Source organism: Muntiacus reevesi, chromosome 3 (genome assembly GCF_963930625.1).
Source record: "Muntiacus reevesi chromosome 3, mMunRee1.1, whole genome shotgun sequence".
Lineage (NCBI taxonomy): Eukaryota > Metazoa > Chordata > Mammalia > Artiodactyla > Cervidae > Muntiacus > Muntiacus reevesi.
Genome location: NC_089251.1, coordinates 36,407,943 through 36,475,556, shown reverse-complemented (window position 1 = coordinate 36,475,556; position 67,614 = coordinate 36,407,943). Strand labels below are relative to the sequence as shown.

Below are 67,614 nucleotides of genomic sequence, written 5' to 3'. Positions count from 1 at the left end.
CTGTCTTTGCATCACTCTACTCAAGGTTCCAAACCCCAGGAGAGGGTCTGATTGATGGGCCACTTGAGCAGGGGAGGGCAAGAATCCTTGACTGACAGTTCCATCAAGGCTGCACATTGGGGAGAAGAGGTGATTTTCCAAGTGGAAATGGGTGAGCCATTAACAGAAGGAATGGGAAGTGGATGCTAGAAGACCCCAGAGCCTCAAATGTCCAATAGGGACAAACTCTTTGAACTGTTTATGCAGAAGCAAGTGCAGCGGTGACATCTGAGTCATAGGCTCTGGGCTCCCCTAGGAGTAGAGCACAAGTTGGGATGACTATGGGCTTGAGGCAAAGGTTGGGGCCTTGTACCCGCATACCCTATGCAGGTTGCCACCCTGATACTCCACATTCCATGTTTGAGATTCAGCATCTCAGCCTGAGAATCTGGACCAAATTGCATCTGGCAACTAAAAATACCCAGGCTCCAGGGAACCAGCAGAAAGAACTTTTCCAAAGCCAGCCAAGGTCTTCAAAGTATGTAGGAACTCATTAATCCCACCCTGTGATTCTTCTTGGTATGAGCTGCCTTTACACTTTAAAAATAAATAAATGTGAACCAGGGTCCACTGGGCCCCTCCTTTCTGTAGTCATCCATCTCGGAAGTAGTTGGTAAACCTTGCTGTCCATGCCCTGATATAGTCTGCCCTGCTCCTTGGGAAAACAGGAATTTCTTATCAGATCAACAGGAAATTCTATTTTTACTTGATGTTAGAATTAGAAATATAGCAGGGAGAGAGAGAGGCACTCCCATATCCAAACTGGGCACGATCTGATGCCCCTACTGAGGTGCTCCTCTCCCAAACATTGGTCCTGGATTTCCCTCCTGGGGTTGGCTTCCTCTGAAACTGGCCCCCAGAAGTCACGGATAGCAAAGGGCTGTGACATCTCAGCTTGATTTTCTCTCTAACCCAAGGTGACAATGTTGCCAGGAGAACCACCTGTGACTCTAGGAGGGCAACGCTCCGTGCACGTCATGGTTGGACCTAGGATGATGCTCCAGAGACATCTGTTAAGACACAGAGATAGGTCCAGTTAGAAGTACTTTATAGCTGGCTAAGTGACCCCAACCAAGAGGGGCCCTTAAACCAGAGAACCCCTTTCCCAAAAGCAGTTAGCTGAATGGCATTGATTTGCAGTAAGGAACCAGCCTCTGGGCCACCAAGGAAGGAAAGCTAAAGGGTACTGAGGCCTGACTGTGGGCCCAGGGCCTACTAGTGGGGCCAGGCTGTTCAGTTTCCCTAGCAGCCATCCTTTTAAAGTATCATCAGCATTTTCCCCATTATACAGAGAAAAATGCAGAAGCTCATAGAGGTGGTCAGAGACTGGAATTGGAGTCAACTTTATTCCAGAACAAGCTCTTTTCTCTTTACCACCAATATTTTGTTTAACTAAATCTTGCTGCAGGTGAATGGATTCAGTGGCCGCTAGTGTGGGCGCAGCCAGCTGGCTGAGTGGCAGCTCTCCAGGTTTCCTTTTGCCTGAAGCTGTCTGTTTTGCGGGGCAGCTGCCTTTGCTTGGCTTTTAATGGTAGCACAAATGTCTACCCCACTCAGAGAGCAGGAAGAAATTCCCTCAATGCCCAGCTTGCTTGAACTTAAAAGTCACATGACTTCTTCTTGTAATCTGCCCGTGTACCCTTAGCCTTTTGTCTGGGGACTGTATAAACCAACCCCTCATTTGCCGCTGAGGGGTATATTTGTTTTATTCTGGTTTGGGATGTTTCCCTGGTGGCTCAGACGGTAAAGCGTCTGTCTACAATGCGGGAGACCTGGGTTCGATCCCTGGGTGGGGAAGATCTCCTGGAGAAGGAAATGGCAACCCACTCCAGTATTCTTGCCTGGAAAATCCCATGGACGGAGGAGCCTGGTGGGCTATAGTCCATGGGGTTGCAAAGAGTCGGACACGACTGAGCAACTTCACTTCACTTCACTTCAAAAGGGTGTTGCAAACACCAGGCGTTTAATCTGCCTATTGAGGTCATTCTCTTCTCATCTCAGAGCCTCAGGTTCCTCATCTCTAGTGATAAGAGGGCTTACTTAGACCTGTGTTGTCAATCAGAGGCCACTAGACACAAATAGCTACTAGCACTTAAACTGTGACTGGTTACAAATAGGGTAGACTGTAAGTGTAAAACACACTTGGATTTTGAAGACAGTTCCAAAGAATGTAAAGTATCATTAATAATAATTATATTGACTACATGTTGAAATGATAATTTTTGGATACATTGGGATAAATAAAAATGTATTATTAAAATTAGTTTTACCTATCTGTTGCTTTCTACTAATGTGGCTACTAGAATATTTTTTTTTTTCTTTTCTCCTACTAGAATATTTAAAATACAGATACGATTTGTAGTATGCTTCTCATGGACAGGTTGAACGAGACTTTCTGGGTTCCTTCCCATTTTGGGTCTTGTTTGTTAACTAGCCTGGGGTTAGGTGAAAGGAAGTTTTACTGGAAGACTCCAGGTGGCTGCAGGGTCCCCGCCTCTGGCTGCTCCTTGGTCATTTGCCCTAATGTACCTCACAGAGGTGGCCAAGGCAGAAAGAGGAGGCCCAAGACTGCCTGTGTCCTTGTGAACAAGTTAACTTCTGTGGTAAAATGTTTGCTCTGGAAGGACTGCACCAGGGCATGTCCTGCCCTTTCTGCCACCAGTATGAGGAAGAGGTCACCCTGCTCTGAGACCCTTCCTGCTCTGGGTTGACCAATCCCATAAGAATGTCAGGCATGTGGCTGATAGTTGCCAGGTTCCCTCAACTTTTGACACCACGTCCAAGAGTACGAGATGGTCTGCCATGTTTGCAAACGTTTGTAACTGTCTTAACTTCCAAAGAATTGGTCCTTTTCATGTTGAGGCAGCTTAAGGAAAGATCAAAAGACAAAAGGAATTAAGAGCATGTCCTAGATAGAAACTGATGACCTAGTTAAAAGGCTGACAGTACTCAGTATACGCAAGAACTGGGGTGTGCTGAGAAAAAGCAAAAGGAGCAAATACACATGACTAAGCAAGCTCATATCTTTCATCAACTGTATTGTCAAAGGCCAGGCGCTTAAGCGGGGTTAATTAAAACAGTGAGGGTTATTTGAATGACTTCCAGCTAAAGGCAGGGCCTGGTAGGTGAGAGTCAAGCATAAACTCATACCTGAGGGCAGCTGGATGAGGAACTATGGCAAGGGTAATTCAAGAATGAGTCATTGCACATAGTCTGCCCTTTGCCCCACCTGGGGAAGGCCTGGTTACTCCCCAGGAGAGGGGATAAACCCATGACGTGGTTGGGCGATCCTCCACAGATGCAGGGTACCATTGTGAAAACAGAGGGGTACATAGCAAGACTTCTAGAAGGGACTTTTGTCCCATATTCTCATTCTAGAAGTGGGGAAACAGGTCTGTGAGAAGGAGGACTTACCCAGGATCACACAGCTAAGTAGAGGAGGCCTGGGGCTGAGATCCCCAGACTCCTGCTATCAGGTCCTCCGTCTCAAGGATCCTACAGGCTGGGGTCATGGAAACAGCATTGGACTGGATGCTAGGGGAACATGGTGCTAGACTTGAGTCACTACTTGATGATGTGACCTTGGGCAAGTCCTTCCACTTCCTCAAAGCCTTAGTTTCCTTGTCTATAAAGCAGTCCTTGGACTAGATGGTCTCTTAGACCTCATGTAACAGCAGTGAGGATAAGCCAGATTTTACTTTGATAACAAACAATCTCCCAATCTCAGTGGCTTAAGAAGCAAGGAACTTTCTCACTCCCACTGCATGATCACAGCAGGTCAGCAAAGTCTCGGGCTGATGGAAGCCTCACCTTAATACTCCTTTCATGGGGAAGAAAATGTGGCAGGTACACACCCGTTTTTCAAGATTTGACCCAAAAGATCATGGATCACTTTCATCTACATTTGTTGGCCAAAGCAAGTCGCAAGGTCACCCACCAAATGCCCAGAAAGGGGGAATGGGGATACTTGGCAACAGTCCTACCAGCCATAGAGTCCTTCAGTTCAGTCAGTTCAGTTTAGTCGCTCAGTTGTGTCCGACTCTTTGCGACCCCATGAATCACAGCACGCCAGGCTTCCCTGTCGATCACCAGTTCCCGGAGTTTACTCAAACTCATGCCCATCGAGTCGGTGATGCCATCTAGCATCTCATCCTCTGTCTCCCCCTTCTCCTGCTGCCCCCAATCCCTCCCAGCATCAGGGTCTTTTCCAATGAGTCAACTATTTGCATGAGGTGGCCAAAGCACTGGAGTTTCAGCTTCAGCATCAGTCCTTCCAATGAACACCCAGGACTGATCTTCTTTAGGATGGACTGGTTGGGTCTCCTTGCAGTCCAAGGGACTCTCAAGAGTCTTCTCCAACACCACAGTTCAGAAGCATCAATTTTTTGGTGCTCAGCTTTCTTCACAGTCCAACTCTCACATCCATACATGACCACTGGAAAAACCATAGCCTTGACCAGACGGACCTTTGTTGGCAAAGTAATGTCTCTGCTTTTTAATATGCTATCTTGGTTGGTCATAACTTTCCTTCCAAGGAGTAAGCGTCTTTTAATTTCATGGCTGCAGTCACCATCCGCAGTGATTTTGGAGCCCAAAAAAATAAAGTCTGACACTGTTTCCACTGTTTCCCTATCTATTTCCCCTGCGGTGATGGGACCAGATGCCATGATCTTAGTTTTCTGAATGTTAAGCTTTAAGCCAACTTTTTCACTCTCCTCTTTCACTTTCATCAAGAGGCTTTTTAGTTCCTCTTCACTTTCTGCCATAAGGGTGGTGTCATCTGCATATCTGAGGTTATTGATATTTCTCCCGGCAAGCTTGATTCCAGCTTGTGTTTCTTCCAGCCGGGCGTTTCTCATGATGTACTCTGCATGTAAGTTAAATAAGCAGGGTGACGATATACAGCCTTGACGTACTCCTTTTCCTATTTGGATCCAGTCCGTTGTTCCATGTCCAGTTCTAACTGTTGCTTCCTGACCTGCATACAGGTTTCTCAGGAGGCAGGTCAGGTGGTCTGGTATTCCCATCTCTTTCAGAATTTTCCACAGTTTATTGTGATCCACACATTTGAAGGCTTTGACATAGTCAATAAAGCAGAAATAGATGTTTTTCTGGAACTCTCTTGCTTTTTCGATGATCCAGCGGATATTGGCAATTTGATCTCTGGCTCCTCGGCCTTTTCTAAAACCAGTTTGAACATCTGGAAGTTCTCAGTTCATGTATTGCTGAAGCCTGGCGTGGAGAATTTTGAGCATTACTTTACTAGCATGTGAGATGAGTGCAATTGTGTGGTAGTTTGAGCATTCTTTGGCATTGCCTTTCTTTGGGATTGGAATGAAAACTGACCTTTTCCAGTCCTGTGGCCACTGCTGAGTTTTCCAAATTTGCTGGCATATTGAATGCAGCACTTTCACAGCATCATCTTCCAGGATTTGAAATAGCTCAACTGGAATTCCATCACATCCACTAGCTTTGTTTGTACTGATGCTTTCTAAGGCCCACTTGACTTCACATTCCAGAATGTCTGGCTCTAGGTGAGTGATCACACCATTGTGATTACCTGGGTCACGAAGATCTTTTTTGTACAGTTCTTCTGTGTATTCTTGCCACCTCTTCTTAATATCTTCTGCTTCTGTTAGGTCCCTACCATTTCTGTCCTTTATTGAGCCCATCTTTGCATGAAATGTTCCCTTGGTATCTCTAATTTTCTTGAAGAGATCTCTAGCCTTTCCCATTCTGTTGTTTTCCTCTATTTCTTTGCATTGTGACAAAACAATACAGAGAGCTGTGTGGGGCAGAGGGGAAGGGAGCACTGGCCCAAGGTGGCCTGGTGGGGAGACCGGTGGAAGAGGCTGCACTCTGAGAGGAAGGGGTTGGAGCATGCTGGATCTAGAAGGGGTGGTGGGGTCAGAAGCAGGGGTGCAGCAAATGACAAGAAATGTGAAAAAAAAAAAAAAGAAAGAAATGTGAACTTCATGGGGAACTGCCTAGTTTGGCTGAAGTGTAGGTGCATGAATGGAGGAATAATAAGAGAGAAACCTGAGACCAGATCATGCGGGACTTTGAGTGCCAGGAGAAGGGGTGTGTACATTGTTTGCTTGGCTTTGACATTTCTGAGCGGGTTTGTGAATGTACTGAGTGTTGCATGGTTGGTACCAGCGGCTCCAGGGAAGCAGACAAAGGAATAGCATGGGGTGTGGTGGGGGGCCAGGTCAGAGGCCACTGCTGTCCTTGGGGCTGGAGATGATGAGGCCCTAAGGCCCTGAGGCTTTACTGTAGGGTGGGCGCAGCGAGGGGAATGGGACAAATGCAAGCAAGACTACCCGGGAAGGAACCTAAGACAGGTCTCAGCTCCCTAGACCTGGGAATGTGCAGCCTGTGTTTTCTGGGCCAGGTGTGATAAGTTTGTGAGTTGCCTGGAGGTTTCCCCAGAGGTTCATGCTTTTAAGGACACCTGGGGCCTTCTTGGTAAGGAAAGGTGGTAAATGTGAGGGCTTGTAGGGGCTCCCCCTGAACTTTAAGGGGAGAATCAGGGTGGACCCTCCTGCCTGATCTGCAGTCATGGTCAAAGGTACAAGGAATGATCAGAGCCAGACAAAGGGGACCCCATGCATCAGCTGTCCTCTCTTATTCAGTTTCGTTCTTTTTTCTCCCGATCTCAGCTTGACATTTCTCAAGTGGCTGCATCCATCCAGAGCTAATCCAGAAAAGATGTTGATGAGGCCCTTCCAGCCCCTGCTGCTTGCAGTCCTCCAAGACTCTGAATATGATTATTTAAAGTAATAATGAAAAGCAAAACAGGAAATTCTTATCCGTTTTGGCAGGAAATTCTTTAGCTGCATGGAAGGTAGAGCTCTGGGGGTCTGTGCCTTCCAGGAACCATTTGGAAGTGATTTATGGTCCAAGATGGTGCCAGTCCCTCCTCAACACTCCCCCACCTCCCCACCCCCTCTGTGTTGGAAGAGGGAGGGATGAGCTGGACCCTGGGAAGCAGGACCTTCATTATCTCGGAATGTGCCTTTCTATTGATAACATGTTCATTGTCTCCACTAATAAGTTATGGTCCTGTTTTCATCTTGCCCTGGGATGGGAAGTACCAAACTTAGGCAAAAACAAAGATGTTCCTTTTCAAGTTAGAAAAATTTATTTCCTCAGTGTGGATTATTTTGTGTAGAAGGCTAAGTAATAGGACTTGAAGTAGAAGGCTTACGTTGATTGAGGACACATGAATTTCACACGCTGCCATAGACCCTCTCTATACCTCATTATCTTCTCTAACTATGGGTATTATTTTCTTCATCTCCCAGATGAGGTAAGTAACTTACCCTCAGTAAGGCTTACTGAAGGTAAGTAACCTGGTCTGAGTAGTAAAGGGTGGAACCAGAGAATTGTTTTCAATAGACTGAGTTATTTGAGAGCCCAGGCCAGGTTGACTTTGCCCATCAAATGTGCCTGAAATACAGTAGGTTCAATTAAAAACAGTAATTCTAGAATGAAAAAATTGTGTCTGGGAGTGGGGAGGTTGATTATCAGACCTTTGCAGCAGTGTTATATGTCGAGCCCCTTTGTTCGGTTCCCAGAAGCTCTTTTGATTATTTCTAGTGTACACAATGCCAGAGAGGACTGATCTCATTCAAATGTTGAAGGATTATTGATTTCTACCAAGGCCAGTGTTATGGGTTGAACTGCGTCCCCTACCCCCCAAATTCATATGAAGTCCTAACGTCCAGGACCTCAGAGTGTGACTGTACTTGGAGATATGGTTTCAAGGAGGTAATTACCATTAAATAATATCATTAGGATGGGCCCTAACCCAATATGACCAATGTCCTTATAAAAAGAGACAATCAGGACATAGGCACACACTGAGGAAAGACCAAGTGAAGACACATGGCGAAGACAAGGGAAGGAGAGGAGCCTCAGAGGAAATGAACATGCCCTTGACCTTAGACTTGTAGCCTCCAGGACTGTGAGGAGATACATTTCTGTTGGTTAGACCACGCAGTCTGCAGCACTCTATTCTGGCCACCCAAGTGGACTAAGGCAGCTAGTCTCTCCGTGTGTCATTTTCAGTGGACATTGCAGCCTCATGTTGGCTCCTGGCATGTTCCTGATTGCACTTTGATCTGGGAATCTGCATCAGGACAAGGCCAGTGCTGGAAGCGATCTGAAGCTCAGCTCAAGCTGAGGGTCACAGGCAGAAGATTTGTGCTTGAACTGGCCTTGTCCACAGACCCTCTCCTCCCTCTGTGGTCTGGACGATGTAATGCTTGCATCTGGAAGATCTAGGTCCCAGTTGTTGGGCTATCACAAATAGTCAGACTTTTCCTCTCTCTGAGCCAGTTTCTTTATCTGTATTTGTCAGGCTGGTGAAGGTTTTGTTTTTAACCGATTTTTAAATGGCCTCCAGTGAAAGTGGTGTATTTACGAGATCACCATCAACCGGCACTCTGTCGTCATGCACCTGTATGCTTTACTGGTGTACATTTGGGATAAAACCTCTTCTGTCTCCAGCAGCCTCTGTGTATGTGATGCTGGGATAGTGGATCATGCAGCTGAGCCTGTGCTGGGCCCCAAATTAAGGAGGCTTCTCATAGCAAAAGCAGTTCCCTCTGCTGAGAGGCCTCCTCTGTGGCTTGTGTTTGCATCTGGTGTCTGGCCAGCTTGTCTGTCTTCATGACTCTTCATATTCCAGCTCCATGAACTTGGGACTGCCACTTCCAGTTTCATACTTGGTTAGCACTGACAAATTTTTAGGTTCTCCCCAGGTCTACATCAAAATCCCGTACTCACCCATTCATTTATTCATTCACTCAACAGTTATTTATTGCTGGCTTTCCAGATGTCTTTCCAGCTCATTGTTACCTCTGGAGCTGCTAGCTTATTTACAGTGTGGCTAAGAATTGGCAAACTGTTTTTATTTATCCCTTCTAAGTGAATTGAGAGTCCCTTGGATTGCACGGAGATCAAACCAGTCAGTCCTGAAGGAAATCAGTCCTGGATGTTCATTGGAAGGTCTGATGCTGAAGCTGAAACTCCAATACTTTGGCTACCTGAGGCAAAGGACTGACACATTGGAAAAGACCCTGATGCTAGGAAAGATTGAAGGCAGGAGGAGAAGGGGATGACAGAGGAAGAGATGGTTGGATGGCAGCACTGATTCAATGGACATGAGTTTGAGTAAGCTCTGGGTGTTGGTGATAGACAGGGAAGCCTGGTGTGCTGCAGTCCATGGGATCACAAAGAGTCAGACACAACTGAGCGACTGAACTGAATTGAAGTGAATTAGGCTTCTAAGTTATAGGCATTATAGACCCATTTTACAGATGAAGAAATAGAGGCTTGGAGAGCTGAAATTCCTTACCCAGAATCTTGCGGGTAATAGCAGAGTCAGAAGCTATTCTAGTTCTGGTTTTCTTCAGGATACCCTGTTTGTGTCTAACTCCTGACAGATATAAAGCGGAGAGATTTGTCAGCCTTGGAGAATTCCCTAAATTCTAAGAAAAGATGCACTAATAAGGAATTGTGTGCCTAAATCCTTCTCCTGTGAAACCACTGTTAAAAGAATTGGACCCAGGCTGGGGAAGGCTGGGGGAGGTGAGAATGTGGGCTCTGCAGGGATGTGGCCAGATGGGAGTGAGAGAAGGTCGGTGGAAGTTCTAGCAAGTCCACCCCTACCACACGGTACAGGTCTGAGATCTTGCTGCCCAGGCAGCACTTTGCAAAAATGTGATCCAAAGCAGAGGCCAGGCCTGGGACCTCGGCTGTAAGGAGCTTTATGTGTCAGGGGCTGAAGACTAACAGTGAAAGCTTGACCTTGTGTTGAAGGGCAGAAAGCTAAAAGGTCAGTGACCGGAAGGTTTAAGATAGCTGGAACAAGTTAACTGAGAACTTCAATGGGGAATAGCAGAAAACACTAAGCCTTCAGCCCTGAGCCAGGCTAACTGAGAAATTGAGAATGTATGTCTATAGTTCATAAATCCAAGTGTTCTTTGTGTACCAAGATACTTCCCAGTGGAATAAACATTGATGTAGAGAAAACCTTCCTTTGCAGGTCAGTCTTTCTACCTCTCCCAGGATCCTGTAATTCTCTCTGTGTCCTCATACTGACCCATTTGAATTTTGTAGGATAGCCATCTCTTTCCGGTTTGCTTGGGACTTTGCTAGTTTTAATGCTGAAAGTCTCATATCCCAGGAAATTGTCAAGTTAAGGGCAAATCAGGATGGTAGGTCACCCTAAAGATTTCCCCCCACATTGACTCCTTCCTAACCTGTGCACATGCATCCTCTTTGTGAAACAATTCAACTTCCTTTATATATATATATATATATTTTTTTTTTAAGCTTTTATTTTATAATTTTTGGCTGTACTGGGTCTTCTTTGCTGCGTGAGGGCTTTCTCTAGTTGCTGCAAGCGGGAGCTGTTCTTCATTGAGGTGTGCAGGCTTCTCACTGCAGTGGCTTCTCTTGTTGCAGAGCACAGGCTCTAGGGCACACGGGCTTCAGTAGTTGTGGTACATGGGCTTAGTTGACCTGCACATGTGGCTCGAACCCCTGTCCCCTGCTTTGGCAGGCAGATTCCTATCCATTGTACCACCAGGGAAGCCCTCTGCTTCCGTTTGAGCTCCTGTTCCACTCTTCTTTGTTTATAGATTGCTAAACCTCCCCAACATGTAGTCCCTCATCTCCCTGTGTCCCTGTCGCCTTCTGGGTGACTCCTGAACCTCCCCTATCAAACTTCACCAGCCTTTGTTTTTGGTAGCTTTTCCGTTGCGTTTGGTACCACTGGGTTCTGAGATCCTGCCTTCTCCTTCCAGTTCTGAAGCTGCCTGCTGCCCTGGCTTAGGTCTAGGGAGCGACTGTACCCTCTGCTCCCTCTGCCTGTCCGGGATGCCCCTCCAGGCTCAGGTCTTGGTCCTCTGCTCTCGCTGATCTGGAAGATGCCTGAAAGAGTCAGGCAGGTGGCATGATCTATTCAGCCAACTGAGTAGGGATGGCGTGAACCAGGGAGTCTGTGCTCTAGATAGAGAGGTATTCTCTAGTAGATTTTCATAAGACCTGGCTACCCTTGGTTTGAGTGTTTTTGGAGTTAGCTGTTATCTGAAGTCCAACATGGGAATGGGATATTTCTACCCAAAGGCATGGAAGTAAATCTGGATATGCCTTAGGCAAGAATTCAAGCATTTCAGGGAAACATCCCACCCTTGTCTTGGGAGAAGAGTTCTTGTCCTTACATTGGGGGTGAAAAGGCTCTCTCCTCAGCTGACTTTGTGCCCTTCTTCCTCTCAAGCAGGGAATCAAGTTCCTAGTCACTAGTCAGGACCGTGATGGGGACATACAAGGACTAGCTTGTCAAGTCCTAGGAGCACTGTTAATGTGGAAAAAAATGCTGCTATCTGATGAAAGGCTTTTCATTCATCAGAGACTTATTATTCTTTCCACTGCAATTAAGGTATAGGGTGGAGCAATATCATGACAGTACAATGTCAGCAACTATGGATCAGATGGGTCATGAGACATTTCAGACATGAACAAGGTCAACAGCCTGACTAAGCTGTTTTAATGACCAGTGTCACAAGTCCCGAAAGGATTTTGGAAAATAATCTGTCTGTTCTTCTGGTCCCTAGTGAGTTGTATGTAAATAATCTCAGATTTTCTATATTCTAAGTGTTTCCCTAAGGGGTTTGAGCCCTTGGCTCCTTTCATGAAAAATATTCCTTCATTTCTTTAGAAAGCATTTTTTTGGGGATATAAAAAGTAGACAAAGTTGTATCTCTCTTCTTGAAAATTCTCCAGCTAGAGAGGGGAAGAAAACAAGAATATACATAAGAACAGCCACCTTTCCCATGGCTAATCCCAGCCCTGACGCTTCATGGATATCAACCTGGGGCAAGTAACAGTCAAGTCTCATCCAAGTCCATGCAAGGCTGGAGGCTTCTCGGATGGCAGCCCTCAAGGGATCCACTCACTGGGCCTGTGCTACTCTGTCCAGCTCCAAATACCAGCTTGTTGTCCCTGACTCGTCTAGGCAGTTTGGGAGAAATCAACAAGAATAGGAAATGCAAGCCTGCTCGTGGTAGATTAGAGTCTGCTCAACAGACAAAATAAAGACACCTGGGACCCGTAACAGATAGCCAGACTTATGTTACTAGGTGCTGAATTTGTGGGTGCGTCAAGTGCAAGAAAGTGTTGATCAAGATGGTTGAGGACTTGTGACCAGGGCTGAAAAGAGAGGAATGCAGTAACAAACCAGAGTGGACATATTCCCGAGTTGCCTTCTGTGGGCAGGCGGCACATGGAGGAAAGGGTGCAGAGCTTTACATCTGACGGATGTGGTTCAAAGAAAGGTGTGATGGGCTGCAGAGTTGCTGGTAATGGCCTTGGTGGCTGGCTGAGCTGACTGGTTCGTGATAGGTTCACATTGTCCTGCATCTTCAAATGGCTCAGCTGGAAGTACTTTTCAGTGGTGCCTTTCCAAAACTGGAATTTCTTAAAAGAAACAGGATAGGAAGGTTCTGTTTTGCAAAGTTGTTCTCAGGTACCCTCCAAAACTGTTGTACAACTGGAGAAACAGGACAAACACAAGCATCAACACACACACACATGCACACACACACACACAAAGGATCTCAGCTGCTCTCTCTCTCTCTCACACACACACACACACACATGCACACACACGCAAACAAAGGTTCTCAGCTGCTCTCTCTCTCTCTCTCTCTCTCTCTCTCTCTCTCTCTCTCTCTCTCACACACACACACACACACACACACACACACACACACACATGCTGAAGCCCTGTAGACCCAATAATACTCCTAACTTTTGGCAAAATTGTTGAATTAGGGCCAAAAGCTACAATAACTGAAATAAGTTTGTATGAAATCTTTTCGGGCAGAGGGAAGAAGTCAGGGGAAGAGCATTGGAAGGACTGCCTTACTCTTCATCCTTGTTTGATTAATGCTCACAGAGAGAGGGCTTGGGTTGAAATTGATCATATTTCCCACCCACCTCAATCTGCCTTTTTTATTTAAAGAAATGACTCTGGTTTGAGATACATGAATGATACATTTAGTTTTCAAGGGACATTTTGCTTTTGTATTAGAAGAAAATGAAAGAGTGCATTTTTAGAAACTTATCTAGAGAGTTGCATTTCCTGAGCTGTAAGGAAAAAAAAATTCTTTCCCTTCTCGTGACTTATCTCCTTTTCTCTCAACAATAAGTCAGCTTGGGTCTTTTTTTTCCATGCCTGGATTTTTCCATGAGATCAACACGGAGAGAAATGATGGGACATGATGGTTTCATAACTTGGTCATGCTGGAAGAGCAGGCCCTGAATTATAGAACTGAAATGGGAGGGGCTGAGAAGGAGGTATGAGGAAGAGGGAACTAAGGGTTCTCAAGATAAGCTGCAGCTTTGCAGACAGTTAATTAAATGAGCACCTATTTTTTTCTTTCCTTTTTTTTTTTTTTTAAACTTCTTATTTTGTGTTGGAGTACAGCGGATTAAAAAATGTTGTAATAGTTTTAGGTGCACAGCAAAGGTACTCAGCCATACATATACATGTATCCATTCTCCCCTAAACTCCCCTCCTGTTCAGGATTCCACATAACATTAAGCAGAGTTCCAAGTGCTTTACAGTAGTTCTTTGATGGTTATCCATTTAAAATACAGCAGTGTGTACATAAAATAAGCATCTATTTAAATCTTTCTTCTCTAGACTCCAGATCCCTCAACTCAAAACTCAACCCCTCTTAATAGCTAGCAGTCATTGACTGCATTGTCTCAGTGAGATGGGAAGGGAGCCAGAAAAACCAGACCCCAGAGTTCATGCCAGGTAACACTTCCTTCACTGTGACATACAGCTACTGAGTGTCATGTGGGCAGAGAGGGATCTGATTTCTTTCTTTCTTTTTCATTAATAGTCTTTATTTTTAGAGCAGTTTTAGGTTCATGGCAAAACTGAGCAGAAGATATAGAGAGTTTCCGTACACCCCCTGGCCCCACACATGCACAACCTCCCCAACTCTCAACACCCCCACCAGAGTGGTATGCTTGTGACAATGGATGAACATACACTGACGCATCATATCACTCAAAGCCCAGAGTTAACCCTAGGGCTCACTCTTGGTGTTGAGCCTTCTATGGGTTCTGACAAGCATATTTTACTCCCACATATCCCATAAGCATATTTTGCTCCCACATTATCCCACAGATGCAGTTCCAGGTATCTGTCGATTGGGCAAAGTGTTATGAAAACGAGATCATGCAAAAGATATCACATCCAGAAAAGATTGGTCCAGACATGCAGGTGTTGATGGACAGTTGTAAAGATCCAGAGCTCCATAGGTGCCTGTCTGAGACTGGTTGGACATGATGATTTCCAAGGTCCCATTCAGCTCCAGGACCTGTGCTTTTGTGGCCTAGGCCAGACACAGACAGGAACTGGCCTTGTGAAGGCATGTCCTACAAGGTGTGCTGCTTATCCAACCTGCCCTCTCTGACCAACATGGTCTTCACACAGCAATTCACTGGAGGTCACCCTGTTGCTTGAAAGTACCTGAAGAGGTTCCTTTTTTCTGAAGACTTTTCCAAGATGATAAAATGATTGAGACTATGGAATAAGATCAACATAACTCATTAAACTATTAACTATGTCTAGCATATGCATGTGTGCTAAGTTGCTTTGGTCGTGTCTGACTTTGTGTGACTCTATGGACTGCAGCCCACCAGGCTTCTCTGTCCATGGGATTCTCCAGGCAAGAATACTGGAGTGGGTTGCCATGCCCTCCTCCAGGGGATCTTCCTGACCCAGGGACTGAAGCTGCATCTTTCACATCTCCTACATTGGCAGGTAGGTTCTTTACCACTAGTGCCACCTGGGAATGTTATTTATTTAAAAAACTACACATAATATATAATGTGGCTCTGGTGCTAAATTTGATGCCTCTTTATTGAGGCACTGGTGACATTTTAGTTTAGGAGGGATGTCCTACTGTTCCCCCTTTCTGTGACCGCAAAGCCATAGTAGACTGGTCATAGAAGGTACCTTGGGTCCTCCCATCATTTTTCCAGACAGCTGCTACTTGTCCATGGCTGCTGGGATGTGGAAACCAACTCTGCAGATGCTGATCCCCATCAGATATTCTTTTTTTACCCCAGTTCTTTTTCCTCCACTGATCTTCTATGATACCCTACAAGTCTGCAGTTAAAAATTACAATCTCATCCTTATCACTAGGGCTTTCACAGCTAATGTAGAAAAGTTTCTATGCAGTGGTTCTAGACTTCTGCTTAAGGACAGCATCTTCACCAACTCAGCTCCTAAGGAAGTGTCTTTCCCTCTAATGCTTCCTTTTGGAAAGTATGCTCTCTCCATCATCTATGAACCCCCATCTCCCTTTGAACTGAAGCACATCCAAGAACAGGAGAGACATGCTTTTATTAAGAAAAGAAGAAATTACACATTGAGAGTGATTTGGAGAAAATGATTTAATTCTACAATGGAGAGTCCTATGGTCCTTCTCCTCATCACTAATAAAGAACCCCTTGGCTGGAGCTGCCTGAGGTGTAACTCTGGAACTGTTTCACCTTTTCCCCTGCATTCCATGGTGCCAGCTTCTCCCAGTAATTCACCGCAGTGTGCCAAGTAGGTCTGGTGCCACATGGCACTTATTTTCTGGGAAGGCTGCCTCTTCTATTTGCACGGTCAACTCACTAGTCCCCCTGAAACCAATCTCTGGTTGGATTTATCACTGAACAATTGACTGTTCAATTGTGCCAACCAGTATTTATTGAGCAACTTCTCTCTGCCAGACCCTTTCTTTTATCACAGGTTGGCTTCCCTGGGAAGCATACATCCCTGGGATGGAGTTGAGCATTGTTGTTATTGGTTAGTTGCTAAGTTGTGTCTGGCTCTGCAACCTCATGGACTATAGCCCATCAGGTTTCAGATCAGCCCATCAGCCCATCAGAGAAGCCCCAAGCTTTTCTGTCCATGAGATTTCCCAGACAAGAATACTGGAGTGGGTTGCCATTTCTTTCTCCAAGGGATCTTCCCGATGGGGATTAAACCCCCATCTCCTGCATTGGCAGGCAGATTCTTTACCACTGAGCCACCAGGGAAGTTCAAGTTTAGTATGCAGCAGGTTTATTGGAGGATGCTCTTGGAAAGGGGAAGGGAAAGATACAGGAGGAGACTGAGGGAGGTGTTGGGCTGGAATGTAGTCACGAGGGGCGGGCTGAACCCGTGTGGAGTTCCAAAGCGAGAGGGCCCTTCAGAACTGTTCTAGGTGGGGCCAGGCTGTTATAGCCCCTCATTGACCTTCACTGGTGGAGCTGTCCATGCAAAGAGGGGATGGCATTGTGGGAGGCAGATCATTGCCACCAAGGACAATTTCTAGAGATGTCTTGAAGTTAAGGGCTGGCAGCTGGCAGCTCTGCAGCTGGGGACATAAGCACTTGAGGCAATCCAGGTGACACAGCAAGGTAACCCCTGCCCTGTGTTTAGCTTAAGCCTTCCAGGCCCTGGGGAGGAGTTCATTACCTGGATGGTGAGAATCAACAAGGAAGCAAATGACAGCGCTATGAGGGGGCAGCTGCAGACAGAGAGGCCAAAGCCCTAGGGATCTGCAGCTGGTGGGGCTGCTGGTGGAGGTAGGAGAGTCACTTGCTTGGGGGGACTTGGGTCTTAGAAAAGTCTGGCTTGCAGATTTTTGTCCTTATCCAGTCGAGGCAGCCTGACTGAAATCCTTGGTGCATGAAGCGGGCTTGCTTGTACACAGACCATGAGACCTGGATTCCAAACCAGACGTTCAGTCACTCCCCAGGGCTGGGGAGTGACGTCTGACCAAGTGCGGCAGCTTGGAGTCAGTTTGCTTGTTTTCTCTTCATCTCAAGAAGTTCCAGGAAATGTTGCTGCAGAGGTCAGGGTTGCTATTATCTCAGGCCTCACTTCCCGTGGCCCCTGGATGTACCAGGAGATCAAGAGGACAAGCTACATCTGCTCCGGGGCCTGGACAGTTATTCTGTTTGGGGCAAGAAGCACCCTCTGACTTCTTTGGAGTTTTGTATTTTCATGCCAGGGCCTATTCCTGAGGGGTAGAACTTTCTGGAATGAGGGGGATTACTGTGTGCTGTTGAGAAAGTTGTAGACACATTTAGCAAGCAGATAAGATCCAGAGCGGAAGCCTCCATAGGAGCAGGTACCTATATGATGGTGTGTCCCAATACTCACCCAACCCTGAATCTCCTGCCTTCTTCTTCTCTGGATTGACAGGACCTCTCCAACTGGGCCATGCTGCTAGACTCATGCCCGTGACCAGAGTCACAGCCACAGCACCTGGCCCCATGGTCACAGGTGCAGACTCTTGGTTCCTCCAATCAGCCAGTGGTCCCCATGGATCCAGCCCTGGGAGAGGGAACAGACACGGCTGTTGGGAGTAAGGGGGTGTGTGTGTGTTGGAGAAGGCAGAATGCCCAGTTGGGAAGCAGTGGTCCTCTGGCAACCTGGATGGGGTTGGAAGGAGAGCAGGAGAAAGAGAAGAGAGGAAGTGGGCTGTGAAAAAGGAGCCCTGGACTAAAGTCAGATTTCACCAGCAGCATCATTACACCAGTATGTCTGAGATTCTTTCGAAGGTGAACCAAATCCTGGGCCCATCCCACAGTGGGGTTGGGAAACAATGAGGGTCATCTCCTCTCTATTCTAACCTGGTATTTCCTTCTCTCTTAGCTCTTTGTCTCAAACCAACATTAAGAGATGATATTTAAAAAAACACTGGCTGGCAGGAAAGGAGACTTCACCTTACTCAATGCTGTGATTCTGGGATTTTGTGAATGAGGCTAAACATTTGACATTTGGGTGGTGTGTGCAATACCCTGGAGGATCTGCTCTGAGCTCTTTGACCTGTGACATCCACAGGTGGTCTGTGTTGGAGCCAGGCTGTCAGGCTGCCCCTTCAGCCCGCCAGTGAGTGCACCTTGGCTGTTCACAGCCCTCTGTCAGCACCAGATTGTGGTGGCCAGGAGGCCAGGCAGGGATGCAGGGCTCTGCAGGGCCAGTGGCAGGGGCCAGGGTCTAGGGCCTACGGGTCCCTACAGGTAGTCTCCAGGCCCAGGGCACCTTTCAGGTATTCAAGCACTGCAAGCCTTGCACTTGCCAGCTCCTCCACACCTCCTTGTCCATTCCCCTTTCTCTCTGTGCCTTTCGGGCTTGGTTGCTCTCCTTCCCCCTCGTACATAGGAGCCTTGCCTCTTCTGTGAGGCATGAACTGTGCCTCTTGCAGCACAAGCCAACACAGCGTACATATACAGCGTTCATGTTACTGGTGAACTTGCTTTGTGTTCTCGCGATATCTACAAATAATGAACATGATCCCTACTGAGGGGGGAAGTGAATGGGGGCACAGAGAGGCTGCATGGTTAATTTTGATGCTGGACTTCAGGTGGCCCCAGGCCCTGCACTTCCTGTGTCTTCTTTGAGTAATGATGTGCGTACATGCTGACATGCATGTACACTTCCCTGGGGAGGGGAAACTCTACCCATGAAATTCTACGGGAGGAGCTAGAACTGCTTTTTTTTTTTTTTTAACATTTCCTTATTTAATAGTCATAAGTGTTCTGAGTGCATACATTCACACGTGCTAGATTCTTAGGGATTATTACTTTGAAAATTCCCCAGTCATTATTCTTTCTAGAAAGCCCTGTCATCCCCTCTCTTGCTCACTTAAGCAGCAAGAACCACTTCAAGGTGTCTTCCCCAACACACACACACACACACACACACACACACACACACTGTGGTTCTTGGGTACTCTAGGCACAGGAAGGACTGAAATTTCTAACCCTTTAAGGTTGGGTAACACACACCCCCCCCCTCCAGGAAGCCTCCCCTGCTGCAGCCTGGTCCTCTGCACATCTCAGCAGTGCTCAGGCATCCTAGTTAGGTGGCATATGATCATTTACATCACTGTCACTATGGCAGGCACTGTTTCATCTGACAACACAAGCAAGTCTTCTAGCTTCTTGAGCATGAAAAGGAAGCTGTAAAGTCAGGAAGCTTCTATGTTAGCTGCTGGGTCCACCTCTGTCATGATCCACTTCAGCAAACTCTCCCTTGAGTATATCTGGTTGGCAGGACTTAGAATCACAAGGATGTGATTTTAAGGACGTGAACCTGGTTGCAAGGGAGTCTGGGAATTGTAGTTCTTCTCTTTCCAAGCTGTGCATTCTCTAACTCAAGGTAGACAAACACCCAGTCAATCCTCAGTGTCTATATAATCACAGAAAGAAGACAGGTCCTATGAGTATTTTTGCCTCCATTAGTGCAAAGTTCTTCAGCTTAAAAAGTGACATTGAAGGACTGAGTCTGGGACATTACAGCAAATGGCTCAGACACTAAAGGACTTTGTGACAATCACCTTTGCCTTCAGCTTCAGGTGACCTTGGTTCTTGAGAGAGCAGAAGCTCAATCTCCTAGAAGATTTGCCTTTACACTTACTCAATGGACTGAACTATGGAAAGAACTTAGCAGGTATTTTGGTTGTGATAGTTAGGTGATGCTGGGTGAGAAATAGCCCATGACTGTCAGTGGTTTAAAATTAAAATGACCAGAGTTTGTATCTTGCTCATGCCACCTGTCCAGTGCAGACTGGTAAGGGATTTTAGAGAGACCCAGGGATGTGGGCTCACCAAGGCTCCCACATGTATTCCTGGCCAGGCAAGAGAAGCAGAATGTGGCAAACTGCATGCTTGTTTCTACCCAGAAGGGTCATATTGCTAACCACCATAAGGTACCAGCCAAAGCCTAACTTCAAAGGGGTAGAACGTTTGGTCCTTCCTGTGCCTAGAGGACCCAAGAACCACAGTGTGGGTTTACCTCCACAGGGAGGTGGTGGGGAGAGCTGCATCCTTCCTTCCTCCTGTTTCCCTCATGGCTCCAACTAGGATTACTGACATTCCCTATTAGCATTTTTCTGTCCCTCCAAGCACTGAAAATTTCAACTTAAAAGATACTGATAAAATTTTTACTTGAAATGGCTTGTGGAAAACCAGCACAGTCCCCAGAGACAAAATTCTCATCATGCTTTTCCTCAAATACATCAATTTTTCTGAGTCTGTCATGATTTTGTGGGCTGGGAATGCTATGTGTTTATTTTTGTACAAAAACCCTGTCTTCCTTGGATTAGAGAAGGGAGACAATGGGCCCGAGAGGCAGACCCCAGGAGGTTTTGGTTTCAGTTCAAGAGCCCCACCTCCACCCTCAGCTTTCTCTGACCGCCTTCCACGGGCCACCCCCCACCCCCCCCCGGTTGGAAGCCATTTTTGACTCTCATGAGTCCCCACTTTGACTGCCGCCCCCATCCCAGCTCCTGTCATAGTCCCTCATTGTATGTATAATGTTTGTATAAATGTTTGCATAAATGTCTCACTTCCCCAACTAGGCTGTGAGCTCTTTGAGAGCTGGAACTTGATTTGATTTGATCCACCTAGAACTGTCCCCATCTGCACAGATGGCATCTATCAGTATTTTTGAATAGCTCAATGGATGTCTGAATCTCATCTTCAGGTCTTTTCTGCAGGAGATTCTCAGGGTCTTCTGAAAGGAAAAATGGATGGATAGAGGCATGGATGGATGGACAAATTTGAGAATAAGACTGAATCTGTACAGAGGCTAGTTAGCATCTCACAGGGAAAATAAGTCTGTTCCCCCAACACGGCTCTGCTAATCAGCTAACACGTAAACAAACGTCTGCTCCTGGAACAGAGGAGACCAATGGGAATGCGGTGACGCAGGGCAACCTCTCACCACTCTTCAAACTGGGGCCAGGCCCTGCTATGGCAGTAGTGTTCCCCGTACAAGACTGAACCCTCAGGTGCCAGGGGCAGGTTTTCTGGGCATGGGGCATAGGGCGTGGCTTTTCCTGTCTGAGCATTTCTGTGGTCCAGACTGAGTGTGGGGAAAGGCAGGCCAGGCCAGTGGGGCCTCTAGGGCTTCTTGCCTGTCCAACTGCCATGACAAGGCTCTGCTCTCCACTTTAAATGTTCTCCAGGCTGAGGCAGGAGAGTTCCCCAAGCCCCCAGGGACTGTGAGAGGTCAATAGGCCCAGGCAGCAGGGGCAGAGGGACAGCCCCAGAGAAAGTGTTCCCCATCTGTCCCCTCATCTGTGGGGAGAAGGCTCAAACACCATTTCTTCTTTCTCAGGAGATGGGAGAAGTGTCAACATGGAATTCCCATGCCTCCCAGATCTCTCCAGGGTGGAGCCTTGAAGGGAGGGGAGAGACACTGGGAAAGGAAGGGCAGGAAAGTGGCACATGTGTGTGTCCAAAGGGGGTGGGGTGAGGGGACTGACAGATACTCTTCTCCATCTAAAATAAAGACAGAAAGCTCCCCTCACTCTGCTGTCCTTCCCATTCCCCTTCAGTTGAAATAAAGGCACAGAGCTGAGAAACGGTCCTCTGCTGAGCTTGGCACCTGAATTAGAGGAGGTTGGACCTCTGTGCCTTGGTTTTCCTTTGGTCTTCGTTTCATGAGAAAGAGAAATGTGTGGATGCAGAAGGAAGCCCAGGAGTTGGGGACCATCTCCCCTCCAGAGTGGCAGGGTGGTTCCACCAGGGCAGCCTGGGCAGTCAGTGGGCCTGGAGAAGCACCAGGCCAACGGGACGCTACCTGTGGGTGCTGGCTGTAGGTGGCCCCGATCGTCTGCCAGAGATGCCCAAGTTAAGAGCCCAACTCCTCTCCGTCAGCCTCCCACAGAATCATGCTCTATGGCCAAGCAGATACCAAAGGATAAATGTGCTATATTAACATGAATACTAATGACAAATGCACTGCAGTAGTAAGCACATTGTAGATACATAGAATGTTCTCTATATAGTCTGAACATAGATACAAAATAACTTATACTTGTTTTTCTTTTCCATCACAGTAGAAGCATAGCATACAAAGTGACTGGTTCCGTGGCCACAAAGCAAGCCAAGGGAGAGACCGTAAGGGCGGCTGTACGGCATCAAGGATGGTGAGGATTTGCCAGACACTGCAGTTGTGGGTCCTTCAGGGAACACAGCCTCAGGCCTCTTGAACTGGCCTTCAGGACAGTCAGCAGGAGGTCCCACTTGAGGAGTTGGAGGCTGCATTTGAGCGGGGATGATTCAGGCTGCGGGGTGGGAGGCGGAGAAGAGTCAGAGGCAAACAGCACCCAACAGGCCAGCTCACATTCCTGCTGCTGCTGTTGGGCTTCTGCGAGGTTGGGAACATGGGGCGCATCGCCAGAAGGCACGGTTTGCTTCTGTGCTGTGATAGATGGCCAGACTGAAGGCCCACCAAATGCTGGCTGGCCTTTCTCCCTTGCTAGCCTTCTCTGGGAACCCGTGAGCCTGTGTGCTCTGCTAACTCTTCACAGCTTGTCATTAGCCAGAAACACAGGGATCCTGTACATCATCACAGCAGAGGGCAGAGTCTGTGGCCCTAGCTCCATCACATGTGAGCTGTGTGACCTGGGAGGGTCACCTGAACTCTACTGAGTCTCAGGCTCAAATGGGAGGGGCTGACACAGACTTCCTTGGAGAGTGGTTAAGGACAACTTGGAATAAGGTATATGAAGTGCCTGATGCAGCTCCTGGCACTCAGAAGGGGTGGATAAATGTGTCAACTACGAACATCCACACAGAGGCCAGGTGGGAAAAATAGGAATCTCACAAAACCTGTGGAATAAAAGCACCGTTGACTGGCTACAAGAGCAACGGATGACAGGACAGTTTCTTTGCTTTCTATGCTGCCAAGTTTTCCCCCTCTCTCTCTGGTTCCGGGATTCTTTGAAAGGAAGTGCAAGCAAGTTTAAAGCCAGGTCTGCTGAGGCAGTCAGAGCCTCAGCATGGGAAAGAAAAGGGCTCATGGCTGCGGCTACATCTCTTCAAGTCTGGGGTCTGGTTCCCTGAGGACGCTTCCCCCTTCACGCCCCTCCCTGCGGAAGCCCCCCTCCCCTCCCATCTCCTGGCCCCAGAGCAGATTTCATGTTAGCAAGTCAAAGAGGTGGGGATAAAGTATAGAAAAAAATGGATTGTCTATTAAGTGAAAAGCCTTTTCCATCTGCTCTGGGTCTGGGGAATCTGGAGGTGGGTGGGCCATCTGTGGCCAAGTAAACTGCCTCCACAGGAGAAGGTGCATCTCCAGGCAGTGGGACCAAGGAGGGAAAGAGGGATGGAGACTAAGGCGTGACTCCTGGGACTCTGGGTGCTTCTGTGCTTCAGCCAATTCTGAGCACTTGGAGATGTATCCTGGAAACCTGGGGATCCTTGTTCCCTCCTATCTGCAACGCCAGTCTCAGCATGTGTGTGTGTGTGTGTGTGTGTGTGTGTGTGAGATTGCCTCTCCCATCTCCTCTAACACCTGCCTGCTCTGGACCTCCCCGTGTCCCATCACTCGGCGGCCTTCCTTTTGGAGGGGGGTACAAGGTGGGCGGGCAGCTCATTGGGCAGCTCATGCCCCTCCAGCTTGACCTTGATGAGGTGGTTGGCCAGTGCGAACTCCTCATCATCCAGCATGCCATCCTTGTCGATGTCGGCCAGCTTCCAGATCTTGCCCAGTACGCTGTTGGGCAGCTTGGAGCGCACCATTTCCTTCTTGGCATTGGCGCCCGTGATCTTGCCATCCACTGGTGACAGGGTGTAGAAGATCTCATCGTACATGGGCTTGTCCCTGGCCACCACCCACTCAGCATCATCGATGCCCTCCCCGGCCCCCTCCCCATAGCCGTGCCCAAAGGGGCCATGGAGGGTGCCCTCGAATGCTCCGCCCTTCACTATCTGGGCGGGCTGCTGGGATTCCTCCTGGCGCACCAGCACCATGAGTTGGGCAATGTCATGAGCCAGCATGTCATCCACCACCTCCAGCAGCTTGCTTTTCAGGGGCTGGAATTTGCTAAAATCCTGGGCTTGTAGCTGGTCCTGGGAAGAGAGAGAGAAAAAAGGTGAGGACAGAAGACAGTGGGCCCAGAAAAGATATGAGAGAAAGAGATAAAAGGCATATTGGTTCTTGGTGGATTTTTCAGGAGAGAGGCTAATTGCAGGGGTTGGAGAAGAAAGAGATTTAACAACTGGTTTGATCTGTTTGGGGTTTTCCTGATAGCTCAGTTGGTAAAGAATCTGCCTGCAATGCAGGAGACCCCAGTTTGATTCCTGGGTTGGGAAGATCTGCTGGAGAAGGGATAGGTTACCCACTCCAGTATTCTTGGGCTTCCCTGGTGGCTCAGTTGGTAAAGAATCTATCTGCAATGGAAGACCTGGGTTCGATCCCTGGGTTGGGAAGATCACCTGGAGTAGGGAAAGGCTACCAATTCCAGTATTCTGGCCTGGAGAATTCCATGGACTGTATAGTCCACAGGGTTGCAAAGAGTTGGACACGACTGAGTGACTTTCACTTTCACTTCACTTTGATCTGTTTGGATTCCTTTAGTGTTCTAGGAAGCAAATACAGTCAGATCTCCATATCTGAGGGCTCTGCTTTTATGGATACTACATCATTTTATATCATAATGAACTTGAGCATCCATGGATTTTGGGATCTGTGGAGGGTCCTGGAACCAATCCCATGTGCACACCAAGAGACAATAGTCATTAAATTTCTAAGTTCCTTTTGGCTATTGATTGAACAATGAGTGGTTCTTGAATGCTCCACCCTTCTGAGACTGAGTCATATGGGTCTCTACTTCAAGAAGGGTTACACTTGAAAACACACTCCACTACGTGAGCTCATTCTCTCTCTTGTGACCTTCTGAGAGTGGGAAATCACATTCTATCACCATTCAGGAAGGAAAAAGGGAGGTACAGGCAATGAGAAATAAATCACAGTAGAAGCCAAAGGTCACTGCCAAGCCAGTGGTTCTTAATCAGGATGCTTGAGGGATCATCTGGAGAGATTTTTCAATGATCAGCTTCTCTCTGAGGGTTCTGACTCAGGAGGCAGGAGCAGGTAGGCAGGTTTTATAAAAGCTCCCCTCCTTGCCTTCCCATGACCACTACACTACAGGGTAAAAGAAATGTGTTCTGCTTTGCATGTCTTTGCCATTTTTAAAGGTCCCAGGTCTCAAACATCCCCAGATTCTCCTTGGCTGCTATAATGACAAGATGAGAGCTTTTAGCTCCCACCTTGGCTCTGGCCACAACAATCTCAGGACACTGGGAGGAGACCAGTTTACAGGGGACAGTCTCAGGACAAGCACGCTACACAAAAATTTAGAAAACACCCATGGCTATATTTCAAGACCAAGTGTGAGCCTGGGCATCCTCACCTCCCTTCCAGGGTAGGGCTGGGAGGGGTGTGGAGGGTGGAACAGACAAGCCCTTTCTCCTGCCCTTAGGCTCCCTGTCTCTCCCAGCCTGTCCATGTTGAGGTGTGTTTTGTGGGTTCCCAACTAGGGGTCCCAGTATCTTTCAGGGGTCACAATGAGTACTCCCATCAGCCCACACATATGTCCCCACAGTACAGTCATTTACATATCGAACCAGCATCCCTCTCAGAACCTGACATCAGGTGGGCAAACAAGCGAGAAGGTGAAACCATCTGTGTTGCAAAAGAATTCCTCACATTAAAAAGTCATATGATCCCTTTCAAATGTCATCTTCCCCAAAGTTTGCTTACAGATCATTAAATTCTTAACAGAAAGAGAAACTGAAAGTTGAAACCCAAATTATGTGAAAACAATTCTGAAACAAGTGACTGGCTCGATGTGGATAGTTATAGGAACGAATGGATACATGAACAAATGCATACTCTGGACGTCTATGTTTTTCTTTCTTTTTCTTTTACTAGGTAGGAAAGTAAAAATGCATATATTTGAGACTACACTGATGTTCTGATACCCTCTGAGCAACAAGAGCAAAAACAATATTACTACTACATCTGCTATTTTTCCTAATCCCCTGATTCTTGAAAACTTTTCCTTTTAAAATAATTACAGAATCATGGGAAGTTGCAAAAATCATGCAGAGGTAGGTTCCTTGTGGTCATCTCCCTGCCTCCTCTACTGGTGAAATCTCACCTAACTTGCTACTGCATTTAAACAGCATAGTCTGTGCCAGGCCATGCTAACTGCCTTACAAACATTAATCTGATTTATGCTCACAGTATCCATATAAGATGGTGCTTTTGTAGCCTCAACATGTAGACAAGAGACAGAAGGTCAGAGAGGATCCAGTTAGCAGGGTATGGTAGGTTTTTGCTTAGACCTTGGACAGCTCCTGGGGTTTCTATTTGCAGTTTATGTAAACATTACTAAAACCATAGGCAGGTTAATTACACTTGTAAGCCTCAGTTTGCTCACCTGTGAAAGGGGGATGAAGTGCCTCCCCCAGAGGGTTGTTTTGGGGGACATAAGAAACTATGTGTGACCGACCCTGGCCCAAGAGAGGCGCCCATGGTGCATCCCAAAGATGACAAACTCCTGTACAGACTTCTGCTTCTCAGGGGCATATGTTCAAATCACTGCCAAGGCAGATCTCAGCAGTAAACTTAAGCAACGAAGGGCCAAGAGAATGTTTGTCAGGTGACTTGTCCTGTTTCACGTGATGTAGTGGGGATTCCAAACCAGTGGTGACCGGGACAGGGGAAGGAATCAGAGCCCCCTCTAACACCGCTGCCCACTGGGAGCACCAGGGCTCCATGTTTCTCCCAGGGCCCAGGTCTGGCACCTATTGGGCCAGTGTCAGCCCAGCAGGAAGGGCAGATCCAGGACCACCTGCCTGCCTATTGATTCTGGGTTGAGAAGAGTTTCCCCAGAAGATCCAAGGGAGGCCTACTCCAAGCCTGAGCTGCTCAGCCAACTCGTCCCTTTCCTGGAGCCCCCAGACCCTGGTTACCTGCATCCTCTTCAGGTTGGGGAAGTCCCCAGGTGAGATCTGGTGCTCCCGCTCAATCTGGCCATAAATCTCGGCCAGATTGTTCACCAGCTCCTTCTTCTTGTTGTCCTTTCCGAACATGGAGGGCATCTCCTTCTTCAGAGAGCTGATGATGTAGGCGTGAACCTGAATAACAGCGGCAGAGAGAAGCCTTCAGATCAAGACCTCTAGTTCTTTCCTTGACCATCAAGATCAAGTTCTTTCCTTCCCTCCAGGGCATCTCTCACCCCATCTTTTCTCACAAATCCCTTCTCCTGCTCTTACTTCTGAAATAATTTGTTTCCATCTTCTTTCTCTTCCATTGCTTATAGCACTGAGCTGTTTCACTAGATCGTGGGGAAAGGGGAGCTTGTGAGGAGGTTAAGGTCAAGGCAGTAACAGGGATGGTAATTCTGGTGATGATGTTCTTGAGGAAGACAGTAACAACAGCTGACACGAACAAAGCACTTATGAGGACGCCAGGCACTGTGATGAGGGCTTTTCCATTTTATTCTATGTTGTCTTCTAACCCTTTCATTTCACAGATGTGGAAGCAGGCACAGAGCAACTAAGAGCCTTGCTGAAGTTGGGATCACACTGTAAACTATGGAGTTGACTCTGATCTGGCCATCTGATGCCAGGGCATGTCATCATAACCACCACGCTACCCTGCCCCACCCCTCCGAGTGGGCATGGCTGACGCTCACAAGGCAGTGACTACCGGACATCCTCACATGGGCAGACAATAGCTCAGGGTTGCAGGCAGTAGCCCTCTCCCCTTGCAGTTGACCCCATCCCCAAACCACTGGCCTCGCCCATGCTGTCCCTCTCCCGGAGGCAGCCTCACCTTGGCCAGCCTGGCTCTCTTGATGAGGTCATTTAGCTTGCGCAGGGCAGCGTTTCGGGGCAGACTCTGGATGTCTCGAAACAGGTCTTGCTCCTCGGCCTCAAAGAGCTTCCGGTTGTCTGGGATGAGAAGTGGGTGGGACCAGAAGGAGCCGATGTAGACCCGGATCACTTCCGGCGTGTTGACGATCTTGCCCAGGGACCACATGAGGGCCCCGTACACCCGCATCAGCTGCTGCGTCTCGATCTGGTCGGCCTTGTTCAGCACCACTCGCATCTTGTCCTCGTGGTTCTTGAGGGCTTTGATGACTTCCGAGAACTCATCGGAGATGTCCAGCTTGTGGGCGTCAAAGAGCAGGATGATGCGGTCCACCCGCTCGGCGAACCACTCGAGGACGGCAGCAAAGTCGTACCCTGTGGCAGAGCAGAGTCAGGGGGTGAGGCCTTTGGGGTGAAGGGTAGGGATTTGGGGTGAGGCGGCGGTGCAGTGGAAATAACATGGTCTCAGGAGTCAGATCTGGGTTCAACTCTGGCTCTTCCATCTTTTCACTATTTGGCCTTGAGCCAGTTACCAACTGTCTCCGAGTCAGTTTCTCCACCTATAAATGGGCATACGAATAGTATCTAGTTAATACATTTTTAAGGACCAGAGATGCTCAGCTCACCTAGCAGCTAGAGAGGAAGCAGCTTCACCTCTCAGTCTCCTCTTCCATATAAAGGGCAATAGACGGGGATGTGAGGCTCAGAGAGGTCAAGTGACTTGCTCGAGGGCACACAGCCCAGGAGCAGCAGTGCCAGGATAAGGATGGAGGTGTTGGGCCTTCTGTCGCTCCCCACTGCCACACAGCTGGCAGGGCGGTAGGAGCCCTTCCTTAGGTTCTGGGTAGGCTCAAAGACCCAGGCTCCCAACACCAGGCAGAGACCTTGGGGTCCCAGAGCTCTTTGCCACCATTGAGTGGGAGACTGAGCCAAAAGGAAAAAGCCAGCCGTTCCCGCCCTGCCTCACAGAGGAAGATCAGAGACCAGGGAGGGTCATCCGGCACCTGCCTTGCCACAGAGAGGCAAGCCGCTCTGCTAGCCTGTAACCAGGTCCTCAGCGCGAGAGCAGCAGAATCCCCCGGAGGGACTGTGAGAGCCTCAGACTTCGATTCAGTTCTCATCACGACCTCAATTCACCCCCACACTGCCCTCTGAGGCAGGCACAGTCCCACTTTCCAGAGGAGAGACTCAGAGATGAGGGGAGAGTCAATCGCTGGTATGTGTGTATGTGTGTGTGTGGTGGGGAGGGGGTGTTCAGGACTAGACCCGGCTACAGGGCCCTGGGCACCCAACACAGGTCCTGCGGGCGGCGGTCCTGCGCCTGGAGCCCCCTGCCTCCCACTCCCCTCCTTGTGCCCAGGCCGGACTCGCAGCTCCACTGAGCCCCACGGTCCCTGCCCGCCTGCTCCAGGGGGGCCTGCAGCCTGCCTCCACTCCCTCCCCCATCCCTTCCAAGGGCTGGCTCTGGCTATTTTTAATCTTCCTCAGCACAGCCAGATGGAGGGTGGCTCTCACCTCACCTCCAGAAGGCAGCCCCTCAGAGTCATAGGCAGGAGGGGGGGCAGAGGGCTCAGAAAATCAAGGCAACCTTGACTTCCGAGCCCCAGTGCCCCAACAACCTGGAAAAGAGGTTGCGACCTTGCTGCTGCAGTGCCTGGAACCAGCAAGCTTGCCCTCCGCCGTGGCTGGGGAGGGCAGTGGGGCTCAGAGGCCTCTGCCCTTCTGCTGAGGCCTGCTCCCAAATCTAGCTGGACAAGGTTTTGGCTGTGGTGGTGCCGGCTATGGGGAGGGCGGCTGCGAAGAGCGGGCTGCCCCTTCCCTATGTCCCCCCCTCCTGTGTGGCAGATTTCAGCCCTCATTACTCAGCACACCTCATGTGGCTGCTGGAGGCAACTGCTCACCGTCAGCTGGGCAGCCAGAGCGGCTAGTCCTGGACACTTGATGACACGGCTCAAAGCAAGCTGCTGAGACTGCCCAGGGCCCAGGACCAGAGCGCAGGTCTTCTGGCTCTAAGCCCAGCTTTCCAGACACCCCTCCACGGGCTAGGGAGATCGAAGGGGCCAGCGAAGCTACAGAGAAGAGGCTCCCGGCCTCTGAGCCCTCGCCAGCCTATAAGGATGGTAGCCTTGCACAAGGAGGCTCAGCTACAAAGACCTGGAGTGGGTGGGGCAAATCCCAGAAGCCTGACTGGACCCCGCAGGGGGAGGGGCAGGAGAGGGACGACACCGGGTCAGTGCTGCCAGAACAGGGCCGTGCCTGTCCCCACGGCTGGGTCAGGTGCCCTCAGGCAGGCACTGGCCTCTTAGCTGATCCAAGAAACCTCAGGATGCATCGTCCCCCCACTGCACCAAGAGCTGGTGGGGCAGGGCCCGCTCATTCTCCTTTGCTTTCCTGCGCTCAGCACGGTCCCCTGCACACAGTAGGGGCTTTATTAGCACATGCTGCTCAGAACCAAAATGTGAGGCCTGGTCTGCCTTTTACATCCCAGGGACAGTGACCAAGCCATCCCTGGGCCTCAGTTTCCTGGTCTCTGAATTGGAACCCACCTGACCCTGCCAGAGGCTGGCTGTGAGGATCCAAGCAACGACGAGGATGCAGGTGAGACTGCCTGTGACCCAGGCTGCTCCTATGGCTCTGCCCCTCTATGAGGAGCTTCTTCCAAGCCTGAGATTCCATGACTTGGGTGTGCTCTGAAGGGGTCACCTGAGGAGCACTGGTCTGGATAAGCCCACCTCTAGTTTCCGCTCAGCTATCAACATGCTGTGTGTCTTGGGGCAAAAAGCCTTCCTTCTCTGGTCCTTGGTCTCTCTGCTTGTCAATCGGGGGAAGGAAGGCTGGGGGCTGCTGTCTTCGATGTCCTGGGTGCCCATATGAAGCCTGCTCCTGCCTGAGGGCAGGCAGATGGCTTCTGGAAACCCCTTCTAGAATTTCAGAAGCACCGAGGCCTCCTCTTCATCCTTCCACTTTTGCAAATTCTGCTTGCTCTGGCAGGGCTGGCTATCAAATTACCAGTGGGGGAATGCGGAGAAAGCTTCCTCCCCAGGTGTGGCTGCGAGGAAATGAGAGTCAAACAATGACTCTGGGGGCTCTCTCTGGAGCTCAGCCTCCCTGCTCCTGACTATAGAGCCTCTCGGGCTCCAGGCTGGGTGTCTATGTAGTTTTGTAGACTGAGATCACACAGATACAGGAATGGGAGCATCAGAAAAGCACAGAGTAGACCTGCTCAGAAAAGGGGAATGGGCTGCTCTCCCAGTTAGTTTCTGTGTGGATTTAGGCAAGTCTGAACCTCAGTTTTTCAGCTGTAAAACAGGGATAAAAATGACTGACTGGCGAGGGATCAATGGTAGAACCATGATTACAAGAGAGCCATGGGGAGGGCCCAGAACTCATTCTGGAGGCTCTGCCGTGACATCTGGGGTGACGAGCCCCCTTTCCCTCGCTGGTCCTGGGAATGACTCAGAGCCCCACAGGAGAGCTCTCAAGTCCCAGCAGTAGCCCAGGGGCTCATGAAATGTGGACTAGTGATTGGTGGGAGATTCAAGCTCTGGAAGACTGATGGTGAAGCTGGCCGTCCTGGAATTACAGGTAGCAAATCTGCCTCTTCTGGGAGAGTGGGTGAGCAGGCCCCCGGAGCAGAGCCTGGGCAGCCTGCAGGCCCACGCCCCACCCCAGGCTCCAGAGCACTGGAAAGAAAGCTTTTCTAAGTAATTCTAGGCAGGAGGAAATCAATGAGACAAACAACAATAAGTGCAGCAACTCCTTAGTCATCAACCAGCTTCCTTCACAGCCTGAGAGGCAGTGCAAGGGTGCTGACAAGGCAGCATATTTCTTGGTATTTTCAGCCACACAGTCTCATTGGACTTTCATAACTCTCCATGGGCCAGGAGGTAGACAGGCAGACACACCTAACAGGGAAGGGAGAGGGAACACAGAGGTGAAGGGGCTCGCCCGAGCTCACACAGCCAGGTGGTGGTAAACTTGGGGCGAGGACCCAGGTCCTTACTCCCCTCTGTGTTCCCTTCTCGGCTCAGAGCCCCGCAAGGCTGGAGTTCTGGGCGCTGAGCCCTGCAACCAGGTACTTATTTGAGGTGGGTCCATAAAAGGTCCTGTTCCAGAATCTGTCAAGATTTAAAGACATCGTAGAGAAAGAGAAATGAGAAGGTATCAGTTTGCAAAGTGTGGGACCAGTTCAGATGACAAAGGCCACACTACATGCCTCCCAGAAGTTACCTTGAAAGGCAGCCCAACAGCCTTGTCCCAGGCCTCCCAGGTGGCCACGAGGTGTCCGTGTACCCTTTTGAAGGGACTCGGGACTCTGCTACTCCACCCTGGTATGTGACAACCCTACAGGTGTGTATGTACGTTGTGTGGTCCGGGGACCTGGAGGCCCCTAAGTCAGGGTGCCAGGAACAGGCCAGGGACGGGAGACTGTGAAGATCAGCCCTGACCCTCCAGGGTCCCCAGCGGAAAACTTCAGAGGAGAGCGTGCCCCATTCCTTTTCTCTGAGCTCCTCCTGGGCAGGCAGGCCATGCTAATGTGCTGAAAAGCCACTGGACAGGGAAGCAGGAGACCAGAGTTCCCATCCCGGCTGTGTGACCTGGGCCAGTATTTTCCCGCTCCGACCCTGCTGAGCTCAGCTGCACAGGATGGGGTCCGCTGGGATTGATGTGTGCAGTGCAGTGTGGGGTTGCTTTTCTAAGGTGGGGCCTGTGGGGGTTTCTAGCTGGGAGGTGGACAGGAAATGTGGTTCCCAAGTGTGAGGACACTCAGGCTTCTGGAGCCTTCCTCTTCCGCTGCATCCTCGCTTCTTCCCAGTAATGAGTCCCGGGCTGGACACATCCTGTCACTTCCAGCAACTGCCTCCCTGCCCCTCTCCAGCCCACCCCAAAGCATCTGCATCCAGAGACAAGTGTGGGCCGGGACTTCCCGGGTTCAGGTTCCCGGATGTCCCTGCTTCTGCTCTCCCACAAGACACCCAAGGCATCTCCAGATCCAGGCAGAGGGGGCACACCCTCACTGAGGACCACACTTGCCCCAGCTCGGGCCTGGCGCCTGAGTGCTCCACCTGTGAAGTCTGAGGCCAGGGAGGGGCCTCTAGCAGAAGTGGCACACCAGGCCTCGGCCCAGAAGAGGCTCAGTGTAAATGTGATGACGATACCCTGTTTTCCTGGTGAGACACAGCCTTGAACCTGGCATGAGGCTCAGTGAGTGGAATGTGGCTGGATTTCAGGCTTGACTCACCACCTTAGTCATGTGCGCGCCTCCTGGGCTATCCATGGACTATCCTGGCCCTGGGATGCAGGAAGGCAAGAAGCACTGAATCTGTGCTGTGGCCAAACCCAGAGTTCTGAGAGCCCAGGCAAAAGGCCACAGAAGAGTGTTTGGTTCTGTGCATGGAGGGGTGTGTGGAGGAGGGGTGGTATGGAGGAGGGGTGTGATGAATATAGATAGTGGCGTTATATGTATATAGGTATACACTGAACTACCGAATTCTATGGCTGATTGTGAAGGATGGGGGGGTATTCATACTAGAAACTTTCCTTATTTGGGGTGCCCCTGATATCTGAGGGTATCCAATCCCCACCCACTATTTTCTTGGTTTCTGTGCAGTGCTGAGGTCAGCCCTGCCCCAGGCTGATGATGAAGGACTGGCAGCTCAGCTCTCAGCTCTTGTTTTTATCCCAGGCTACTTTGCTAGCAGCTGCATTTATAATCTAGGCTCAGGAGGGCAGAGATCAAACTGGTCTGCAGAGACACATACTGGGCTATCACTTCTCCCAGAAGTGGGGTAAGACCTGGTGGTAGTCAGCATGGGGTGGGAAGGGGATAGGAAGGGCAGGCAGGAAAACTGAGCCCCCAGTTTACTGTAGAGCAGCCACTGAAGTCCAAAGATGAAGTCAAGAGAAAAGGTAGAGGAATAGGAAAAGAACGGAATAGAACAGAAGCTGAGGAAGGCAGGCATCTCTAGAAGCAGGGCTGCCATGTACAGTTGCACAGGCAGTGCACTGCACAACTGCAAGGAAGGCCATTGTATCGATAGATTGCCCTGGTGCTGTTTAATAGGGCGGCCCTGGGTGTCAGATAAAGTTGAAAGAAGGGAGCTTGCTGTGATCCAGTTCCAGAACTGATGTTCAAGTTTCCATTACTGCCTGTGGACATCATGAGGTCAAGTGATGAGTGTCGTTACCCTTTGTTACTCACAGGGACATGATGACTCGGGAAAATGTGACCTACTGAGACCCACAGGTTCTAAAACCCAGTGCTCTTAACTCCCAGTCCAGTGCCCTTGGAAACCCAAAGGCAGGAATCCTCTCTGGACCCCCGATCAGACTGCACTTACAGGAACATAGCCACCCAACCCTTGGGGAGTTTAGGGGGAGAACTTTGGCTGCTCTCTTCCTGAAGAAGACACAGGCTGTCTGTGTAAATCCCCTTTAGGCCTAAACTCAGGATGAGCCTAGAGGAAGCCTTAATGATGGTAGGGACTGGTCAGGAGGGAGGGAATAATTAGGGAAACAAATAGAAGCAAGGCAGCTGCCCAAGCTGCTCCCTGCACCCCACTATGGGACCCTGAACGGAGTGCTTTGAAAAGGCCGGTAGAGCAGAGGGAGGGGGTGAGACGCTCCTCCCTCCGCCCCACCCCCCGCCCCGGGGCTGTGGGTTCTATGCCCACCTCGCCCCTGAACCACTATACATGCACCTCAGCCCAGGCACATGTTGTAGGAAGGTGGGCCGTCACTGAAGGTCAGTTCTCTGTCCCCCAGAGAACTCTTGCCTGTGCAAAGCCTTCCCTTTCCAGAAGCTGCCTTCTGAGTGCTGGTTTGGCTCCTGCCCAGCTCCCAGCTCCAGGACTGGGGTGGGCATGGCTTCATCAGCTTTTCTTACCAGAAATACAGCATCAGCACAGAAGGGGTAGGGGCCGCCTGGGGCACACAGCCTGGTGTGGCTGGAGAGGCTGGGAGCACAGTCAGGAGCTTTAAGACTTTTGCACTATCCATCTAGTGTTTTAGAGTTAGGAAAAACCCGATGATGCTGGTGGTGGTGATGATTGGTAAGAAATCATGTTTACCACGCATTTGCTATGTGCCAGACAGGAGGTTTTTTACTTGTGTTATTTCTTTTAATCCTCAAACAACCCTAGAAAGTAGATAGAATTATGTCCCCTACTCTACAGATGAGGCAGCTGAAGGAAAAAAACCCGCCAGGTCACCCTGCTAGGAAGTGTTAGAGGCAGGCTCAGAACACTGGTGGTCTGGCTCCTGAGTTCAGGTTCCTGACCCCCCATGCCAGCGACCTCCCTCAATGAGCAGTCACCCACATCTGCTGGAATGAGCAGTTTTCAAGTGCTCTTATGTACCCAGCTCCCTGCTCTCACACCTCAAAGCACACTGTCATTCTCACGCTATTAGCTGAAGTCCTCAGCCTGCACTTGCCTCCCCTGCAGAGCTGCCAGCTCCCGGGGCAGGGACAGCAGGACCTTCAGAACAAACTAAGGTCTGGCCCAGGAAGAAACGCAATGAGGTGAGTAAGGCTAACGCTGATATGTCCATTTCACAGATGAGAAGCCTGAGGCCAGTTGCTCCTGAGTGACAATGGACCTGGACTCTGGTGGTAGCCTAGGACCTCCCCACATAGCACATGAGGCAGCAAGGCCCCAGGAACCTCTATCCTGGTATAGAAGCCAGAGAACATTCTGGAAAGAACACAACACAGAGCCAGGGCCACGCCTACCAGGTGCCTCACTTACCTCTGCTGATCCTCTGCTTCTCCCCGGAGAGGATGCCTGGTGTGTCAATAACGCTGATGCTCTCTAGCACAGGGTTGGGCAGCTGGGCACACACAAACCTGCACGGGTGGGAAGAGACCCGTGGTGAGCTGCTATTCTGCCCTTGCCTCTCAGGCACACTCATTTTGGTCCCATACCAACCTCTCCTGCCCTGGGCAGAGGTTCCGATGCTCAGCCACCTTTCCATGCAGACTCCCAGCCCCAAGTTAGAGCAGCCCCCACAGTGGACCCAGGATCTGTACTTGGAGGAAGCTCCTGGGGGCATTCTAAGGGGCCTATGTCTGTGGCCCCTGCTGGCAGGGACACCAGGATGTCCAGCCCTCGATCCCTGCCCCCACTCAGGAGCACAGTCTGGTAGAATAGTGGAGGTGTGCACAAGGACAATCATGATAGGGGTGCCATGGGACCAGCACCCCCAAGAGGTCACGTGAAGGACTCAGGAGATCCAAGGTGGAAGGAAGACTTCCTGGAGAAGGAGACACTACAACTGGATTTGAAGAATGGGCCATACCATGCAGGAATGCTTAGGTGGGCTTTTTTTTTATTTTAAACATTTATTTTTATTTATTTGGCTGCATAGACCTTTAGTTGTGGCATGTGGGATCTAGTTCCCTGACCAGGGATCAAACCCAGGCCCCCTGTATCAGAAGCGCAGAGTCCTAGCCACTGGACCACCAGGGAATTCCCTTAGGTGGGCTTTTAAGAGGCTGTCTAAATACCAAACATTGCTATTAGGATAGTGTGCGTGCATGCTAAGTCGCTTCAGTCGTGTCTGACTGTGTGTGGCCCTATGGACTGTAGTCCGCCAGGTTCCTCTATCCATGGGATTTCCCAGGCAAGAATACTGGAGTAGGTTGCCATTTCCTTCTCAAGCCTTAATCAAGAAAACATTTCCAGCATTACATCCCAAAGTCTCCAAATACAAACTGGTAAACCTAAGCCAGATCCTTCTCACTTCAAGCCTTCTCTCTTAAATGCCATTTTTGAAGTCAACAAGGTGTCTGACCATCAGTTCCAGTTCATGGTCCCACAGTCTTGGGAACAGACAGATAAAGGAGCCTCTGCTCTCCAGTGAGGTGGCTGCAGAAATGCAGGTCAGGTGAGGAGGGGGATGCATGGGAAAGAGAGTCCGGGAAGCCTCACAGGGGAGATAAAACCTGAAGTGAGACCTCAAAAGGTGACCAGCTTTGCTGGGAGGACAGGGGTGCAGACAGGAAGCCAGGGTGTGCATGTGTGTGTATGTATGTATATGTGTGTAGCTAGGTGAAGATACAGACATGCACAGAGTGGAGATGGCCATGTAAAGATAGACTCAGAGATTGGAATTATTCTGATACAAACAAAATACCTGGAATAACCAGAAGCTGGAAGAAGCAAGGAAAGACTCTTCTCTCTGGGCTTCAGAGGAGGCATGACCCTGCCAACACCTTGATTTTGAACTTCTAGCCTCCAGAACTATGAGTCAATATTTATTTTAAAGCCACCTAGTTCATGGTAATTTGTTCTGGCAGTCCTAGGAAACTAATAGAAGCATGTGGAGATGCCACATGGAAATTAGAGGCGAGAGGGGAGCATGTGTGTATGTGTGTGTGTCTGTGTGTGTGTAGGCAGCAGGCCAGGGGACACTATCACTGAGATGAGAACCAGAGGCTAGAGCAGCTAGAGACGTGTTCAGACAGGGAGGTAGGGGCCAGATTATGAGGGCCTTGAAAGCCACATTAAGAAATGTGGATTTTATACTAAGAGTGGCAAAAATCCATTGGAACGTTTTAAGCAAAAGAGTGATACAATCTGATATGGTGGTTGTCAGCTTTTCCAGATCAGTTTGGTAAACACTTACAAAGCATGTGCTGTGTTTCTGGCACTGCTAGATGGTCCATGGCGCGGCCCCTGTCCCATTAGAGCCCATGGTTTCCTCTCTGCCTTGGGCCCAGCCAGATTCTTGTCTATAGGTTCTAAGGCACACTCCAGCATTCCTCAATAAATTCCACACTTTGCTGAAACCAGGTTGAGCAGGGCTGCTGTCCCTGGTGTTTGGCTGGTGTTTGGGGCCTGGGCTCTGGTTGAGTATCACCCAGGCCAGGAGCATGGAGTGAGACGGGCAGGGGGCTGAGGGGGACACCGGGTCATGGGGCCAGGGCAAAAGGGGGCCAGGGGAGACTGCAGAGGGCCTGCCAGGGAGACAGGAGGCAGCCAAGGAGCTGAGAGGGGATGGTGGTTGAGAGATGGGGTGGGGTGAGGCTTATCACACAGAGGTCACGGACAATGTTCACATGGGCAGCTGTGATGAGGAAGCCGTGTTCCACAGGGTGGGGGACAGCAAGGAGTGAGGAGGTGAAGCCCAGAAACTTGGCTGTGGAAGGAAAGCGAAGGGGTAAGAGCTAGTAGGGCCTGCTGCAGGGTTCTCAAGAAGATCGTTCCCTGTGGTAAAGGAGCCAAGGGAAGGTGGAGCTGTCAGGAAGGGGAGTAACTGACAGAGCCGTCCCTGGGAAGATGGCTGGATGTGGGGGCTTCTTGACTGGGGGGGTGGGAAAGCGGCAGACCTGAGGATAAAAGAGGCTGCAGTTCTCTGGGCTGCATGGAGGGGGAAGACCGATGCAAACAGGCTCCACTTATGGACAGATTGGAACCAAACAACTGCAGGGAACCCATGGATATGGGCTTCCATCTTCTCTAGAATGGGAAGCAAGGTCATCCACTGCAAGAGGAGGCTGAGGTGCCTGGAAAAGGCTTGGGACACCCCCAGAAAAGGGGAAGGGAGATGTCAGGGGAGAAATAGGACCCCTGGGCAGTACAAGGATGAGAAGCAGGCACCCGGGGTGTAGCCATCCTGTACGTGGCTGCAGTGAAGCTGGTGGTACATGGAAGGGCCTCCCCAACTCCCTGCCCTGCCCTGCTCCTTGTTTTTCCTCCCAGGGGACGTGCCTGGCCGGTCCCCAGCCAACAGTTCATGTATACATCTGTCACTCAGCTGTGGCAGCTCCAGAAGAGAAGTCACAGTGTTCCTCCATTAAGCCATGTTCTTTGAATCCTCCCTGCTTATACACACACACACACACACACACACACACGCATTTTTTTTTTCAGTTTTCTCTGCCTGAAATGTCCTTTTTTAACCCTTTGCATGTGACTTCACTCATCATTGAATATCTGTGTCAAATGCCAACTTTCTCACAAAGTCCTCTTGCCTTGGAGGAGGACATTTACTCTTATCCTATTTTACAGATGGGAAAAGTGAGACACAGACCAGTTAGGTTATCTAAGAGCATGGTGCTATTAGATGGGTTCTTAACCCAAAGCCCATAGTCTTTACCTTTACTCTAAATGTCTTCAATCATAGAAAGTAGTTTAAAAATTTTTTAAATGTGATATGCATGCAAAATTGTGGTGTGGATCCACATTCTCAGTCTGATCAGGGGATCAGCCTGCACTCTAGATAAGCAGAGTAATGGGCAGGCCTGGGTCAGCTTCGGAGCAGCCACTAGAGCTTCTTCCACTCAAATTGACCCAGTGATCCTGGTGTTTACAGGCTGACTTGTCTCAGGGGAGGGAACTTGTCCAAGGTCACACAGTGAGTTTAGTAGGAGGGACAGTGATCAAAGCCAGGGCTTCTACCTTAAGTCCAGGGTCCCTGCCACCGAGTAAAAACAATGTCCAAAACAGGAGGAACCATCCTCTGCCTCCTTCTAGCTGGCTGAAAAGCCCTTCCATAGGATAGGCAAAAGCTGGGAACCACAGAGGGCAGCCCTCTCTGCTTTTCCTGGAGGGAGGTGCGGATTAGAGATGGCATTTAACTAGTTGGATCCCTCCCCCAACTTGATCAGGAGAAATCATGCCAGTGTTAGCAGCTTCCATATTCCTAATCAATGGTGGTTTCATTCCCACTAAGAAAGGGACAATCAAGAGAGATTCCAGGTCTGGAAAAGATACAGGGTCTCCCAAGACCTTGCCCTGCCCTTTCATACTCCAAGGAGAAAAGAGAGCACCCAGGATGCGTGCGTTACCTCTGTACCCACCTGTTCAAGAAGGCATTGCCAAAGGCGTTCAGTTTCCTGAAAGGTTTCTTAGGATCCACCACCAGGGCGTTCCCGGGGATGATGCCCTCCACCTCGCCGCGCATCACTGAAATGAAGGAATCAGTGGTCGGCTCCGGCCCAATCCTCATGCCCGGGAAATCCTGTTCCAGAAGATACCTGGTGGAAGCAAGAACAGTCATAATGCAGGGATGCTGTGGGCAGATCAACACCGCCCACACACAGCAAGGCAGATGCTGGGGTGAGTCACGGTGGAGGGGCAATCAAGGAAATTTCATGGCAGGGAGAGATTTTCATGGATGCAGAATCCGAAGACCTTTGGGAGGAAGTGGGATTTCAGTTGAACTTAAAATATCAAATCTGTCCTTGGTCCTTTTCTTTTCACCTCTGTGACTCAGAGGGGTGGGTGGGACAGCGAGCTTGAGCGCTGACAGCCTGAGACTAATGCCCCTCTCCAACAGCCCCCTCTGGAGCCCACAGTGAGCCAGAGAATGAAGAGAATAAGCTGGAAGGAAAACCAGACTCTTTGGCAGGAGCTCAGAACAGCTTTGAGCCCAAACTGCTTAAGGCTGGACTGCAGGCAGGGGAGTCCAGTGCTGCCCTGGGTTGGGACTGGCCAGAGGAGAGTACCAGGGGCCATGATGGACAAGAAGCTAAGGGGTGGGTTGCCCAACAAACAGAGACCCTTGAGTGAGCCCTCAGCGTGTGCCAAGACCCTCCCCCTAAACCTTAAGGGGCTATGTTCACGCCCGGAGGGAAAAGTCAAGAAGCCCCTAGGAGAAGAGATGGCAAGTCAGAGACTGCTGGCCGGGAAGGGAGCCTGGGAACTCCTGGGCCCGCGGGCCTCAGCCACTGCACGTGGAGCCCGTGGAGCTCCAGCTAACAGTGCTGGGTCCAGCCCAGGGGTTCTGACCCGCTGGTCCAGGATGGGGCCCTGACCACTGGTCTTTTTCAGGAACTCTCTAGTTGATTCTAGTTGCAGCCGGGGTTGACAACCTGCTCTGGACACTGTCATTATGCTGATAGCACCACTGACAATAGCATGTCCATGGCAGACATCACCCTCATCACTTCAAGAATGTAGCTCCTTCTGGCAGCCCTAGTAGGTGCAGTTGGGAGTCTCTGTATCCGAGCCTTCCACATCTGAGAACACAACCGTGGAGAACCCGGTTGAATTCTGTGGTTGGTCGGAGCCATTAAATGTGGAGCCCACGGATCCGGAGGGTCTATTGTACTGTGCCATTTTATACTTGAAGGGGCTTCAGCATCTGCAAGGGAGGTGGGGTCCCGAGACCAGCGCTCCATGGACACCAAGGAACGAGGGACAGCCGTATTGAGGAACCCAAGGCTTTGAAGGGTTATGGGGCTTCCTCCACGTTACAGAGTTAACAGTGGAGCAGGAACCCAAACCCTTATCAGTCTAACACCAAATCCTTTGCTCTTCAACTGTCTCTACCCTAAGGAAATGCTCTTTGCCAGCCCCCCCCACCCCCGTGCCCACCCTCTGCCCAGCAGGCAGCAGCCTGGGAAACTGGCTGGGGTTTCTTCCAGCTCATGGGCATCTCATTGTGTTCGCAGCTGTTAGTTTACTCCGTGCTTCCAGGGCAGTTCAGTTACCACGGGGCTCGCTCCCCAAGGAGCTAGCAGGCGAGCTGCCACGGAGGAGATGCTGCCCGGGGGCCACCCACCTACACTGGCAGTTTTAGGTTGGTGAAGCCCCTCATCTCCCTCCAACATCTGGGTGTGAAGACAGGACTTGCTTCCATCAGAGGCCCATTCTGAAAGCTGGGTTGCGATGAGAATGTATCACCCCAGCGGCCTGTGGACAGGGTTTCCTCTTTCTCAAGCACACCTTCTCCTTCAGAGCCTCAGGGGAGAGGCAGGGAGCCTCAGGGCTTGGGACCATCAGACCTGGATTCTCTAACCTTCAGAAGGTTCTCGACCTCTGCAAACCTTGGCACTTTCCTCTATAAAATGGGAAGTCATTGTTCTGATTTATTAAGCACTTGTGCCAGACAGCGTTCCAGACTGTCTATGGATTATCTCGTTTCATCTCACACTTCCTCTGATGTGAGCACTATAATCCTTACCATCAAATGGGCCTCATAGGTAAATCCATCTCACTGGGTGTTCTGAGGGTTAAATTAGTTATAGGCCGTAAGTGCATAAACCAGTACCTAGCACCTAGATCACCATCCCAAAGATCAAACTATTTGTTGCAGGATCAGACGGTAAACAATCTGCAATGCAGGAGAACCCAGGTTTGATTTCTGGGTCAGGAAGATCCCCTGGAGAAGGGAATGGCAACCCACTCCAGTACACTTGCCTAGAGAATCCCATGGACAGAGGAGCCTGGTGGGCTCCAAGGGGTGGAACAAAGGGTGATGCTCCCCAGCATAGCCAGGGCCACTTCCTGGGATGTTTCCAGAGCCTCAAGTGGCCCAGCAAGAGCCCTTCGGCTAAAACCACATGACCCTGGATTTGCTGACTACACATGGGTCTGGAGAAACACAGAGTTCAGTGAATCCCAAAGCAAATCCAGGGATGCAGTCAAGCCAAGCAGAGAACCCAGGGCTGGGTAAATTCTCAGGGACATTTGGGTATGACCTGCAGCCCCGAGGGCCCCCTTAACAAAGCCAGCATTGTGTCCAGAAAGGAAAACCTATTGAGGGCTCTCATGGCTGCTTTCTCTATGGGGAGAGATACAGATCGCCTCTGTTGCCAGGCAAAGACATTCCCACAGCAGGGTAAAAAAAGAAAAGTTAATTCAGGCCCGGGAGGGAGCAGCGGAGACAGGGAAGCAGGAGAACAAGGAGGGGCTGGCGGGCAGAGCACCCACTGTGAGCCAGGTGCTCTTCTGTGCCCCTTCCCTGAATGATTCCACTCAGTCGGTCCTAGAAGTGATGCAGGATGGCTGAATTATTTCAGTTTTGCAGGTGAGCAAATGGAGATGGAGACTGCCCCCATTCAGGGCCAAATACAAATATTTAGAGGCCCAAAGAGCAGAGAAGGTTTTCCAATGTAAAAGAAATAAAATGGATATAAGGAAGGCAAATGCAATTCTGGTTTTTCCCATGAGGACTATTTTTCCTAAGCAAACTGTTTCCTAACATCATCTCCCTCATTTTTCAGTGTCCTGCTTGGCTGGCAATCTAAGCATGTGGCTTGTTTTACTGGCACCTGAGCACTCAGGGTAAGGCATAGCCAAGAATCCACCTAGTCTGCTTCTGGGGCCCCTGCCTCTGCAACAGTGGGGCCAACTCTCCCGCTGTTGGGATAGCACCCAGGGTGGGGAACAGAGGGACGGGGACCACCAGCCATGTTGCCCAAGGACGTGGCTGGGCTGGACCCGATGCCTTAGCTCAGTTAGGGAATGCGCCTTGATGGGTGGCTGCTTCACTGCAGATGTGACCTTGGACAAGTCCCTCCAGAGCCCACTGCCTCAGTTTCCCCAGTTTTTATAAAGTGGGGCTAATCCTGGGTTTCTTACTAGCTCAGGGGGGCAGAGTGAAGATTCTGCAAAGACACACATGAGTTTTGGAAAAGCAGTGGCTACACCAGACATGGGCTAACATCAGCACAGATAATAATTAGAGAAAACACATGTCTGTAAGTACCCAGTGCATTTGTACCTGGATGGACTCCAAACCCAGGGTCCTCGCACCTCCGTGAAAATACACATAGCTCTTAATTTGCATATCTTGAGGTTGACACTAAAGGCACACATCACTTTCTGCCTTGTGTTACAGGTATTTGTGTTAGGTTAGTTAGTTGCTCAGTTGTGTCCAACTCTTTTTGATTCCATGGACTGTAGTCCACCAGGTTCCTCTGTCTATGAAATTCTCCAGGCAAGAATATCGGAGTGGGTTGCCATTCCCTTCTCCAGGGGATCTTCCCGACCCAGGGATCAAGCCCAGATCTCCTGCATTACAGGCAGATTCTTTATTGTCTGAGCCACCAGGGAACCCTATTTGCATTATATATCTGTATCTTTGGTCTCTCTAAACCTTTTGTACTTCAGCTTTAAAATGGGGTTAAGACAATACTACTTGTCTGGTTGGCCTTACAAGGTTTCAGGGAGACTGTAAATCACTCCAAAGACACAAAGTGAGGTAAGAGATGGGGGACTCAATGGCCGAGTTGAGGTTTGAGTCAGCTCTTTGCTTCATGGAGCAGTCACCATTGTCCCTGGCGCAGAGCAACCTCTACACGGGGACAAAGTGACCCAAGCACAAAGGAGACTAGTAGCCAGACCAGTAGCCAGACCTCCTACTAGCCTTGGCTTGCCTAACTGTCCCTGATACAGGCTGGCCTAAATAATCCTATGAGGTGGTTGCCATTATTCACATGTTAGTGATAAGGACACTGAGGTTCAGAAAGCTTAGACCCTTCCTGACAAGGTCTCCTGGCTGGAACAGGTGGAGCTTGGGTTCTGCTGAGCTTCCCATGTTCTTCCTGTGGCTGCATTCTCCTGTCAGTGGGAGTGGGATGAGCCCGTCCCCAGAGGTCCTTCTCCCAGTCCTGTTTCTCCTGATGGCCTCCACACCTAACTCTCAGTTCAGTTCTATTCAGTCACGCAGTCATGTCTGACTCTTTGTGACCCCATGGACTGCAGCATACCAGGTTTCCCTGTCCTTCACAACTCCCGGAGTTCACTCGAACTCATGTCCATCGAGTTGGTGATGCCATCCAACCATCTCATCCTCTGTCATCCCCTTCTCCTCCTGCCCTCAATCTTTCCCAGCATCAGGGTCTTTTCCAATGAGTCAGTTCTTCACATCAGGTGGCCAAAGTATTGGAGCTTCAGCTTCAGCATCAGTCCTTCCAATGAATATTCAGGACTGATCTCCTTTAGGATGGACTGGTTGGATCTCCTTGCAGTCCAAGGGACTCTCAAGAGTCTTCTCCAACACCACAGTTCAAAAGCATCAATTCTTCGGCACTCAGCTTTCTTTATAGTCCAACTCTCACATCCATACATGACTACTGGAAAAACCATTGCTTTGACTAGATGGATTTTTGTTGGCAAAGTGATGTCTCTGCTTTTTAATATGCTGTCTAGGTTGGTTGTAGCTTTCTTCCAAGGAGCAAGCATCTTTTAATTTCATGCCTGCAGTTACCACCTGCAGTGACTTTGGAGCCCAAGAAAATAAAGCCTGTCACTATTTCCATTGTTTCCCCATCTATTTGCTATGAAGTGATGGGACCGGATGCCATGATCTTTGTTTTTTGAATGTTGAGTTGTAAGCCAACTTTTTCACTCTCCTCTATCACTTTCATCAAGAGGCTCTTTAGTTCCTCTTCAATTTATGCCATAGGGGTGGTGTCATCTGCATATCTGAGGTTATTGATATTTCTCCTGGCAATCTTGGTTCCAGCTTGTACCTGACTCTCAAGACAGATCTTAAGTCAGACATCAGGAGGTAGACCAATGCTCTGCCCTCTGCTCCTCTGAGTAACACTCAGGCCTTGTAAGAGGTAGGCAGATGTCGACCTAGTCCCACTTAGGGACTAGCAGATCAGAGCCCTGGAAAAGGATGTCCATGGATCTCAGACGGGTGACAGGAGTGAGGAGCTGCTGGGGCTGTGGCTAGCAGGATGGCCTGGCAGAAGACAGTGGGTCTACTGGAATGGAAAGGGGCCCCTTCACTAGCCCTTCAGCTTATTAGAGAATCATCCTTTCTGGGGATGATGCTGCTATGAGACCTGGGCAGCAGAGATGCCAGAGAGGTGATGAGAGAGGGTACAACCACAGGCAAATGCTGAGTCACCTTTACAGGAGGATGCAAAGAGCCCCCTGAAAAAGGGGGAGGCTGAAAGGACCAGCTGAGTAGCCACCCGGCCCCCTCCCCACCATGTGCCCGTTTGTACTGTAGAGGCTCAGTCATGCTATAGAAGGGCTGGGAGATGCTCAAGACCAGCTGAGCTCTCCCTATGGAGACCCAGGCCACTCAGCTCCAGCAGCCGCAAGCCCCACACCCAAAGCCCCAGGCCCTCTACTATAGCGTGGCCACAGGCCAGCGAGGCCCTGTTTGAGGCCTTGGGATCCTGAGTCTTATAGCCCCTGGGGTAGCCAGCCATTCATCTCTGTGACCAGGGGGCCAAACGGTGCAAAGGAGGAGGGACTTGAGGTTGCAGGCCAGAGTGAGGAAGAATGAAGAGAGAAAAACAGCAGAGGCGGGAGGAGAGGCTGCCAGGCCAGAAGGACACAGAGCTACTGTACTAGGAAGAGGCAGCCTGTGTTGGAGGAAGCAGCCACCCGGCCAATTTATTGTTTATTTTATTACCCTGGGTTGCTGGGCCTGAGGCCAGTGAAGTTATTTCAGGCAGAGATCATAGCACATTAATTAGTTATTAGAAGAATGTCCTTTTCTGCATGTTCTTCCTGAGACAAGAAATAGACCCCAAGGCAAGGAAATGTAACTGAAAGGAGATGGACACTAGGAGACAGAAGGCCAAGGGCCAGCGGATGAAGAGGCAAGTCTTTATTTCCAAGGGAAGGGTCCCTCTCAGGTTCAGGCTGGAATATAAGATGTGAATGGCCATACCCAAGGCAAGAAGCGGGGATGGGAGAGGGTGCAGCTGTGAAGGCAGGCTGGATTCTGCACCAAGGCGCTCCTAGTCACCCCAAGTGGAATCTTCTCTGTTTTGGGGAAGGGGTGTGGTATCAACTGACTCTTTTGAAAAGCAACTCAAAAATGTGACTCTTACTACCAAGATAAAAAAGTTAGAAAAAGTTAAAAAAAAAAAAACACCACAAACCAAAACTCTGTACAACCTTTGACCTAGTGATTTCACTTCTGGGAATCTCTGAGAAAACAGCTTAATCCGTGGAAAAGTATTATGCACAGAGATAGTCAGATTGGTCTTACAATAATAGCACAAAATAAAATTAGAAACAACTTCAAATACCAAAAGAAATAGATTGGTTAAATGAATAACTGCATATACATACAGTAAAATATCATGCAGCTTTAAAACTAATGCTTACAGAGATTTAAAAATTTACTCGGGAAATGTTCATGCTATAAGTGAAATAAATCCACATACAAAATTGCATTATGGCATGACCTCAACTGTGTTATAAAATAGCTAAAAATACTGGAAAGACATAATATGTATTATATACACATATACATATATTATATACATACATTATATATTTGTGCTGCTGCTGCTGCTGCTCAGTCCCTTCAATTGTATCTGACTCTGCAACCCCATGGACTGTAACCCACCAGGCTCCTCTGTCCATGGGTATATCCCAGGCAAGAATACTGGAGTGGGTTGCTAGGTCCTCCTCCAGGGGATCTTCCCCGCCCAGGGATCGAACCCAAGTCTCTTATGTCTCCTGCACTGGCAGGGCAATGGACATGAGTTTGAGTAAGCTCTGGGAGTTGGTGATGGACAGGGAAGCCAGGCGTGCTGCAGTCCATCGGGTCGCAAACAGTTGGACACAACTGAGTGACTGAACTGAACTATATACAAAATATTTAAGATGGTTTCCCCTGAGCTGTAGGATGATGATGGGGCATTTTTTCATCTTCCTCAAATTTACTCTTGTCTGCATTTTCCAACTTTTTAAAAAAATTACTGTTCAGTGGATTTAATGAGAAGAAAGGAAAATATGTAATTTGGTTTTGGAGGCCTTCCCTGTCCTGCCACCCCTCCTTCCCTGCTGGGATCCTCTCTCTCAAAGGGAGACAGCTTTTGATGCACGAGCTAAATTCAGTTACTGACATGAGTGGGGAGGGAGAACGCTTGTACTCAGAGGATAAGAAACAGGAGGGCTCTGCCTCTCTCAGCCTTCCTGTCTCCCTCAGATAAGCAGTAATCTATAGCAATTCGGCTTTGCCACTTTCTTAGACCCAGTTAACAGCCAGCATGACTCAGGCAAAGCCAGGAGAGTATCTCAGACAAGAGGCACTTAAACACGTCTGCTGTTCCGGGATCCCGCCCTCGGGGATGTTGGCTTCTCCCCACCTCCCCTCCCATTCTGCAAATGTCTACTGGGAGCTCCTGTAGCAGAGACCCCCCGAGCAAGGCCCCAGGGAGCTAGGCAGTAAGTGCTGGTGCCACAGGAAGGAGAAGTTCTAAACAACCTACTAATAATTATAACCAAGGTGTGCCCAGAGGGTTGGGGAAGGCCACGAGATGGTCAGGAGCCGTCTGTAAATGGCCTGTGCCTCCCATGGGGCCGGGTGGAAGATGCATGTTACCAAGGAAACCTTGGAGAGAACCAGGAGGCTCTGAAGGGTCTTTGGCAGCAACAGGCCTTTAACAAAAAAAGGGAGATCATTAGATCGGGGGTTCTTGCCCTAACGCCCAAGGCTTGGACTCCCAAAATTATATGTAAATTTGGGATGTAGGTGTATTTTTGTAAAGATTGGGTCCATAGACCTTTTGAAAAGTTAAGAAGAAATGAATTAGATTCTCTGCAAGGGTCCTTGCAGTTCTAACAATATAAGACCTCCAAAAGCCAACAATCCCCCTGGGTACCTAACTTCAGAAATCACTCAGCCTCTCAAGCTGAGTGAGTCCAAGGCGGTCCACCCCACAAGGAAAAACTCAGCTAATGTCCCGTTCAGACATGCCATGTTAATATGGTGTGTGCCCTGCTCCCAGAAGACTTATGTTAAAAGCTTAGCACTAGGGAAAATTTGAATCTAGAAAATCAGGAACTAGACTGTGAACTTTTCTGCTCTCCACCAAACAAAGCACGGTGCTTTGCATGTTGCAGGTCAATGAATGGAAACAAGAGCATCCCTGCTTTGAAACCTTCCATAGGAGATGAGCACCATTGACTCTGCGGGGGCGGGGGGAGCTGAACCCATCACCACTTTCTATAAGCCTGACTCTCAACACAGGGCCACTCAACACAGAGCACCCTCAACAGCTTTCAGGCCTGTGAATGTGTGAATGAGGCCAAGGAAGATGGCCTGGCCTTGAAGGCTATGTGGCCTGAGGGCTGGAGAGAAGCCTGTCTTCTAAAGATATGAAGGGTCCTTATCGTTCTGGTGGACAATAAGTGGATTTCTTTTGAAGGCCAGGTGGACAGCTGACTTCCTGAGGATCCCCACAGCCCGAGGATTCTGTAATTCAAGGGGATGGATGACTCACCCTCAAAGTTACAGGCATTGAGCCAACCATCTCCTCCCATGCATCTAGGACCGCATCCCAGGTCAGCCTCCCATCCTGTTATATGGCTTTGGACAATTCATTTAACCTCTCTGCGCCTCAGTTATCTTGCCTGCCAGGTCAAGGAGCTGGATGAGACAGTGGCCAACATTCTGTCCACCTCCAAAAGACTTTAATATGATTACTAAGCCACAAAGATCAACAGGAAACAAAATAGCATTCTGCCTCTAGACACTGCTTGTCTCCAGTCTCCAAGAGATATTTGTAAGGAGCTCTGATTGGAAAAGGAAACTGATGAAAGAAGGACAAGCGGGCTCCCTGGTCCACCCCTCAGCTGCAGCTGTAAAGCCCCCATGTGAGTGACTGAAGCTTTCAGAAGGCAAGGAAAATGGTCCTGACCATCGAGTGCATGTCCCTACAAGGAGAGGGTGTCAGACACCCCCACCAGCCTAACGTATTCTTGTGACCAGGATACCTCTCACTTGTGCCTCCTGGGTTTCAGTTTCACCATCCATAAAATGGGTAGCATAGGGATGGGGATGGCTCTGAACTTTACACTTCATGGGCTGAGTGCAGTGGAGAGGTGCTAGTAGGATGGAGCAAGGGACCATCCAATGAAATTATAGGGTAAGCTTTGGACAACCCCCACACAAGAATTTCTTCAGAGATTTCAAGGGAAGACTTATCTCTTGTCCCCAGGCAGGCGGGGCATCGGGAGTGAGCAGAGGGTCTAGCGCTGGGCAGCTGGGTGGGCTGCGGGGGGACCCTGGCTGGCTTACCTGATGAAGGTGGTCTTCCCGGTGGAGTACTGGCCCACCAGCAGCACCATGGGCTTGTTGTCGAAGTCTGCATCCTCCAGGGCGGGAGAGTGAAACTCGTGGAAGCGATAGTGCTCTTCCAGGGGCAGCAGCTTGGTCCTGTAGAGTTTCTTGAGCCCATCGCTCACGGTCTGGAAGACCTCGGGGTCCTTCCTCCGGCGGTCGTCGGAGCGCAGCCAGCTGAACATCGCGGCCACCGCTCGCCTGCTCGCCCCCGGTGCACAGTCCCAGCAGGAGGGCGTGGAGTCGGCGATCCCGGGTTCTCGGGGAAGGTGTCCCGCAGGGCGAGCCCGCCGTGCTCCCAACCGCGCCGCCGCCTCACCGGAGCGCCGGGCTCAGCCGCACCATGGCCAGGACGCAGGGCTCCGGGGTCCCCGGGGCGACGGTGTGGAGCCGCGAACGCGCTCTTTCCCTGCTCCTGGGACCAAGCCCAGCCCCGGCTTCATTCAGCAATCAAGGCCGGAGAGAGGAAAAATATCTGGGTTGGGCGGGAGAGCTGCGATATTGGGGAAAAAGTCAAACCTGCAATTAAAATGTCAGATGCTGGGTCCCCCGGTCTCCCCCAGCTCTCTCCCACTTTGGCTCCGGTGCAGTAAAAGGATGCTTCAGAATCTGCTCCCGCCCGCCCCGGAGGCTCAGAGGAGGCGGCGTCGCTGCCCAGCCCGCGGACAGCTCAGCATCTGCAGCCGCAGCCCGCAGCCCCAGGCGCGGGTTTAAATGCCAGCCGTGCAGGAAGCCGGCTAGCGGAGGAAGTCCCCGAGTACTGGCAAAGCTGGCGCGGCCCTGCGGCCCCGGCGGGGAGAAGCTGAGCAGGGCGCCGCCATGTTTGTGGGCAGTGGCCCCACTGGGGACCCACGACCGCTCGCTGCATGGGAAGGGAGGGATGAATGCTCGGTGGGAACGCTCTGGTATTTCATTCCCGGCCTCTGGAGGTTTGATTTGGGAACAGCGCCCTCTCAGGGACAGCTGCGAAGACAGAGTTGACCTGCTTCACACTCTCCCTGCTCTTAAACATAGGCTTTCCTTCAGTTACTGAGTTCAGTTTCTTAGGATGACAGATTCTCTATTGTTAGGTAATATTTTTCTTGGCGCATGGAAAGAAGAGTCCAATATTAGCTTACCCCAAATGACCAATACTATCAGTACCCAAACTTTTTGCTAGGTCTAGGTGAAGTCAAACTATTCTCATTTATTCACTTGTTCATTCCTTCCAATAAAATCAAACAAAATAAGCAAAACGTCCACAAGTATTAAGCCAGTATTACGGCACGATTTTGGTGACTGTGGTTACAAATTTGATCACCAAAATAAGCACTAGGGTCTCTCTCTTCCAGGAACTCCAGCCAGGCTGGGTTTAAAGAGGAGATAGGAACAGAAGACCTGGGTGCATAGCAGGAGGAGGCATCCTTTTTGTCTGGATAATTTGAGGAAGGCATCATAGAAAGCCTGACTGTGAGCTGGATCTTAAATGATGAACCCATGGAGAAGAAGGGGGACATTCCAGGCTGAGTAAAGTGCACTTGCAAAGGTAGGGGAACATGGAAGAACTTGGTGGGGTGAAGGCAGAGTCAATAGTTTGCTGCCAAGAGTATGGACTTCAGAGGATGGGAGGGAGTGACTGAGGCCAGGCAGAAAAGGTTTTACAGAAACAGGAATCACAGAGGTGATAAGGAATCAATAATAACGTTATTATTAATCATGGTTAACATGAACCAAATGCTCACCATGTGCAGGGGCCTGGGCTAAGTTCCCAGCAAGTATTGTTTCATTTAACCTTCTAGCTTCCTGGGTGGCTCAGACGGTAAAGAACCCGCCTGCAATGCAGGAGGCCTGGGTTCGATCCCTGGGTTGGGAAGATCCCTTGGAGGAGGGCATGGCAACCCATTCCAGTACTCTTGCCTGGAGGATCCCCATGGACAAAGGAGCTGACATGACTGAATGACTAAGCATAGCATACAGCAGCTCTATAGGGCAGACCACGTCTCCCATTTCATGCCAAGGAGAAGCGAATGAGAACAGCTGGCCAGGCAGGTGTAGGCAAAAAGGGGTGCATTGTCTGCAAGGAATTTAAACATAATAATAAAACCAACTCAAAGACGATCTGCTTTTTATTTGCACCAGTGACAAAACACTCCCTGCTGCCAGGGCAGATGGCTTCCACATACTCCTCTCCACAGATGAGGAAACAGAGTAGGCTCATGGGCCAGGTGGGACTGCTAATGTGGGTAGCGGTGCAGGGGAGGGGCTGGAGAAACAAGAGAGGCTGGAGGCCAAGAGGCTGATAAGAAACTATTCAAAAACTCAGGAGTCGGAGTAATCGGGATAGAGAAAAGATCATATTTAGGAGATTTTTTTTTAATGGCATAGAATTGACAGATCTTGGTAAGCAGTACTATGGGTAAGGCAGAGTCTAGGATAATTCTGAATTTCCTACTGTTGGGGGCAAGGTGGTTGGAGACACTGTTCCACCAGTATGGAGTTAGGAAGAGAGCAGACTTGGCATTTAAAGTCTGAAATATGATCAAGGTGCCTATGGGAACTCCAAGGGGAGGAGCGAGGTGAGGTGCAGAGATTCAGGTGGGGATCCCCAGAGGTGGGTGCTGGCTTGCATCTTCTTGGTTACAGTTCAGATCTCTTGACCCCCTCCTTGATCCCCAGAGCTGATCTTCTCTTTCTGAGCTCTCTGCACCTTGATTGAGAAATGACTCAGATAAATATTTCACCCTTGGTGTTATGTTAGCACTGGCATGTGAGCGTACAAGGCAACTTTCAAAATTTTTAACAACTCACATGGCATAGGAATGGAGCAATCAGAACACTCGTCTGCGTTGGCCCCCCACCCCTTTTGGATAGAGATACAAAAAAGAGTGACAGTATATTGCAATAATAAAACCCACAAAGAGCATTCAAAAGATACAATTAATGCCTATCTTAATAAGAAAAAATTCCAATAGAAAAAATTAGCAGAAGATGCCAAAATTCCTTTTATGAAAAGAGACTACAACTATACTGTCCTATAAATATAAGATGTTAAACCACATTAGTAATGTTTGGGAGTTTGGGAAGTCTGGGTCTGTACATGGAGAGAGGCCAGGACGACCAGGGTGCCAGCAGGGAAGTCAGGGGGCCCTTTATTGGAAATATTTCAATATTTTAGTAACTAATACAGCCATGATATTGTGTACAACTCAACATCAGCCTGACTATCTAATTTACTCAGCACACATTGATACATGTTACTCCAGCTCTTGGTGGTGATGAGTTGGTGAAGGTCTTTGGGACGCTATGGACTTTAGCCCGCCAGGCTCCTATGTCCGTAGGATTCTCTAGGCAAGAGTATTGGAGTGGATTGCTGTGCCCACCTTCAAGTGATCTTCCTGACCCAGGGATTGAACCTGCATCTCTTATGTCTATTGCATTTTTGGGCTCTTTACCACTAGCACTATCTGGGAAGCCCAAAGAATTGGGAAATAGATCTTTTTAAAAAAGAACCAAGTAATAATGCAGCATGCCTATATACTAGCAATAAAGAGTTACAAAGGAGAGCTTTTTTAAAAACTACACACACACAAAAAACAACCCTAGGGATAAATCCGACAAAAGATGTGCAAGACCCGTTAAATGAAAAATGATAAAAATCAATGGGAAGACATGAAAGAAGTTCTAAATAAATGGGAGAGATGTACTATGTTCAGTTATGAAAAGATTTCATATAAGAAAGATGTGAATTCTTTACAGCATAATTGCTAGATTCAATAATTGATAGAATTTAAGTTAAAATCTGAACAGGGTTTTTCATGGAAATTAACAAGGTGATTCTAAAATGTATATAAGACAGTAAGTAGTCCAAGAATAACTAAGGTATTCAGAAGACGAATGAGGAAGAGAGGCAAGTATAAGGGTAGAAGGAGGAGGAGGGGAGAAAAAGGAGGAACAGCAACAACAGCAATAGCAACAGTTAGAGGAGGGAACCTGCCCTAGTAGGTGTCATTATCAAGTTGCAGTGGTTAAGGTGCTGAGGTTTTGGCACAGAGATAGACCAAGAGAAGAGTGACCCAGTAAAATAGCCGGCAAATATGGAAATTTGATATATATAGAAGTTGCAGTAGAGAACACATTTATAAAGTCAAGAAGAATTCTTATTGAGACACCAAAATCACTGCACATGGTGATTGCAGCCATGAAATTAAAAGACACTTGCTCCTTGGAAGAAAAGTTATGACCAACCTAGACAGCATATTAAAAAGCAGAGACATTACTTTGCCAACAAAGGTCCGTCTAGTCCAAGCTATGGTTTTTCCAATAGACATGTATGGATGTGAGAGTTGGACCATAAAGAAAGCTGAGCTCAGAAGAATTGATGCTTTTGATTTATGGTGTTGGAGAAGACTCTTGAGAGTCCCTTGGACTGCAAGGAGATCCAACCAGTCAATCCTAAAGGAAATCAGTCCTGAATATTCATTGAAGGGACTGATGCTATAACTGGACCTCCAATACTTTGGCCACCTGACGTGAAAAACTGACTCATTTGAAAAGACCCTGATGTTGGGAAAGATTGAAGGCAAGAGGAGAAGGGGACAACAGAGGATGAGATGGTTGGATGGCATCACCGACTCAATGGACATGAGTTTGAGTGAGCTCCAGGAGTTGGACAGGGAGGCCTGGTGTGCTGCAGTCCATGGGGTTGCAAAGAGTCAGACACGACTGAGCGACTGAACGGAACTGAAGACACCAAAGTACTTATTGCAAATGAGATTAATACATTTGGTAGTAGTAAACTTAAGTCACTATTACTCAACTGACAATACAAAACAGAATGTGAAGATATTTGCAATACATGAAACCAACCAAAGAACATTCAAAATATACAATTAATGCTTGTGCATCTATAAGAAAAAGACAAACATTGCAACAGAAAAAATATATTAACAAAAGATACAAAGTTTTCTTTTCCAAAAAAGACTCCTACCCTATAAAAGTAAGAAAAGATGTTGAACCTTATTAGTAGTTAGAAAAATGCCAAACCACAATTGGACAGCACTTCACACCCACCAAAATGGACAAAAACCACACTTTGGATGATACTGAGTGCTGGTGAGAATGTAGAGTGATGGGAACTCTCGCTCATCACTGGTGGATGTGTAGACTGGCATAAATGCCTTAGGAAATGATTTGAAGCTCAGGGTGTGTGTGTCCTCCATTTGCTCTGCAATCCCACACCTACACTTTATCTAGAGAGACTCTTGTCCGTGTGCAGGTGCATGGGGAGAGAATTATGTTGAGGGCAGCATTGTTTTTAACAGCAAAATATGATAAACAATGAAATTTTCTTCACCAAGTGGATAAATTATGCCATGTTTATATGATAAAATTAATTTCGTATAGATTCTTTACCATCTGAGTCACCAGGGAAGCCCATAATAAAAAAAATAGTATACAAATGAGAAAATGCGGGGACTGGGTCTGATGCCAAAACATAGTGTTGAGTAAAGAAAACCCGAGGTAGTCTATGATGCAAAGCATATGAAATACCATGTCTCTTAAATTTTAAATCATGCAAAAAGCATTTTTTGCTGTTCATGATGCTCAGAAGTTTTTTAAATGTAAGGGAATATATATGTGGCTTTCCAGGTGGTGCAAGTGGTAAAGAATCCATGTACCAAGAATAGAAGAGAAATTGGGGATGGGTACACAGGTGTCTTCTACTCTATTTGCAGTGTCTTATTTCTTAAATTTGAAAATGAGTATTTGGCTGTTTATTTATCATTCCCCCTATTCTTTAAAAAAATTCCCTGGGTACCCAAAGTTAGATTTTTTTCATAATTGTGATTGAAGACAAACTCTTTATACCTGGTTTTTTGGTTACATTTTTTCTTTTTTGTTGAACACACTTTTAAATAACACGATAAACCCCTGGTGTACCCATCATCCAGCCTAAAAACTGGAAAAATTAGCAGTAATTTGCATGTATCTATGTGTTCCTCCATTATTCTGTCCCTGTCTCCTAGCTACCCCCAGAGCTAGACACTATGTGGAATTTATTCCCTTGGTTTTTAAATTAATATTATCATTAATAATAGCATATTGTTGAGGTTTCATGCTTTAGAACTTTGTAAAAAGCATATCCTGCAGCACATAATCCCCTGAAACTATTATTTTCCTACTCAATATTTTATCAGCTTTTGCTTTCAGCCCCATCTGGCTCCTAGCTGCCTCCCTCCTACCGTGTGCTGCTCCTAAACACACCACCTGGCTCCTATATTCTATTAGCCTGAGGTTCCCAGGCAGTCAACCCGCAGTCCCTTTCCCCCACATCCTCACTGACCTCAGGAAAGTGGCTTCACTCTTCCAGTTTCAGCTCCATTATGAGTAAGAGTGTAATTAGGGTGAATGGAGACAATGAATGTCTACTGCTCAGTGACTGCCTGATCCATTGACAGTGCTCAGGGTATATTGTTGAGTCTTAATATAATAATCTGTTATTTTTATTCATTTTGTGGGTACTGCCTTGTGTTCTAGACCTATTTAATAAGCCAATTTAATTTCATCATCAGTGGGTAAGTTTTTTTGGTTCATTTGTATTGTAACTGAGGGTGACTCATGGGGTCCAAGAAATCCAATTGCTAACTGGGATGTGTGGCATTTGCTATAGGCCCTGAGGGTGGCACTATGAAACTGGGCTTTTGCCTTTTTTCCCTTTTCTTCTCTTTCTCACCAGGACCACCAAAGTTGCGTTAGAAGTAGAGGGATGAGAGTATGGAAACTGCATTGGCAACCTGGAATTAAAAAAAAAAAAGTGTGCCCTGGCTCTAACTTGGGGATGTTAGAGAAATCAGAGTGACAGTCCAGTGCAGTGGAGACCAGTGTCCACAACCCTAGAACCTGAGCCTCTACCAGCCTGGCCCCTCCCAGGTGTGTATACCTTAGTTTACTCATTTTGTTGCGCTCTGTTGGAGGAAGGTGTATCAGCCCAGCCAATTCCTCTAATTGAGAATTAGGCTAAGCTGTTTAACTTCTTTTTATGACAGTAACCTCATGTGTGAAACCAGGTCTAAGAAGGACTGCACAATGCTGTTGTGGGGAAAAATTGACACAATGTGGGTTAAGGACCTAATACAGTTTTATAATCTCTCTATAAATATCTATCTATAGACATAATTATATACGGCACAGTTATATATAAATACATATATAAATATAAATAAACAGTAGTTTATACTCAGTGAACAGTAGTTCACTTTCCCCTTGAATGAATGAAAACCGGCAGCATACAAAGAAAGGGCAGTCTAGAATAAAAATGAGGGGATGAGGAATTGTACTTAAGAAATTTATAAACAGAAAAGGAGATGAAGTAACAGGCTGAGTCCAGTTGTCCAGTTGTTCCTCAGCAGCCTGCCCCATTCGTACCTTTATTACCACATGCAGTTAATTGCTGAGACTGTCATATACAGCAGCTCTCATGGGCGGAAAGATAGTTTCATCCCTAGGTGTACCAGGCAGGAGCTCACCTGCAAAGTCCAACATCACAAGGAGGAAAGCTCACACTGTGGGAGGCAGTGGATGTCTGGCTTTATTAAAATGTCTGCTTGATGAGCCCCTATAATACAGCCAATACAGCTCAGTTTTCTCTCTGAGAACCTCATCTCCCAAAGCAAGACATTTGTCACTTACGAGGTATGAACTGTAATTAGAAAACCTCATCACCTTCATCATCAGTCTCTGTTTTCATAGCACTTGTGTTTCTAGAGCATTGCGCTCGTAGCAGCTGGCCCTCACAGCAATGCTGAAAGTGAAGATAGGAATGTTTCCTAGAGAGGCTACTTCCTTTCTCCTTGATCCACAAAAGATGTGAGGCAGCCTACCCAAGTCTCCTGAATTCTGAAAAGTAATTCAACATTTGAGGCATTAGATGGAAGGGGGAAGGGCAAGTAGCAGGTGCAGGAATCATGTTGGGTGGAGATGCACTCATCCAGTACTCCTTAGAGGCAAGCGGCAGGTGCAGCTCTGAGCTTCTTGATGAAAGCAAAACCAGAGCCCAGTTCTCGGTTCCAAGTCCAGACATATTAATCTGTCCCTGCAGGTAGTATCTTGATTGCACCATCCCACCAAACAACCCCCCTTGGGTCATAAAAGTGACAAAGCAGTGAAATGACTAAAGTACAGGAATTCAGAGGGACCTTGGAACCAGTACAAGTCCTGAGCATCTTTCTAAGTGGTAAACTTTGCCTGTCTCCCCACGAGGGGAGGAAGAGGAAGCTCCTTGAGGAGGAAGGCTGAGTTCTCATCTCTCTTAAAATCTAAATCAGGGCTGATTCAGGCTCCAAACTTAACTCATTGGGGAAGTGGCTCTTGATAAGCACAGAGACTGGAAATGTGAATTGCCTGCAGTTGGCCCATGAATGTAAAACAGTAAGGCTATGACTGTCACAAAAGGAACCAGCAGAAGGAATCTGATAAAGGCAGTAGATAGGAGTGGGCATTATTTAAAAATTCAAAACCAGACAGTAGTGGATATTAGAGCCTGCTCCAGTCTTAAAAAATCTGCTACTCAGCAATTGCTGTCTCAATTTTTCTCTATTTAAAAATTGTATCTATTTTTATTTTAGTTTGTGTTTTGCTTATATAATTAATTTTTTTTTTACTTATTGAAGTTGAAAATTGTTTTCTAGGAAAAGTTATTGGTTTTATTCTTTATGATGTCTTCTATTACTACATTAAATTTAGAGTTCTCCTGCTCAGGAATTTGAATTTTTCTCAAAATTATTCTGTAGCTTGAAATTTTTATATGTAACTTTAAAATTCATTATCAGTTTTTTTTGTTTGTTTGTTTTGGTATAAAGTTGTGGGATGGTGATGTATTCAAAATTATTTCCAGATTCTTTACAGTTCTTTGTTAAATAGTCTTCTGTTCTCTTTTGGTTTGCCAAGTCTTCCTAAAGATATATCATTATAAATTATTGGATAATTAAAGCCTTATTTCAGAGTTATCCTGTTACAGTGAGCTATGTGTCTATTTTTAGTAACATGCCACCTAAATTACTGTGATCATATGATACATTTTAATATCTCGTATGACTAGGCACTCTCCCTTACTAATTCGTTTTAACAATTTCTGAGTTTCACTTTCTTCTTGCCCTGTCTTTGCTGTCTTCCCCCTCCTCTTTCTCTCATTCTTTTGTTTCTTCTAATTAAAAAGTAATTATGAAATTTGGGGATAACTTAGTTTCCATCTCATTTATGTTGATAGATATTTACTTATCCTCTACTTTTTCCCCTGTCAACATTATACCATGCGTATTTCACATATCCCGGGAAACTATTTGAATAATTAAATTGGGATGAAGGCTTATAATCAACAGTATGGAGATGCCATAATTTAATTAACCATACTTAAATTGTGAACATGTAAGTCATTGGCAGAAATATTGCCAACATTTATGAAAGCTCTGTTTTAGAGTTGTCTATTGTGTTTCACTGAAAGACGCACACCTTTGTACATAGTTCTTCATCTACAGTTTTATTTATTTAAAATATATTTTATAGATGGAACCGTTGGGAACATTATTAATTCTTTTGATACTTACACCAAATTGCTTTTCAAAAGAGGTATAACAGTTTGTATCTCGATTGCAATGATGTTAGAGTTCCTATGGTTTTTTTCCCCCTCTAACACTGTATGTTATCATTTAAATGAATTCACCAATCTCTAGCTGATTTTAAAAAAGGAGTGTATATATTATTACAAAAAAGTTTGAAATTTTTCTTCTTTTATGAGCCATTTATATATCTTCTGTGATTGTCTACTTTTGTTTTTCCTTCACTTTTCTAAAAATATTTAGTGTTTTTCTCATTGTTTTGAAAATTGTTCCTTGTTTTCACAATAAGGACATTCATCTTCTGTCTCTGTATTTATTCCTCCAGACTAAATTTAAAGATGTCTTGTCAATTACCATCTCCTCGTCTCTGCCCTCCCCCACAAAACAAGATCATTGGGGTATTTTTTTTTTTTTATCAGAGTCTCAATAAAACTATATTAATTTTTGGAGAATTAACATCTTAATATTTAAAATTTCAACCCAAGAATATGATACGAGTTTCCACTTACTCTTTTACATCTGTGTAAACTTTTTGTAGTTGACCTCAAATAAATAAAAAAAGTTCCCCTTAAGATTATTCTCAGTTATTTTATATTTTTATTGTTACTATAAAAGTTATCTCTAGTATGATAATTTCAAAATGCTTACTGCTATGTGGGCTTCCTTGGTGGCTTAGATGGTAAAGAGTACACTTGCAATGCAGGAGCCTGGGTTCAATTTCTGGATTAGGAAGATCCCCTGGAGAAGGGAATGGCAACCCACTCCAGTATTCTTGCCTGCAGAATTTCGTGGACAAAGGAATCTTGCAGGCTACGGTCCATGGGGTTGCAAAGAATCAGACATGATTGAGCAACTTACACACACACTTACTGCTATATATAGGAATGCCATTACTTTAAAAAGTATCTTATGTATTTTTTTTTTTTTACTAAAAGCTCATTAATACAGTACTTTTTAGTTCATTCTGTTTTCAAGTTAAGTCAGGATCAACGAGTGTTTTTCTTCTTTATTAATACTATTTAGGCTTATAATTATATTTCATATTTTGCCATAAATTTTAAAACAGTCGAGAATTTTAAAAAGAGACTTCTTGTTTTGTTCCTGATGGCAGTGCTATTCTGATAACTATCTGAATTCTTCTTTCTTTCATCCCCTTAGCTTTGGAATTGTGATCTCTTTCAACACTTATGCTTTTTTCTTGGTCAGATAAAAAATATTCTTGGCATCAGGCACATAGCATCCTCTTAGATTTGACAGATACATGTGTTTTGTATATAGAGAATTTTATATACATAATTACGTATTTGTGTTATGTGCTCTGAGTGTTCTTTCTTAGAAGCCTGGGTGGATGGTGATGCTGTGAATAGGAACTGAGAGCACAGATGAGCAATAGGTTTGGGGAGTGATATCTATGATAGCCATAAGGATACTGAAGATCAGTCTAGGATCTTCTCAGTGGATTTTCCTTTTGTAGGATGAGACAGAACTCACATGTCTTAACATGTGACATGAGATTACATTGACAGCAAACTCAGTGTGAGTCAACACTAAAATGTAGCTGCCAAAAATAATTATAAGATTGAGCTGCATGAACAAAAACAAGGAGGTGAGGACTATCAATGCTGTCTGAAAGCCTGCTATAATGGTGGGCACTATGATAGTTGTTCTTATACAGATGGCTTACTTCATTTTCATGACAATTCAGCCTCATGATTCTCCCAGAGAGCGGAGCAGAAACTTAGTACCTAGAACGAAGCTGAGCAGGGGATATGCCACAGTTTTTATGAAGAGTAGGTAAACCAATTGATACACTCAGATGTGGTCTGATGTGGTATGGTTAATAGAAAGGGAACCAGTCACTCTGTTGCATTAAAAAATAATTTAAGGAACTGAGATTTTAAAAGTTGTATTTGGAGGGCTATTCCCTGCAAGGGCCAAAAATATGAATATAGGACGAGCCAGAAAGAATTAATCTACTACTGTGATATTACCCACTTGCAAGATTTTGGTTACCCTCTGTATGCCAGTAATCTTAAATATTCCTGTCTCCTGTCTGAGCTTCCTCTGGACATGCTGTAGGCAGCTCACACTCTGGCCCAGGGGTTAAGGGTTTCCTAAAGCTCTCTGTAACCATTAAATCCAATCATTAAAGAATAATCATAATTATGATTTTAACACAATTTACTTATTATTATGGACTGGCCACTGGACTAAATGTTTTGTATGTATTATGAAATGAATAGTTGAATTTTCCCACTTATGTTACAAGGTATATATTATCCCTATTTTGTAGATAAAGCAGATGTTAAAGCTGTGCCAGTAAGTGGTTGGAGCTGGGTTCAAACCCCAGGTTTCTCTGGCTCTGAGCACAACCTCTGTCTAGGACACAGACTCCAAAATCTTAGAAAGGGCAGATCAAGGTAAAACACGCCAGGTACTCAGGAGGTTCAAACCTGAGGGTTACTGAATGACTAATGTTTTCGGAGCTGTTGCCTCATCTCTGAAAGTCCAGATACTCAGACTTCAGAGATAAGGTTCTCGGGTAAAAGGATATTTGATCTCCTATATTTTGAAAGGCACATAAAAACCCTTCCATGGAACTGTGGTGCCTGGTGTATGAGTGCTCAGTCATGTCTGACTCTTTGCAACCCCATGGACTGTAGCCCTACAGGCTCCTCTGTTCATGGATATTTTCCATGCAAGAATACTGGAGTAGGTTGTCATGTCATCACCAGAGTATCTTCCCAACCCAGGGATCAAATCCAAGTTTCCTGCATTGTAGGTGGATTCTTTACCGTCTGAGTCAACAGGGAAGCCCTAAGAAGACCATAGGAGAAAAATATATTTCAATGTAAACCTCTGCCAGTGTCCTGTTGAAAACCTGAGTCCATATATTCCATAAAAGCCTGTTGTTTTTTTGATGTAGAGAAAAATCTTTATTTTAAGAAAATGCAAGATTGAGGATAGCTAGTAGACACAATTGTTAAGGTGAGGGTTTCCTTTGATTGGTGACCTGGAAACCTGCAAGCTAGAGACACCACTTTTAGAGGGTCTTGTATGCAGAACTCTTAAGAATTGGAGCTACTCTATCAGCAGTTCTGTGGAATCATCATCCTGGGTGGGATGCTACTGGCCTTGAGACTTTTTCTCCTTCCTTTCTTGGATTTTCTGGGCATTAGGCACCATGTCTTACTCATTTGGTACCCCTGAGATTAGTCATGGTTTATTTACCATCAGAGCTTCTTTCTTGACAGAAACCTTGGCACTACCTCTTGGAAGGAAATATAGAAACCACACTGTTCTCCTTAGCAAACAATTTTCCCTGCCATGAGCATCATAATGGCAGACAAATGTACTGCCAATAGCTATGGTCGAGGTTACAAGTCAAATGGAAAATAAACAAACCCATACTGACAATTAAGTAGAGGTAAAATTGTGAGACACTCAGAGGAAAGTGATGTCAGGAACAAAATAAAGGTCAAGAAGAAGAGTGGTAATATGTTCTGTAGTTGTGTATCAATTTGGACAAGTTTAATAGTTCCTATCACAATTAAGAATAGAAACAGAAAACAAGAAATGTACCCTGTGGGGCGCTGAAAGGAAAAAGTCTAGATAACATTTTCATTTGTCAGGGAACCAGACTAGAAGCTAAAAAAGAAATGAAAAAACAAATCATAAAATAGACTTTTTTGTTTATTTATTTTCTCTCTTTGATCACTCTTTGTTTGGAAGAATAATTCATAACTTCATAATTATATGATCTGAGTGGAATACCAGGAAGGCCCATCATGTGAAGAAGTTCTCCCCTAGGCTTATTGTTAACAGAAGAAGTTCTAGGTTTCAAGGCCTATGTTTTGTCATTGAATCACGGGCATTTGACAATTTAACTGTCATTAATTATGCCTGTCTTTTCATGAGTTAGGTTATCAAATTCTTTCCAAAGGTCATGGGGGAAAGCATGTTAAAAAAAAAAAGAAGTCAGCATGCTAGATTAATGGATGTTGTGTGAGCCAAAATGCACTTCCTATCTAACTGAAATGTTATGTACCATATATGATATATATGTCATAAATACATGTGTCCTAGGCATTGCCCAGTATGATCCCACATGCTACACAGACCTGCTCCCCTGGACCAATATTAGGTCAGAGAAGGTAAGGTAGAGAAGACAGTAACCCTAATGGAGGGTGACGGAGGGTTCTCTTGCTTCTGCTCCCATTTCACCTCCATCCATCCATCATTTAGCCACCAATTCTGCCCCAAGACTGGGGAAATAACCAGGGCCTAATCTGGGTATTTTATGGCCTCTTGACATCTGGTTCGATAATTCTTCTCTTTGGTTTTCTGATAAGCAATTGCCTTACATCCTAAACCGTTACTTCCCTATAGCTCAAATGCTAAAGAATCTGCCTGCAGTGCAGGAGACCCGGATTGGATCCCTGGGTCGGGAAGATCCTCTGGAGAAGGGAATGGCAATCCACTCCAGTAAACTTGCCTGGAGAATCCCATGGACAGAGAAGCCGGGCAGCTATAGTCCTTGGGGTCGCAAAGAGTCGGACAGGGCTGAGCGACTAACACACACACACTAAACCATGAAGAGCTCCCTGCCTCAGACCCTCTGCCCTGAGAGACAGAGGTCAGCCGTACATCCGTTACTTTCCTAGGGATCCAGGTGTGCCCTGTGGCCAGGTCGCCATGCTGTTTCGACCCTCTCTGATGCTGCGTGCCTGGAGCTGGACCTCAGTGTGTTTCTGCATCTTTTACCCTCAGCCATTCCAGCCATTCTGTGCTGATGCCTGCCCTACCTCCCTGATCTGAATGACTCCTGGGGCCTCCCCAAGCCCTTCCCAGATACAGCACACCTTGACAATTCAAGTTCACTTGGGTTATGGGTTAGAAATCAGTGTCCTTCAAATTCTAATTAAGTCTCTGACAATGTAAGGAAACACCCTCCTGCTGAAAAAATACCTTGTCTGTTTTTATTTCCAAACTTCCCAGTGAGTTTTTTCAAGAATATTTTCATATGACATTCTGAATATATTTTCAGTGTGAAGAAATTAATAACTTAGGTCTTAGAATTTACTTTGGAACCTTGGAGATGACTTTTAATTTATGAGCTAGCCCACAAAGCCTCTTTTTATTATCTTGGTTTTTGGAAAAATTTCTAATGCTTAAAAGTTATATATGGAACCACCAATTTTTCCTTTTCCTTTCTTCTACTCACAAATCAAATCCCTTCTCTTTCCTTTGTAGGATCCTAGTTTTAAAGACCTACAACCAACTGAATAAAGATCAAGCAGCAAGAAACATTGGAGCACTTATCAATTTATTTTATGAAGCTTTGGTGTTGCCATAAACACCAGGACTTTAAATCCCTATCTATAGTGCTGCCAGAAGTAACACTTAGTATAACCGTTCCTGATTTTCTTGTTTTACTCTTACAACCACAAAAAGGAATCAATGCAGAGAATGGTTAGATTCCTGGGAATAGGTTCATCAGTAGCATTTTTCTTGAGTCCATATATATGCAGTAATATATGATATTTGTTTTTCTCTTTCTGACTTACTTCACTCTGTATAACAGGCTCTAGGTTCATCTACCTCACTAGAACTAACTCAAATCCACTCCTTTTTATGACTGAGTAATATTCCATTGTAAATACTTACCACAACTTCTTAACCTGTTTATCTGTCAATTGTCATCTAGGTTGCTTCCATGTCCTGGTGATGCCTTGAATGCTGGGGCACATGTGTTTTTTTGAATTATGGTTTTCTCAAGGTACACGCTCAGTAATGGAACTATTGGATCATATGGTAGTTTTAGTCTTAGTTTTTTAAGGAATCTATCTCCATATTGGCAGTACAATTTACATTCTCACCAACAGTGCAAGAGGGTTCCCTTTTCTCCCCACTCTCTCCAGAATTTATTGTTTGTAGATTTTTTGACAGTGGTCATTTTGACCAGTGTGAGGTGGTATCTCATTGTAATTTTGATTTGCGTTTCTCTAATAATGAACTCTGTATATTTTACAAAACATGTTTGAATTCATTCCTTAATAGGAGTCTTAAATTGGCGATGAACTGATTTTTCAGAAAAGAAAATTGAACTTTCCTTAGCTAAACCAACAGAATTTTACTCCCTAGTCTTTTGACTCCCCCAAACCATTGCTCCCGTTAACCCCACACCACTTTCAGACCAAATAGCATGAGGAGGGGTTGGTTCTGTAAACATGAGATCTGGCCAAAGGTTCGAAGCTTTGGATTTGACTCGGGAGTAATGGAGACACACTTTCTTGATCAACATGATGAAAAGTTAGTGGAATATGACATCCCTGGGACTTTGTCACCTCTCTGCTGTTTACTAGTTATGGATATCTTGATCAAGTTACTGCTCCGGGCCTCAGTTTCGCCTTTGTAAAAGGGAGATGATAAAAGTTGTGAAGATTCAGAGATTCTGCATACAGCGTGCCTGGCGTTGTACCTGGGATGTCAGATGTGCCAGTAAATGCTGGTTATTGTTTCAGCGTGCTCAGGCGGCCATACTAAATGCTCTAGATTTGGTAACTTAACAGAAATATGTTTTCTTGTGATTCTGGGAGATAGAGATCCCAGATGAAGTCTGGCAGGGTCAGTTTCTGATGAGAACAATCTTCTTGGTTCATAGATGGCTGCTTTCTCAGTGAATCCTCAGACGGCCTTTCCTCAGGGCACACAGAGAGAGAGAGCATGTGAGTGAGTGAGTGTGGGCCCTCTCGTGTCTCTTCTTATAGGGACACTAATCCTATCAAATTAGGGCCACATCACTACAGACTCATTTCTTTCCTTATTCCAAATACTCCAGTATTCTAGCCTGGAGAGTCCCACGGACAGAGGAGCCTATAGGGCTACAGTCCATAGGATTGCAAAGAGTCAGACATGACTGAAGTGGCTTCACATGCACACATGTGAAATTTGAGGAAGATACAAATGTCAAGTCCATAACAGCTAATATTATCAGTATTCTTTTCTTTATCAGTATTACTGAAATGGGTCTTCCCTGGTGGATCAGTGGTAAAGAACCCACTTGCCAATGCAGAAGATATGAGTTCAATCCCTGAATCAGGAAATTGCAACCCACTCCAGTATTCATGCCTGGGAAATCCCATGGACAGAAGGCACCTGGCAGGCTCCAGTCCATGGGGTCATGAAAGAGTTGGACACAGCTGAGGGGCTAAAAACAACAACATACATTACTAAAGTGAGTACGGTGGTAGTTGTACAGAAGGAGCAAGGTGTGAGAGATTAGAGTCAGGGCAAAAGGCCATTGCAGAGAAGCAGGTAGGAAGGGAGAGGAGGGAGGAGTTCTAGAGGTAAGGGACTCTTTAATTCCATTGACATGTATTGAGCACCCACTGGGTGCCAGCCATTGCTCTGGGGCCTTGGGATCCAAGATGTACAAACATGGAGTCAGACAAGCTAGAACTGACTTAAACACTCTGATGAAAATCTGTGCAAGTCATGATGGGAACCCAGGAGATGTCTTCATAAAAGAGCAGCCACATGAGTGACAGGAGTTGTTTGGAGGAATAGCCAGTGTGAAATGGAAGGAAACAGTCGATAGGGGTCACTGTTTCTAGCTTTGAGTAGTCAAAACCCTGAAGACCAAATTGGCAGACTAGTGGGACTTGGGAGTAGATTTGGGAAGGGAAGGGGGCTCTTTCGATAGCAAAAAGGAGTCACAAAGTTCCTCCTCAGTGGGGAATATCCCTTGTTGCGGCATCAAACTCTGAAGACCGAAAAAGAAAAATAAGAATTGTGTTATTTCCTGCAATGAAATAATGCTCTAAGACATATCGTCACATACCCTCCTGAGACTGGAAGTGAGAAGATGACTAACCCTTCTCAAGGTGTTACTGGAACAAGTTCTGTTCTTGTGTTAGCTCAAGAAAATAATTGGATTTGTATGATAACATCACAAAGCCCCGGGCATTCCCCGCCCTTTCAGAGAAGTTGGGGGGGAGGGGGAAGGAGCAGGGTGGGGAGGAGCCAAGGCTCCAGGAGGCGGGAACTCAGACTCAGCCCAACACCTGTGCCTAGAAAGGATCTTATATAAGGAGCTATCTCTGGCAGCTGGGTTCTATCTGCATTGGGATTAGAGCCTGTCCAGTTGCTTAAAGAAGCAAGATCTCCTGTGCAGGTAAATTTCTGTGGCTTCAAAGGTGGGTCCAATTTAGCCTAGAGCCCCTCGGGTCCTCTGTGAGGTCTGGGTTCGGAAAAGGAGAGGTAGTGGCTTTTCCTGATATGAACTTTGCAGGTGAGAGTGTCTATCTGGCAGAACCTTGGCATCTGGAGATCTGAATTGTGTTCTCAGCTTTGCGTCTGCTCACCTGTGTAACAGAGAACAGTAGACTTCAGCCCTTTGAGCTCTGTCTCCTCATTCAGATCACGGGGTCTTTGGACCTGGGTGATTCC

General features: G+C 47.4%; 1 protein-coding gene across 1 annotated transcript; it reads right to left on the bottom strand.

Moving 5' to 3' along the window:
* Window positions 1–23,325: 23,325 nt before the first annotated feature.
* Window positions 23,326–50,279, bottom strand: EHD3 (EH domain containing 3). The gene is made up of 6 exons (XM_065927239.1): window positions 49,529–50,279; window positions 39,597–39,773; window positions 35,542–35,639; window positions 27,756–28,168; window positions 26,891–27,055; window positions 23,326–23,980 (listed from the first exon to the last, which is right to left on the bottom strand). Exons 1-6 carry the CDS (start codon window positions 49,753–49,755, stop codon window positions 23,453–23,455), a joined length of 1,608 nt encoding a protein of 535 aa, XP_065783311.1. The 5' UTR covers window positions 49,756–50,279; the 3' UTR covers window positions 23,326–23,452.
* Window positions 50,280–67,614: the final 17,335 nt, after the last annotated feature.

What these genes read in the sequence shown, in the direction of transcription:
- EHD3 (XM_065927239.1), bottom strand. Translation starts at nt 49,755, where the DNA reads ATGTTCAGCTGGCTGCGCTCCGACGACCGCCGGAGGAAGGACCCCGAG. An exon ending in AGAGAGCCAGGCTGGCCAAG is followed by an intron (nt 27,056 to 27,755) that starts GTGAGGCTGCCT and finishes GCTGTTATTCAG; the next exon opens with GTTCACGCCTACATCATCAG. An exon ending in CCAACCTGAAGAGGATGCAG is followed by an intron (nt 23,981 to 26,890) that starts GTAACCAGGGTC and finishes CTCTCTTCCCAG; the next exon opens with GACCAGCTACAAGCCCAGGA.